Source organism: Amblyraja radiata, chromosome 4 (genome assembly GCF_010909765.2).
Source record: "Amblyraja radiata isolate CabotCenter1 chromosome 4, sAmbRad1.1.pri, whole genome shotgun sequence".
NCBI classification, from domain to species: domain Eukaryota; kingdom Metazoa; phylum Chordata; class Chondrichthyes; order Rajiformes; family Rajidae; genus Amblyraja; species Amblyraja radiata.
The window spans coordinates 22,145,086-22,217,174 of NC_045959.1; positions in this window are offsets into that span (position 1 = coordinate 22,145,086).

Below are 72,089 nucleotides of genomic sequence, written 5' to 3' on the forward strand. Positions count from 1 at the left end.
TACTCCTGCACCTATTTTCTATGTTTCTATGTTTCTACAAATAGGGGAATCTCGAATAAGGGAACGTAGTTACAAGGATATTTAAAACTAAGGTGTGCAGGTCATTCTTCTTGCAAAGAGCAGTGAATCCCTGAAATTCCTTGTGGAGGGCATTTTAAGAGGAAGTTGATGCATTAAAAAAAAATCAATATATTGAGGGCTAAGGAAACCTGAGAGTTGAGACCTAGGGCAGGCCAGCCACGATCATATTTAATGATAGGGCAGCGTTGAGGGGACGAGTGGCCTACTACTGCTCTTATTTTCTTATGTCCCTACGGTGCTGCCCTAAACTAATTTGTCAGCTAGCATGGTCATAATGGCCAGAATGGCCTCTTTCTGTGCCATACATTTCCCTGATTTTACACTGCTTCAAACAACTCAAATTCTGGATTAGTTACTGCCACAACCAAACCATGTATTTTATATTTCCAATTTCTGTATATTTTTCAGATTAAGATTTGTATCTTATACCCTAGCCAACTTGGAGTAAAATTCTGTGCCCTTTGCTACTTTTATTTATTTTGGAACTAAACCTCGGTGTGTGCCAACACATCCAGATGGCTTAAACCCTGCAAGAATTTCAGGTATATTGCTGTTCTTACACTTAAGTATAGGCACGGATGTGACTAGCAAGCCACTTTCACAAATGTTTCTCTTGAAGACGTTACATGTGAATCGAAGCAGAGCAAAATACACCGAGGTTAAAAATTGAGGTGAAATATGTCTTTCCGCAAGAAGATTAAAAATGGATAGCCTGCTTGAAGTGGAGGAGGGTTAAAGAAAATATGAAAAGGCAACTTGGGATAACAAGCAAGTGAGATTTGCTTTCTCTCAATGCTGCTCTTTAGTCGTAATAGGATAACCCTTTAACAAGCTGGTGGCCTATCAAGCTGCCCCTCAGAAATGACCCCAGGGTGAAACAGGGAAGTCATCTCTGCTTAAAGCAATTCCATCTCAGTTACCAGCCAATAATGAAGTGACCTAGAATAATAAAAAACCCTTTTCAACCAAGTGATGATTTTTGACTCGGATAAGAGTGGGAATCCTGATTCGGAGTCACAGTTCATTTCATTTTTCACTCCTGATGAGATCTGAAGTCGTTATCTGATAAAATTGAACAACTATTACTAGGCTTTGCTGAGTAAAGCCCTCTTGACTGTTCTTAACAGAAATCCTATACACTGCAGTTTGTCAGTAGTTTTGAATTCATCGCCGCAGTGCGATGATAGGAATAATCTTACCAACCAAGATTGGCAGTTCATTTCAAAAATCAATATTTACAATTTACTTCTTTCAAAGTTCATTCAAGAGAAGATTCCATATTATCCCTCTCCAAATAAGCTGATCATATCTGCAGCGTCCCTTGGAATGAGTTTTCCCAAAATGTGAATTTTTGGTAAAAATCAATGTCAGCATTGTGCGCTTTAATCTTGCCTCTGATGACAGTAAATCTTTATCTTTTTATGGGTAAAAGCCAGTGGCTGCTGACACCATTTCCTCTCAGAACAAAGCCTAGTCCATGTGGGCTCTGGTAGATACATGGAACCCTAATGTAGCTGGACATGTTTCACTGGGGCCATTAATCAGATGCACTGACAGCCACTTTCCAACAGCTCACTGGTCTGCAGTATACTTCATCCAAAAGAAAATAAAGGCAATGCATTTTATTTTATAGTATTTTAAACCTTTCTAATTATTTTCACTATAAATGCATCTGTTTGAATTTTCCTTTCCTTGTGCAATAATAATCAATATTCACAATAACACTTAAGCTGTGTCCTGTCCGTTCTTTTAATGGGAAACCTGGCTAATATGCTTTAAAAAACCTCCTGACTTTATATGAATATCTCTATTCAGAGGCAGATTCCTGCACTGCGATGGCAGGGGTAAGACAATTACCTGTAAAGCTAGTTTAGGTTGAAGTTTTCCAGTTCCAATAAATCTTGAGACAGAGCAGCAGGTTTTGAGATCTGTTCCCAAATATTAAAAGCATTAATTGAACCAACTACAGTAGCTATACTGCAATGAAGAGGAGTGAAATTAGCATGATTTGTCTGAATATGGTACTTCAAAGCTATAACATGATCAACAAGCCCATTGAAATTTTAATTTAAAATATTAAGCTTCACAATTTACAGAAATTTCACTTTAACATAAGCTTTTTTTATATTTCCTCAAGCAACCAAAAAATAAACACATAGCCACTATTGTACTTGCAAATACCTTTGTGTGTACCTGTTATAGCCAATTCACAACCAATATAAACCAGGATTGGAAATGTTTTGCAATTGGCATGTTGCTTTAAAAAGGACTCCCCTTCACCCTTGGAGACCTCAATTTGAACCTTGCACACTCACTCACACACAAAAAAGATTTCACGATCACTGCCTGCTATTTAGGGTCAAGAACTGTGCTGAATTTGCCTTAATCACCTGTGTCTGAAGCACAAACCTTCACTTCCTGCTGTTTATATTTGAAGTGTTTTTATTGTATGTCCTTTTGTAACCATCAGCGTGAAGCTGTCAACACACAAAGGGATGAATGTTGTTTTTTCACCTTTTTCAAAAGCATGATGCATTTTGAGATGACATCGATTCACCAAGTGTCGACTGCGTATCAGTGCTTGCTGTGCCTGTAGTAAGGGTACAATTATTAATCAAATAAACACGCGCAGTGCTTAAAAGCAACATTGGAAAAATCATGTAACTGTTGTACACTTGGTGACAGGCTGCGCTGCTGCAATGGGAAACTGAAAAGCCAAGGGAAAAAAGCAACTAGAAATTAACTGCTGGGTTAAGATAAGTTTCACAACATTTTAAGAAAGCCACATTGTCAACGAGGGAACCACCAACCACCTACAAGCATCGGGAGAGAGCTCCAAATGCATGTTTTAGATGCACCGTTAAACTAAAGCTCCATTCGTCCCCTCAGATGGATATAATAGATATGGTGGCATAATTGCATGAGCACAGGATGGAAGATTGTGGTCCATTCTGGTATCTGTCCAGTGGTTACTCTTTCAGAACCCTTCGTTCATCATCATAAAAGTTAAATGCTTTGGAATTAAGATGAGAGAACATATGGGTAGAAATTGACCATTTAGACCTGTGAGGCAAATTGATGTGCAATGGCCAGTGGCTGCTTTATGACCCATCCCCATGCTTCCTACTGCGGACATTCTCATTGGTAGCTTTGGTTGGCAATTATCTATCATTTTCAGAATCTAAATTAACAATTGATCAAGAACTAACTGCTCCTGGACTAGAAATAGTATCGCAATTAGAAGCACATATATATTAATTCCGTTTTTCTCTCTCCACATTTGCTGTCTGATTTGCTGGCTATTTCCAGCCTTTTCTTTTGTTCCAAATTTCCACGAGTTCTGCCTATCGTGTTCTTTTTTTTTTCTCTCACTGCCCTTATTCATCTGCGACCTAAATGGTATCAAAAACATTATGTCACCTGAATAACATAGTCATAGTCAAACAGTACAGAAACAGGCCTTTCGACCCATCATATCTATGCTGACCATTTCGGTACACTAATCACATCCCCCCCTTGGGGTCAAGGAAAGAACGTTCACGTCGCGGCCCTGTTTCCACCAATCTTTCCACCACCACGCACAAGAAGCACAAGAAGCGACAAGACAGACACCATTGTATGCAGATGCCGAGAGGTGTGTTCAGCTCTGGCTGAACAACTTCTAATCCTGTGTGTGGACTCGATAAGAAGAAGATCCCCCCTTAGGTGCATATTCATTGTCTATTTAAGGTATTTGTCCACATACCTCTTAAATGTAGTAACTGTATCTGATTTCCCACCTACTCTGGCAATACATTCAAGTTACGACCACTCTCTGTATAAATAACTTACTCTGTAAATCTCTATTAAAACTCTTCACTGTCTCCTTAAACCAATGCCCTCCTGTTTTTTGTTATCCCTACCATGGGTAAATTATCTATCTATGTCTATGCCACTCATAATCTTACACATCTCCATCAGGTCACCCTCCCCTCCCACCACCCACCACCCGGCCTCCATCACCACAGGGAAAACAAACCCAGCCTATCGAATCTCTCCCCATAGCTAAAGTCCTCCAATCAAGGCAACATCCTGGTGAATCTTCTCTGCACTCCCCCCACCATAATCCCATCCTTCCTATAGTTTGACAACTGGAACTGCACGCAATAATCCAAGCACAGCCCAAACAGTTATAACGTAATGTCCCAACTACTATAGTCTATGCTCCCATCTATGAAGGCAAACATGGCACAGTTGGTAGAGCTGTGCCATCACTTCACCAGCAACCCAGATGTGATCCTCACTCGGATGCTGTCAGAATCAGAATCAGAATCAGAATCACACTTTATTCGCCAAGTATGTTTTGCCACATATGAGGAGTTTCATTGGCCAGGTCAGTCATACAATTAAAAGCAACAGATCACTCAAAAAAACACATTTTAACATGAACATCCACCACAGTGACTCCTACACATTCCTCGCTGTGATGGAAGGCGAAATAAAGTTCAAGTCTCTTCCTCTTGTTCTTCCTCGGTCGTGGGCCTCGAGCCCCCGTTGACGGGAAGATCTTGACTCCCGTAGCCGGCGGCATTCGGGCCCTCCGCGTCAAGGCGATCAAGCTCCCGCATCGAGGGGATGTCAGCTCCCCCGCGCCGGGCGATCGAACCTCGCGTCGAGGCTGGTCGAACCTTTTGTGCTGTATCTCATTGCATCATCTCACATTGGATCACCACCCTGTTGTAGGCATTCCCCTTGTTTCCTGCACCCTACCCAATTTACAACTTATAACAGATTTTTTAATTTTACAGTTCAATGAAGGGTACTTGACCTGAGATATTAAGTCTGTCTGTACCTCTCTCCCCATAGGCACCACTTTATTGCTGAGTATTTCCCGCACTTTCTTTTTTTAATTTCAAATTATCAATGCGCGTTTTTAGTTTGGGATTTGCCATCTCAAGGGAGATTTGTGGGAATTGAGATTTGGCCTTTAAGAGAATTATGTGCTTATGGCCTACCGATTAGTTGTTGGGGTCTGGCTAGAGCACTTTATCTCGCCTGATGTTCACCAGAAAACAAAGATCCAAAGTTTAGGATAAATATGATTCTGAAACCTGAAAGAACAACATGTGGAATGAATATGTTGACACCCCAGGAATCAGCACAACCACTGCTCTGTCCACAAAAGAATTGTTCAAAAGTTATGGACTAGCAGTTTACATACAAAATCCATCAATAATGCTAAGAGAATAATTAATAACTCTGTTAACTCCACCCCACTTCAGGACTGACTGCATATATACATGGAGGAATGCTTTGATGCAAATTAGACAGAGAATGTGCCGAGAAGTGTCGAGAATCGCAGAAGCTCATTATCAGCACGATAACATATCAGGAGATCAGAACAAGTGCTGACAGAAGAGAGGTTGGATGAAAACACGCAGCAGTGTTTTACAAGTAACTCTAACCAGTATAGATTATCCATCGAATACAATCCAGATGCAGAACTCAACGCATATCTCATGAAGACCCAGACAAAGTTACCATGTATCAAATGTTAAGAGTGAAGCATTGGCTGACTGCAGTGTTCCAGAAATTCTCAGGCACCAAAATGAGATGGGTAATTAATTGGTATGATTTGAAATGTGAAACTTTATAGCTCATCACAGGGTTTGAGCTTTTGTGGGCTTTAATATCTTTAAGGCGTTCAACGCTATGCTCCCTGACAATGTGAATGTTTACTGTCCAATGGAGCATACGTTGAGAGCTGCCAAACTTTATCCTCAGCCTGCACATGTGAATTGGTTTTGAAAGTGGTGAAGTTGTCAGCTGACTCATGTCATGCATCAGCTCAAGACAGATACAGGTCTTTGTAAATAAAGCAGCGAGAAAGGTTTTCTGCACCGACAGTGCTCTCAAAACAAAATTATATATAGTTTGTCCACGAGTAGAGTTATACAGCATGGAAACGGCCCCTTTGGCTCAACTTGTCCATGTTGACCAGCTTTTGTAGTTGAGCCAGTAGAATTTACCTGTAGAAACAAAGAACTGCAGATGCTGGTTTATACCAGAGATATACACAACATGTTGGAGTAACATAGAAACATAGAAACATAGAAAATAGGTGCAGGAGTAGGCCATTCGGCCCTTCGATATGATCAATATGATCATGGCTGATCATCCAACTCAGTATCCCGTACCTGCCTTCTCTCCATACCCCCTGATCCCTTTAGCCACAAGGGCCACATCTAACTCCCTCTTAAATATAGCCAATGAACTGGCCTCAACTACCTTCTGTGGCAGAGAATTCCAGAGATTCACCACTCTCTGTGTGAAAAATGTTTTTCTCATCTCGGTCCTAAAAGATTTCCCCCTTAACCTTAAACTGTGACCCCTTGTTCTGGACTTCCCCAACATCGGGAACAATCTTCCAGCATCTAGCCTGTCCAACCCCTTAAGAATGTTGTAAGTTTCTATAAGATCCCCCCTCAATCTTCTCAGCAAGTCAGCAAGTCAGGCAGCATCTCTGGAGATGTAAGTAAGTATGTAAGTTTATTGGCCAAGTATTCACATACAAGGAATTTGCCTTGGTGCTCCGCCCACAAGTAACAACATGACATACAGTGACAGTTACGAATGACTCACAAAACACTAAACATTAATAATAATAAAACATTCATGATAAAACACCATTGTTCAAGCATGTGAACCAACAAAATACCAGATCAAAGGGAGGCTACAGATTTTTGGCTGTCGAGTAGAGCAACTACTCGTGGATAAAAACTATTTTTATGTCTGGCTGTGGCAGCTTTGACAATCCGGAGTCGCCTTCCAGAGGGAAGTGATTCAAAGAGTTTGTGGCCAGGGTGAGAGGGGTCAGAGAAGATCTTGCCCGCTCGCTTCCTTGCCCTTGCAGTGTACAGTTCATCAATGGAGGGAAGGTTGCAGCCAATAATCTTCTCTGCTGATCGGACAATTCGCTGCAGCCTCCAGGTGACGTGCTTGGTGGCTGAGCCAAACCAGACCATGATGGAGAAGGTGAGAACAGACTCTACGATGGCCGTGTAGAATTGGACCATCATTGCCTGTGGCAGATTGTGCTTCCTCAGCTGCCGCAGGAAGTACATCCTCTGTTGTGCCTTTTTTACTGTGGAGTCGATGGTAGCCCCCACTTAAGGTCCTTGGAGATGATGGTTCCCAGGATCTTAAAAGACTCCACATATGTGACTGTGGTGTTGTTGATGGTGAGTGGGGTGAGGGGAGGGGGAGCTCTCCTAAAGTCTACAATCAATTCCACTGTCTTAAGAGTATTGAGCTCTAGGTTGTTGCAACGGCACCAGGATGCCAGCTGTTACACTGAGACACTGTGAAAAAGAATGGGTTAGTTTTGGGTTGGGACCCTTCTTCAGACCGGAGATTCTGCCTGACCCGTTGAGTTACTCCAGCACTTTGTGCCTATTTACCTGTATATGGTCCATATTCATCTAAGTCTTTCCTATCTATGAATCTGTCTAAATATTCAGATATTCTATGTATTTCTGAGGAGAAGAACAGTTGCAAAGGACAAAGGTAAGATTCAAGTAACGAGTGAACTGAGGTTACTTCATTATATGTCTTTTACGGCATAGTTTTATTTTTAATTTTCCTAAGATGTTAATTATATGTTTCTTTTGGTGGTAGCAATTTTTTAAATATTTCAAATTGTTTGTATAGCTTTGAACGTCAAATGCATTTGCAGATATTCAAATTCCTTGAAAGGTTTTGAGTTAAGTCAGGAACCAAGTGCTTATCTGGATGTGGCTGAGAATAATTGAACAAGGCTGCGTTGGGGAATCAGTAATCGGGAACCAGGTCAAGGACAAATGAAGGACATTAGTGACAGTTATTACAAAAGTTCACCAGTTTCTTGATTATTGAGATTATATTTTTTATTAATATAAAGTATTTAAATTTAAATTTGCCAATTGCCACTTTGGAATTGAAAACGCCCGTTTCTGTATCAGTGTCCCAGAGCTCTGGCTGTTGGTCCATTAACTTAATTGTAATGCCTCCAACAGTAGGAAGCATGGTGACACTGTGGTAGAGTTGCTGCCTTACAGAGCCAGAGACCCGGGCTCGATCCTTACGGGGCCGACCTTAAGCCGATTGGACCGATTGCTCCCAATTGGGCCCCGCGAGTAAGGGGGCCCCGCGCCAGAGTAATCTACTCTCGGCTCGGGTAGATCTACCCCGGGTGGAGGGGGGAGAGAGGGGCGGAGAGAGAGTAGAGGGGTGGAGGGGGAGGAAAGGGGCAGAAGAGGAGGGGGTGTGAGGGGGAAAGGAGATGGGGGAGAGGGGGAGGTGGGTCTTTCCCTAACGGTCCTGGGGCAGTGCTCCCGCCCCTCCAGTCACCGTGCTTCACGCACACAGCCCCAGCTCCACCCCTCTCCCTCCCCGGGGAGACGCGGTGAACAATACAGGGAGGGACGGGCCGGTGGTTGGATCAATGTTTACAAACATCGGCCTCAGCTCACACCCGTCCGCCCGGACCCCGGCATCCGCTCCCACCGCCGGCCCTCTCCCTCCCATCTCTCCCCTTCTTCCCTCCATCCCTCCCTTCTCTCTCTTTTCCCTTCTCTCATTCGCTCCATCCCTTCTTTCTCTCCTTCCCTCCCTCCTTTCTCAACTTCCCTCCCTCCCTTCTGTCCTTCCTCCCTTCTCTCCCTCCCTCCCTCCCTCTCTCCCTTCTCTCCTTCCCTCCCTCCCTCCTTCTCTCCCTCCCTCCCTCCCTCCATTCTCTCCTTCCCTCCCACATACACATAACACACAGACAACTAACACACACACATCACGCACAGACAACTAACACACACACACACAACTAAGTTAGGATGGGGTAGAAGCCCAAAGGGTAGGATGGGGCTGAAGCCCAAAATTTAATGCCTGGACTGGTTTTTCACCAATGGTTATTGGTTTTCCAGGATCTATTTAATTAAATTACTTTTTTTTTTCATTTCCCAGTCACTAAAACAAGTGGTATTGTAACTATGTACTTTTCAGAGGTGATCTACACATTTTGTTTGTTACTTGTAGGCTTACATGTATGCAATTTTATATTAAAATGTAGCTTAGATCTGTTTGGTCCATTAAGTCGCAGGCACTTTTTAAGTGCACATTTTGGTTACTTTCCATTCTACCATAGGGATATAAAGTCTATAATAGATTTCAATTATATTTCTATGAATCTACAGACCTTGGCTGGGAACCTGGGGCTCAGCATAATTGTTCCCAATTGGGCCCCGCACCTCCTAAGGCCGGCCCTGGATCCTTACCATGGGTCCTGCCTGTACAGAGTTTGTACGTTCTCCCCATGACCTGTGTGGGTTTACCTCCCGGTGCTCCGGTTTCCTAGCACACTCCAAAGATGTACCGGTTTGTAGGTTAATTGGCTTTGGTAAAAATTGTAAATTGTAAATTGTCCCTAGTGTGTATAGGTTAGTGCGGGGATTACTGGTCGGCGCAGACTCAGTGGGCCGTGCTGTTTCTCTTGAGTAAACTAAACCAAACTAAACATTGAAAAGACATTTGGACTAGTACATGGATAGGAAGAGTTTGGAAGAATATGAAACAAATGTAAGCAGGTGGAACTAGTGCAGATGGGGCATCTTGGCCGGCATGGGCTCTCAGGGCTTGTTTCCGTGTTGTATGACTCCATGACTCTATAATCCATGTGCCCATCTGTAGTTAGTGGGGACAGTTGTTGGGCTGCACCATAGCATCTCCGCCACAGGAGTGGCTTGATAAGGGAGCCTCCAGAGTTCTCCACAATGCATTTGGCATTCCTTTGAAGCCAGAGATTCCTCGAAGTCAATATGGATGTGGCATTTCATTTGGCAAAAAGATATATCTTTTTTTTTCCTTTACATACAATAAAGAATGCTCAAATTTGTCTGGTGGCACAAAAGTAAGTCGTCCTGTTTAACTGCCAATGCACTCCCTTCATGTAAATCTAATTTCAATTGTCCACATATGTCTCCGTGCCTCTTGCTCTGAAAACAATCTCAGATCTATATATTCAGTGGGCATGGAATTTGTCTCCCATTTGTTCTGATACAATCTTATTCTTCACAACAGCCCGAGACAGGCTCAGAGGTAATGCTGTCTGCCTGCACTCTGCTGCCACATAGATGTAGCGCTGAATTTTGTGCCTTCATTACAGTGACCTCTCCTAGTTAATGATATTGCTCATTGATTTCTTGCTCTCAAGGAATCAAAGGACGGCAATGAATACACTTGAAATTCTCCAGCGTTGATCTTTTGGAAAGCGAGTCTCATGGCACTCGAACACTTACAATATTGAACACTGAACGTGAACAAATCTACAGTAAAAGCTTGTAGTGTTAAGGTTCAGAGATGGCAGGAGAAATGACTGGAAGGAGGAAGCAATGATTCTCAGGGAATTTGGGCTATTGAATCTCGAAAGCCTTGTGAAAGAAAGAAAAATAATTTTCTCTGTCTCTGACAGGAAGACAAATCCAATACTACTGCTATTTCTGATCTGGACGAAACTACTCTATATCGAGTGCCTCTCACATATTTATCCACATTTCACATTGCAATTCCGACACATAGCAAACACACGATTTATAAAGCAAATTTGATGAACTATATTGTAAATGAATGCCAGCTTTTAGGTACTCTTTTCTTATAATTAATCTATTTCCTCGGTAAATCCTTGCTGGTTGATTGGCAACTTGTCTGCCACTCTAATTATTCATTCCCTCCACCACCATTGATACAGAGTACACCATCTATAACATACCCTGACAGACCTGTGACCCCAACCACCAAGAAGACAAGGACAACAGGTCCAAGGGAGCACCTCTATCTGCAGGTTCCCCTCCAGGCCACTGAAGATCTTAACTTGGAAATAGATCGCTGCTCCTTCATCGTCACTGAATCCAACTCCTGGAATTTCTTCCCCAACAATATAATAGGGTTTCGTAGATGGTGAGGCTGGTTGTTAAAAATTACAGCTGAGGAATGGTTAATGGAGTTTAATGCAGATAAGTGCAAGATGTTGCATTTTGTGAAGTCAAACCAGGGCAGGACTTTCACAATGAAGGGCAGGTAGTGGCATCACAGGTAGATAGGGTGGTCAAGAAAGCTTTTGGTACATTGGCTTTCACCGTGCAGGGTATTGAGAATAGAAGATGGGAAGTTATGTTTCAGTTGTACAAGAGGTTGTTGAGGCTGCATTTGGAGTATTGTGTTCACCTTTGGTCACCCTGCTACAGGAAGTATGTTAAGCTGAAAAGAGTGTGGTGAAGATTTACGAGGATGTTGCCAGGACGTGATGGCCTGCAATATAGGGAGAGGCTGGACAAGCTAGAACTTTATTCCTTGAAACCTAAGAGGCTGAGGGGTGATCCTGTTGAAGTGCATAAGATCACAAGGGGAATAGTTAGGGTGAACGCTCAGTCTTTTACCCAGAGTAGGGAAATCATGACCCAGAAGACATAGGTTTAAGGTGAGAGGGAAAAGATTTAATAGGAAATCGAGGGGCAATTTTTTCAAACATAATGTGGTGGGTATATGGAACGAGCTGCCAGATGTGCTAGTTGTGCCAGGTACCATAACTACGTTTAAAAGGCATTTGGACAGATATATGGATAGGAAAGGTTTAGAACAGCGGTCGGCAACCAACGGCCCCCGGCCCGTAGCCCGAAATCATCCGGCCCGCAGGTGGTTTTTTCCTTCAATCATCCGGCCTGCAGACTTCCGTAATCTCTGGTACGTGGAATGGTTAAGAAAGAACTGCAGATGCTAGAAAAATCGATGGTAGAAAAAAATGCTGGAGTGAGTTTCTCCAGCATTTTTTTCTACCTCCGGCACCTGGAAGGTGATTTGGCTGCACCGCATCCCGCATGCATGGTTGCGCACCTTTTGTGTCTGGGCTTCACTGTCGGGATCGGGGTTGTCAATAGGCCGGGGACGAGTAAGTATGATATTTGAGCTCAGTGCTCCGGGTGGCGTCTCGAAGGGGTGAGGTTTATGTGAACACATGATTTGATGCCTGCCATCCGGGGCAGGATAGGGGCGGGATCCATGTGTACACATGGTAGATGTGGACCGCCATCCGCTCACAGACATATGTTCTGGCCCCTTGGCAGAAAAGTTTGCCTACCCCTGGTTTAGAGGTTTATAGGCCAATCGTGGGCAGGTGGAATTGGTGAGGTACCATAACTACGTTTAAAAGACATTTGGACAGATATATGGATAGGAAAGGTTTAGAGCAGCGGTCGGCAACCAACGGCCCCCGGGCCGAATTCGGCCCGTAGCTCGAAATCATCCGGCCCGCAGGAATAACAATGTGCCCAAAAACCTTGCTTAAACAAAATGTCAACTAAAGTCGGTCGCCAAGCTGAATCCAGTAGTTTTCTGCAAAGATATCAATGCACAGATTGCACAACAAAATGATAAAACACTTTGTCAAGGTTTCACCATGCATTAGAAAGAGTTCTTAAAGGAGGGGACCATTTACAATGTGGCTCAAAGCCATTAGGTTCTTGAACCGAACTGCATAACCTGAGCTACAACCCTACCTCACCAATGACCTACTACTGATTATGCTAAGGTGGCACTACATATTTTTGTTAGCACAATCATGGTCTGGTTTGCCTAGAATCATTTATTGCATATTTATTTGTTGTGCTGTTGCATTTAAAGCTGCAACATTGGGATTTTATTGTTCCCATTCTAGCGCATATGACATTTAAATAAACTTGAGTATTTTTTAATTGTCTACCTATTTTGTTCCTTTTATTCTTTACAATATTTTCTCGCATTATTGCTGGTGAATGTCGACACAAAATCTGGAGTCACAGAGTCATAGAGATACAGTCCAGAAAAAAAACCCTTGGCTCATTGAGTCTGCACTGACTATCAACCACATATTTACATCAATCCAACATTTTATTTTCCCCACATTATTGAATTGAATAAATTGAATTGAATTGAATTGAATACATTTTATTAGCCAAGTATATATACTGTACATACAAGGAATTTGCCATGGTGCTTTGCTCGCAAGTAACAACATGATATACAGTAGACAATTAAAAATAAAACATTATAATTTAAACACGTGAAGAATGAAATAAAATCCCAGAGCCTGATATTTTACGGCCTGATAATGTAAAAAAAACTTATACTTAAATTTTGGAAAAATGCATCCACCCCAACGCTTAAAATGTGGATCACAAGCATGTCTGAGACGCTACATCTTGAAGATATGAGACTCGTATTAGCAGGAAAATCAGAGCAATTTTTAAAGATATGGTCTCCTTTCATTGATTCATTACAAGTATAGTATGGTGCAACACAACTCTGGAAGTAAACCGATTCATGAACAGGGTGATGGGTGTGGTGAGAAACAAAGCAGGTATATCAACACATAAAGGTCCCTTTTTTCTTTTTCTTTATTTTTGGTTTTTGTCTTCTTATTCTTCTATAGGCTTTTACTCATTCACTCCTGGACTGCACTTTCTGGTAGTCTAGGGGTTTACACATTCACTATTTCTTTCTCTTTCACTCTCTCTCTCTCTTTCTCGCTCTTTTTCTCTCGTTCTATTTCTTTCTTGTTAAATTTTAAATGGAAGATGTACATTAAATGTATTTTGTCATATGTCTCAGTTTATATCACTGTACATTGCTTCTAATAAAAATATATATTTTTTTAATTTAAAAAAGAAATAAACTACCAGAGCAAAAGGACGCTACAGACTATTGGCTGCTGAGTAGAGCTACTGCGTGTGAAAAATAGCTGTTTTTATTTCTGGCTGTGGCGGATTTGACAGTCTGGAGTCGCCTTCCTGAGGGAAGTGCTTCAAAGAGTTTGTGGCCAGGGTGAGAGGGGTCAAAGATGATCTTACCCGCTCGCATCTTGGCCCTTGCTGTGCAGTTCGTTGATGGGGGGAAGGTTGCAGCCAACAACTTTCTCAGCTGATCGAATGATGCGCTGCAGTTTCCGGATGCCAGGCTTGGTGGCTGAGCGAAACCAGACCATGATGGTGAAGGTGAGACAGACTCTATGATGGCAATATAAAACTGGACCATCATTGCCTGTGGCAGATTGTGTTTCCTCTACTGCCGCAGGAAGTACATCCTCTGTTGGGCCTTTTTGACTATGTAGTCGATGGTGGCCTCCCATTTAAGGCCCCAGGAGATAATGGTTCCAAAGAGCTCAAATGACTCCACAGATGTGACTGTTGTGTTGTTGATGGTGAGTGGGGGGGGGGGGGGGGGGGAGAGGGTGCTCTCCTTAAGTCTACAATCAATTCCACTGCCTTAAGAGCATTGAGCTCCCCTCAGATTCTACTGCTCATTTACACACCAGGGGCGATTATCAGTGGCCTATTACCCTACCCATGCCTAAAGCACATCTCTTTGGGACATGGGAGGGAACTGGAGCACCTGGAGGAAACCCACAGTGAGAATTTGCAAAATCCAGATACACAGTATCAACGTCAGGATTAACGTCAGGTCTTTGGAACTGTGAAGCAGTGGATCTACCAATTGTGCCAATGTGCCACCCCTAAACACTGGGTACATGCTGAGATTGGATGTTTATTGCCACTTTACTCATAACGCTTTTTCAGTTTCATGTCTCCAAGCAGAAATTATCTTATTTTAGATTCCTCATCCTTACCTTAACTTTTCCCTGCCCCTCTTCCAGCTCACCTGCTTCCTTTCAGTTGATGGCCAAAGTTTAGATGGCCAAAGATAAGGCTTTATATCCATGCAGAACTGGGTCCACCGCAGTAAGATTTCTTTCTAGAATAATATAATTTAGACAGCAAGAAAGTTGCACAATATTTGCATGGACGTCCATATCAGAAAGAGGTGAATAGAGGAGGTTTATTTTCTTATGAGAAAAGAAGCCTGAGGGTGAGCTTTAAAATTATGTGAGGTTTTGTTGGAGTAGATATAGAGAATGCTTCAACTCAATGGGAAATTGTAACTAAATCAGTATAAGATTGTCTCCAATAAGGACATTTGAGGAAATATGTTTACCTGAATGTGGGTGTTTCAGAAGAACTCTCTCCCAAAGCTGCAGACATTATTCACAGGGATAGACACAAAATGCTGGTGTAACTCAATGGGTGAGGAAGCATCTCTGGAGAGAAGTAATAGGCGACGTTTCGGATCCTATTCCTTCTTCAGATTGATATCTGGGGAGGGGGCGGGACAAAGATAGAATGTAGGTGGATGCAGTAAGACTAGTGGGAGAACTGGGAAGGGGAAGGGGATGGAGAGAGAAAGCAAGGGCTATCTGAAGTTTGAAAAGTCAATGTTCATACCGCTGAGGTGAAAACTACCGAATCGAAATACGAGGTGCTGTTCCTCCAGTTTGCACTGGGCCTCAATCTGACATATGGAGGAGGCCCAGGACAGAAAGGTCAGATTGAGAATGGGAGGGGGAGTTGAAGTGCTGAGCCACCAACATCAGGTAGGTTAAGGCGGACTGTGCAGAGGTGTTCAGCAAAACAATCACCGAGCCTGCGTTTGGTCTCGCCGATGTAGAGAAGTTGACACCTAGAACAGCGGATACAGTAGATGAGGTTGGAGGAGGTGCAAGTGAATCCTCCAGAGATGCTGCCTCACCCGCTGAGTTACTCCCGCATTTTGTGTCTACGTTTGATTTAAACCAGCATCTGCAGTTCTTTCATACACATTTTATTCACAGGGATATTGCCAGGACTGGAGAGATTGTTATAAGGAGAACCTGGATAAGATGGATGTTTTCCTTGGAATGAAGGATGGTGAGGTAAGATGGATGGTCATAGTCCTTTTCCCATTGTAGACAAATGTAGCTCCTTGATTAGCTTGGCCGTTGGATTGAAGGACATGTTTCCATGCTGCATAACTCTATCTCTTAAATTCAATGTGAGTTCCTGATCCATTAATAATTGCCTGATGGGTCTGAGAGGAATTTGCTCTTTCTCGGTTTTGCAACTCACCAAAAGAGGATCTGCTGCACAACACAAAGAAGTGTTTAATCCTGGGCATTTCATTCCATCGAGGAATATGGGTGTCATTGGTAAGGCCAATGTTTATTGCTGTTCTGAATTACCGTTGAACTGAATGACTTGCTGGGCGTTGTAAAAGGATAGTTATGCTATGGGTTTGGAGTCACAGGAAGACAGATTTCCTCGCTTAATGTACATCAACGAACCAGATGATTATATAAAAATACCAGCAATCTTCTAGTCACCATTACTGACAGCAATTTCCTGTTTCATTAACTGAATTTTAATTACCAAATTGGTCTTGTGGATTCAAATTTCTTTCTCAACACAAAACACCCAAATGAAATATCATCGACATGGAGCATTAACTCCACAGAATCTGCCTGATCTACTGAATGTTTCCAGAATGTTATGTTTTTATCGCAGATCTCCAGCATTTGCAGATGTCTGCTTGTTGGTAGTAACCAATACATGCATTTATATAATGCCTTTAATGAAGCAAAATGTTGCAAGTATAAGTGGCAGCACAGGGTGGCACAGTGGCGTAATGGTAGTGTTGCTACCTGACAGCGCCAGAGACCCGAGATCGATCAAGTACGGGGATTACAGGGTCGGTGCCGCTCGATGTGCCGAAGGGCCTGATTATGCACTGTATCTCTAAAGTTTAAAAGAGTGCAGCTCCGACAACATAGAAGAGGCTTGGTACCATCCAGGGAAATGAAAGCAGATTGATTGACAATTAGATATTAATTTTATTTACAATCAGAGCATAGTGACTAAAGTGTGCACCATCTACAAAATGCATTGCTCTCATAAGGCTCGGCCTCTCTGAGGCACCTCAAAAAAATTTGCAACCTCGATCATCAAGAAAGACAAGGACAGCAGGCATATGAGATCACTCATATCTACCATCATCTGACATCTGACTGTACCTTTGATTTAATTTTCATGCAGTTGGACCAGACACATGGCACACTGCTAGAAAATTGTGGTTTCCTGCTCTTGTATTTTGTTTATAGATCAAACAAGATGTTGTCCATGGAATTTATGTAGGTTATATATAAACATAGAAACTTAGGAAAATAGGTGCAGGGAGAGGCCAGCACTGCCATTCAATGTAATCATGGCTGATCATCTAAAATCAGTACGTCGTTCTTGCTTTTTCCCCATATCCCTTGATTCCTTTAGCCCTCAGAGCTAAATCTAACTCTTGAAAACATCCAATGAAATGGCCTCCACTGCATTCTGTGGCAGAGAATTCCACACATTCACAACTCTCTAGGTGAAGAGGTTATTCCTCAACTTAGTCCTAAATGGCCTATCCTTATTCTTAAATGGTGACTCCTGGTTCTGGACTCCCCCAACATTGGGAACATTTTTCCTGCATCTAGCCCGTCCAATCGTTTAAGAATTTTATATGTATCTATTGGATATACTCTCATCCTTCTAAATTTCAGTGAATACAAGCACAGTCGACCCAATCTTACATCATATGTCAGTCCCGCCATCCCAGGAATTAACCGGGTGAACCTTCGCTGCACTCCCTCAATAGCAATAATATTCTTCCTCAAATTAGGAGATCAAAATTGCACACAATACTCCAAGTGCGATCTCACCAGGGCCCTGTACAACTGCAGTAGGACCTCCTTGCTCCTAAACTCAAATCCTCTCGCAATGAAGACCAACATGCCATTAGTTTTCTTCACTGCCTGCTGTACCTGCATACTTACTTTCAGTGACTGATGTACAAGCACACCCATGTCTCGTTGCATCTTCCCTTTTCCTAATCTGACATAATTCAGATAATAATTTGCCTTCCTGTTCTTGCCACCAAAGTGGATAACCTCACATCTATCCACATTATACTGCATCTGCCATGAATCTGCCCACCTACCCAACCTATCCAAGTCACCCTGCAGCCTCATAGCATCCTCATCGCAGCTCATACTGCCACCCAGCTTTGTGTCAACTGCAAACTTGGAGATGTCACATTTAATTCCCTCATCTAAATCATTAATATATATTGTAAATAACCGTGTTCCCAGCACCGAGCCTTGCGGTACCCCACTAGTCACTGTCCGCCATCCTGAAAAGGATGAGTTAATTCCTACTCTTTGCTTTCTGTCTGCCAACCAGTTCTCTATCCATGTCAATACCCCACCCCCAATACCATGTGCTTTAATTTTGCACACTAATCTTTGTGTGGGACTTTGTCAAAGTCCAGATACACCACATCCACTGGCTCACCCCTTTTCCATTTTACTTATTACATCCTCAAAAAATACCAGAAGATTAATCAAGCATGATTTCCCCTTCATAAATCCATGCTGACTTTGACCAATCCTCTCACTGCTTTTCAAATGCGTTGCTAATAACATCTTTAACAATCGACTCAAGCATCTTCCCCGCTACCGATGTTAGGCTAACTGGTCTATAAGTCCCCATTTTCTCTCTCCCTCCTTTCTTAAAAATTGAGGTTACATTGGCTACCCTCCAGTCCACAGGAACTGATCCAGAGTCGAGAGAACATTGGAAAATGATCACCAATGCATCCACAATTTCTCGGGCCTCCTCCTCGAGTACTCTGGGATGCAGGCCATCAGGCCCTGGGGATTTATCTGCCTTTAGTGCCAACAGTTTACCCAACACCATTTCCTGACTAATGTGGATTCCCTTCAGTTCCTCCCTCCCACTAGATCCTCGGTCCCCTAGTATTTCTGGGAGATTATTTGTGTCTTTGTTAGTGAAGACAGAACCAAAGTACTTGTTTAACTGTTCTGCCATTTCTTTGTTTCCCATTATAAATTCACTTGTCTCTGATTGTAAGGGACCTACATTTGTCTGAACTAATCTTTTCCCTTTTACATATCTAAAGAACTTTTAGAGTCAGTTTTCATATTCCAAGCATTCTTCCTTTCATGCCCTTTTTCTTCCCTCTTAATTAACCCCTTTGTCCTCCTCTGTTGAGTTCAAATTTCTCCCAGTCCTACAGTTTGCTGCTTCCTCTGGCCAATTTATATGCCTTTTCCTTAGATTCAACACTAGCCTAGATTTCCTTCATTAGCCACGGTTGAGCTGCCTTCCCAATTTTATTTTTTCGCCAGACAGGGACGAACAATTTTTGGAGTTCATCCATGCGGTCTTTAAATCTTTGCCATTGCATCTCCACCCTCAACCCTTTAAGTATAATTTGCCCGTCTATCCTAGCCAATTCCCGTCTCATACTTTCAAAGTCTCCTTTCTTTAAGGACCCTAGACTCTGAATTAACTGTGTCACTTTCCATCCTAATGCAGAATTCCACCATATTATGGTCACTGTTACACAATACCCAGCCTTGGTCACCCTGGAGCCATGTCTCTGTAATTCCAACTATATCATATTCCATACTGCACATTCAATTCGTCCACATTATTAAGAATGTTCCTCGCATTAAGGCACAAAGCTTTCAGGTTTGATTTTCTTATCTCCCTTCTATCTTTTGCTTCTGTCCTTTTATATTCCTCTGTCTCCTTGCATTGGTTCCCATCCCCCTGCCCTGTTAGTTTAAATGTGACCTTTCCTACACTCTCTCTCCCGTTAACTGCACGCATACGCTTCCATGTTGTTGACTCCCCCCACTGTCTAGTTTAAACCCATCCGTGTAGCACGAGCAAACCTGCCTGCCAGAATGTCAGTCCCCCTCCAATTAAGGTGAAATCCGTCCCTTTTGTACAGGTCCCCCCTGCACCAGAAGAGATCCCAGTGATTTAGAACTCCTCAGCCACACATTCAGATCCCTATCTCCCTGTTCATACCCTCATAAGCACAAGGTACTGGAAGCAATCCAGAGATAACCACCCTAGAACTCCTCCTTTCAGCCACCTACCTAGTTCTCTATACTCATGTTGTAGAACCTCCTTCCTCTTCTTACCCACATCATTTGTGCCCACATGCACAACTACATCCGGCTGTTCACCTTCCCTCTCGAGGATGTTCTTAAGCTGTTTTTGAAACATCTTGGACCCTGGCACCAGGGAGGCAACACACCTTCCTCGAGTCTCGCCTGTCGCCACAGAATCTCCTGTCCGCACCTCTGACAATGGAGTCACCCACCACTATAGCTCTGCCTGACATTGGTCTTGCCAGTCCTGCCTCAGTGCCAGGATTCGAGTCACAGACCTGTATGCCACTCTGACAGGAAGCATCGTCTGTCCCGACAGCTCCCAAGAGGGCGTACCTGTTTTCAAGAGGCACTTCCACCGAGGTCTCCTACATTAGTTTCATCCCCTTCCTTTCCGTGTCTAACCGTCGCAACAATTGTGCTCTTGGAGTGACGACCTGACTGTAGGTCCTGTCCAGGAAGCTTTTGTCTTCCGGGATGGATCGCAGGTCATCCAGCTGCTGCTCCAGTTCCTTGAGGAGCTGCATCTGGACACAGTTCCCACAGGTGTAGTGGTCAGTGACACCAGCAGTGCCCCTGGCTTCCCGCATCCTGCAGCAAACGCACTGCAATAATATTCCTGCCATCACATCAATAAGTTTAAATATTTAAATTAAATTAAACACACAATCGAATAAATGAGCCTCCTCGCCGAAGACTCTTGAGCCAAAGACTTATGCCCCTGTCCCACTTAGGAAACGTGAATGGAAACCTCTGGAGACTTTGCGCCCCACCCAAGGTTTCCGTGCGGTTCCCGGAGGTTTTTGTCAGTCTCCCTACCTGCTTCCACTACATGCAACCGCCGGCAACCACCTGCAACCTCCAGGAACCGCACGGAAACCTTGGGTGGGGCGCAAAGTCTCCAGAGGTTTCCATTCAGGTTTCCTAAGTGGGACAGGGGCATTACACTTTACCTCTCCAAGGCACTTTGCCTCAACAAGGCCTCAGGCCGCTACACCTGCACATAATTTTATCTAATCAAGACAACTGTCCACTCAACTAATTAGGATGTCTCAGCCAATCCACTCCCTCTCTGGTCTGGCTGCTGCTCCTCTGCATTCTTCAAGGTAATTACCCCAGGCTGTCTTTTGGCGCTCTTTTTACTCGCTTCGGAGAAAGTCTTCCTTCAGCCAATCCACTCCCTCTCTGGTCTGGCTGCTGCTCTTCTGCAACCTTCATGGTAATTGGACGTCCTTGACTTGGCACTATATCAGCAGTCCACTGTCACCAGGTCCAGATGTTCCAGAAAAAAACATCTGGGTGCACCTTCAGCAGCACTACCACAGTTGAAGATGGTTCACCATCACCTTCTCAAGGGCAGTTTGGCAAGGGCAATAAGTGCTGGCATTACGAGCAATGCCAAGATCTGAAAAAAAAAAAGAATTAATAAACAAAATGTCAAACTAAGGTGCAACCAATGAAATAGAAGACCAGGTGATCTAATGCTTAGTTAAAAAGATAGAACTGTTTCCATCTCTCGCTTGGAGCACAAGGAAGTTTGCCATAAATTGCATGTCCCAGTGGTCAAGTGAGCCTTCTTCATGGTTAATTAAAAAACAACCCCAAGGGTCATGCTACTCCTGTGTCCCAATCAAATGCTGCATCCTTTCTCTCTGCATTGTTTTGCCGCTGAGCAATAGGCAATCAATTCAAGTCCTGTGTTGTGTGGATGACCTGTGGTTGAACCCCTTGAATAATGACTCGACAAAGAGTGGCAGCCCTGGTTAAAACCAGGAGATTATTCATGAGAGTGAGTGCAGGAATTTTGACAGCAGCAGCAAAAGGCAGGACGATGAAAAGTTATGAGCTTGCATTACCACATCTGTAAAATAAATTTAATTTCTATGACTGTACTTAATTCAAAACTCAAATTCATCAAAGGTCTCTTTCTTGGAGCCCTGGACATGTTAATGCCAATTCATCAAGCACTCGTTTCCTTAATAACAAAACATTGTTTTCCTTTCACAAGTAGTGGTATTTTTAAACTTAGTCTGGTTTAACTAACTTTCCATCATATTTATAAACATACAAGGTGCTTTTGTGCCCCGTTGGCTGTCTTGGTCACTACTTTAGACACAGTTGGAAACTTTTTGAAGTTACCTCAGCTGTGAAATTAAAAAAAAAACAGCATGAAGTAAACCAATAAAAACATTTGCCTCAGTGGGTATCTCACATGGTGATGTGTCCAGTGGTGCTAAGTTCAAGCAAACTGCAGAGGAACTCAGCGGGTCAGGCAGCATCTGTAGATGGAAATGGATAGGCAATGATTTGGGTTGGGATCCTTCTTCAGGCTGAAGGAAATGGATGGAAGATGTTTTGGGTCTGGACCCTTTGTCATGCTAAATTCAAGTCTTGTTTTAGGTTAAACTGACACTGCAGAGCCAGAAGAAGGGTCTCGACCCGAAACGTCACCCATACCTTCTCTCCAGAGTTGCTGTCTGTCCCGCTGAGTTACTCCAGCTTTTTCGGTCTAACTGCAGAGCCATGCTGAGGGAATGCTGTACTGTTGAAGGTGATATTTTTCAGATGAGTCATTAACCTCAGGCACTGTCTACCCTGTCAGGCAATTCCCCTTGGCATTCATTCAAAATAAAATCAGCAGTGACATTTTGCCTATTGCCCTGCCAATATTCATCCTTTAACTAACCTCTCTGGAACAGATCATCTGCTATTAAGTACTACAACAAAGAAGGTGTGCATTCACCTAACAGGTCCATCCCTGTTTGCAATCAGTCCCATTTCCCTGTGGTTGCATCATGGTCTGGTACAACAATTCTAATGAACAGCCACACAATCAGCTGCAGGAAGTAGTGGACTTAGCCGTGCCATCACAAGCACAGCCCTCTCAATTATTGAAAGCATCTACATGAGGCGCTTCCTCAAGAAGGTGTCATCTATTATCAAGGACCCCATTATCTGGGTAAGGCCTTCTTTTCACTGTTACTGTCAGGGAGGAGATACAAAAGCCTGAGGTTACACTCCACCAGATACTTTCCCATGGTTCTTAAACAAGCCTCTTGGAGCTATCTGTTGGAGCTTAATCCTACCTCGTCAATGGAATTCCATGGACCACCTCTTGCACTACCCTGGACTTTTTTCCCAATTGTGTTTTGCACTAATATTTTGTTTTTTTTTCAATTTTACTCTCTTGCAGAATTTATGAAAAATGTATGTTTTTGTGTTTGTGCCTGTAATGCTGTAACAACCAAGATTTTCATTGTACCTGTACCTCACCGTACTTCTGCATATAACAATGAATTAAACTAGATTTGTTTTAACAAAGTACTCTCTCACATTTACCCATTAATACACTTTTAGAAACATAGAAACACAGAAATTAGGTGCAGGAGGAGGCCATTTGGCCCTTTGAGCCAACACCGCCATTCAATGTGATCATGGCTGATCATCCACAATCAGTAACCCATGCCTGCCTTCTCCCCATATCCCTTGATTCTGCTATCCCATATACCTCTATCTAACTCTCTTTTAAATTCATTCAGTGAATTCGCCTCTACTGCCTTCTGTGGCAGAGAATTCTACAAATTCACAACTCTCTGGGTGAAGACGTTTTTTTCCCATCTCAGTTTTAAATGGCCTCCTCTTTATTCTTAGACTGTGGCCCCTGGTTCTGGACTCCCCCAACATTGGGAACATTTTTCCTGCATCTAGCATGTCCAGTCCTTTTATAATTTTATACGTTTCTACAATATTTCCTCTCATCCTTCTAAATTCCAGTGAATACAAGCCCAGTCTTTCCGATCTTTCCTCATAAGACAGTCCTGCCATCCCGGGGATTCACCTTATGAACCTACACTGCTCATATTTCGCTTGGGTAGTTTGCACCCCAACGGTATGAACATTGACTTCTCTAACTTCAGGTAGCCCTTGCTTTCTCTCTCCACCCCCTCCTCCTTCACAGTTCTCCCACTAGTCTTACTGCCTCCACCTACATTCAATCTTTGTCCCACCCCCTCTCCTAACATCAGTCTGAAGAAGGGTCTCGACCCAAAACGTCGCCTATTCATTCTCTCCATAGATGCTGCCTCACCCACTGAGTTGCTCCAGTATTTTGTGTGTACCCTCAATGGCAAGGATGTCCTTCCTCAAATTAGGAGACCAAACGTGCACACATACTCCAAATGTGGTCTCACCAGGACCCTGTACAACTGCAGAAGGACCTCTTTACTCCTGTACTCAAATCCTCTTGTTATGAAGGCCAACATGCCATTAGCTTTCTTCACTGCCTGCTGTACCTGCATGTTTACTTTCAGTGACTGATGTACAAGGACACCCAGGTCTCATTGCACTTCCCTTTTTCCTAATCTGACACCATTGTATAATAATCTGCCTCCTTGTTCTTGCTGCCAAAGTGGATAACCTCACATTTATCTACATTATACTGCATCTGCCATGCATCTGCCCACTCACTCAACCTGTCCCAGTCACCCTGCAACCTCCTAGCATCCTCTTCACAGTTCACCCAGCTTTATGTCATCTGCAAATTTGCTATTGTTACTTTTAATTCCATCATCTAAGTCATTGATATATATTATAAATAGTTGTGGCCCCTGCACCAAACCTTGTGGCACTACACTCACCACTGCCTGCCATTCTGACAGGGACCCATTTATTCCTACTCTTTGTTTCCTGTCTGCCAACCAATTCGCTATCCATGTCAATTCCCTACCCCCAATACCATGTGCTCCAATTTTTCCCAATCGCCTCCTGTGTGGGACCTTATCAAAGGCTTTCTGAAAGTTCAGATACACTACATCCACTGGCTCTCCTTCATTCATTTTACTTGTCATGTCCTCAAAACATTCAAGAATAGACAATAGACAATAGACAACAGGCAATAGACAATAGACAATAGGTGCAGGAGTAGGCCATTTGGCCCTTCGAGCCAGCACCGCCATTCAATGTGATCATGGCTGATCATCCCCAATCAGTACCCCGTTCCTGCCTTCTCCCCATATCCCCTGACTCCGCTATGTTTAAGAGCCCCATCTAGCTCTCTCTTGAAAGCATCCAATTCAGTCAAGCTAGCTTATGTTCAACCAATTCAGTCAAGCTTCAATTATGTTTAAGAGCCCTATCTAGCTCTCTCTTGAAAGCAACCAAGATTAGTCAAGCAGGATTTCCCCTTCATAAATCCATGCTGACTTGGACCAATCCTTTTACTGCTATCCAAATGCGCCGTTATTACTTTAATAATTGAATAATTTAATGATAATAATCAACATATAGAGTCATATAGTGATACAGCATGGAAACAGGCCCTTTAGCCCAACTTGCCCACACCGGCCAACATGTCCCAGCTACGCTAGTCCCACCTGCCCAAGTTTGGTCCATATTCCTCCAAACCTGTCCTATCCATGTACCTATCCAACTGTTTCTTAAATGTTGGGATAGTCCCAGCCTCAACTACCTCCTCTGGCAGCTTGTTCCATACCCCTACCACTAGTGTGAAAAAGGTTATCCTCAGATTCCCATTAAATCTTTTCCCTTCACCTTAAACCCATGTCCTCTGGTCCTTGATTCATCTACTCTGGGCAAGAGACTCGATGCATCTACCCTATCTATTCCTCCCATGATTTTATACACCTCTATAAGATCACCCCTCTTCCTCCTGCGCTCCAAGGATTATAGTCCCAGCCTACTCATCCTCTCCCTGTAGCTCAGACCCTCTAATCCTGGCAACATCCTCATAAATCTTCTCTTTTTTCTAGCTTGACAACATCTTTCCTACAATATGGAGCCCAGAACTGAACACAATGCTCTAAATGCATTCTCACCACGCCTTACACAATTGCAACATAACCTCTCAACTTCTATAGTCAACACTCTGACTGATGAAGGCCACCCTATCTACCTGCAACTCCACTTTCAAGAGACCATGCACCTGCTTTCCTAGATCACTCTGCTCTACAACACTCCCTAGAGGCCTACGATTCACTTCTTCTCCTTGCATATGGCATGCACAGCCTAAAGTTGAGGGACAACTTGTTCTATTTGATCTTATTTGATTGTGCACGCCGGGTTGGTTGCATTCGTCGAAACAGGGCGGACCACGTGAAGGTTGCAATCTTCCACCCCTACCATTCACGGTGTAGGTCCTGCCTATGTTATACTTCCCAAAATGCAACACCTCACATTTCTCTGCATTAAATTCCATCAACCATTTCCCAGCCCACCTGGCCAATCAATCAAAATTTTTAACAGCCACCTTCACTTCTGCAAAACCACCTACTTTTGTATCATCAGGAAACTTGCTAATCTTGCCATGTATGTTCTCATCCAAATTATTGATATAGATGACATACAGAATCCTGCACCGAACCCTGAGGCACACCACTAGTCACAGGCCTCCAGTCAGAGAAGCAACCTTCCACTATCTGCTTCCTTCCATGAAGCCAATTTTCTATGCATTCAGCTATCTCTCCTTGGATCCCATGTGATCTAACCTTCCAGAGCAGCCTACCTTGCGGAAGTTTGGTTCCCCGCAATAGTTAACCATATAACAATTACAGCACGGAAACAGGCCATCTCGGCCCTACAAGTCCGTGCCGAACAATTATTTTCCCTTAGTCCCACCTGCCTGCACTCATACCATAAACCTCCATTCCCTTCTCATCCATATGCCTATCCAATTTATTTTTAAATGATACCATCGAACCTGCCTCCACCACTTCCACTGGAAGCTCATTCCACACCGCTACCACTCTCTGAGTAAAGAAGTTCCCCCTCATGTTACCCCTAAACATCTGTCCCTTAATTCTGAAGTCATGTCCTCTTGTTTGAATCTTCCCTATTCTCAAAGGGAAAAGCTTGTCCACATCAACTCTGTCGATCCCTCTCATCATTTTAAAGACCTCTATCAAGTCCCCCCTTAACCTTCTGCGCTCCAGAGAATAAAGACCTAACTTATTCAACCGTTCTCTGTAACTTAGTTGTTGAAACCCAGGCAACATTCTAATAAATCTCCTCTGTACTCTCTCTATTTTGTTGACATCCTTCCTATAATTGGGCGACCAAAATTGTACACCATACTCCAGATTTGGTCTCACCAATGCCTTGTACAATTTTAACATTAAATCCCAGCTTCTATACTCAATGCTCTGATTTATAAAGGCTAGCATAACAAAAGCTTTCTTTGCCACCCTATCTATATGAGATTCCACCTTCAAGGAACTATGCACGGTTATTCCCAGATCCCTCTGTTCAACTGTATACTTCAATTCCCTACCATTTAGCATGTACGTCCTATTTTGATTTGTCCTGCCAAGATGTAGCACCTCACATTTATCAGCATTAAACTCCATCTGCCATCTTTCAGCCCATTCTTCCAAATGGCCTAAATCACCCTGTAGACTTTGGAAATCCTCTTCATTATCCACAACACCCCCTATCTTGGTATCATCTGCATACTTACTAATCCAATTTACCACACCTTCATCCAGATCATTGATGTACATGACAAACAACAAAGGACCCAACACAGATCCCTGAGGCACCCCACTAGTCACCTGCCTCCAACCCGACAAACAGCCATCCACCATTACCCTCTGGCGTCTCCCATTCAGCCACTGTTGAATCCATCTTGCTACTCCTGCATTTATACCCAACAGTTGAACCTTCTTAACCAACCTTCCATGAGGAACCTTGTCAAAGGCCTTACTAAAGTCCATATAGACAACATCCACTGCTTTACCCTCGTCAATTTCCCTAGTAACCTCTTCAAAAAATTCAAGAAGATTAGTCAAACATGACCTTCCAGGCACAAATCCATGTTGACTGTTCCTAATCAGACCCTGTTTATCCAGATGCTTATATATATTATCTCTAAGTATCTTTTCCATTAATTTGCCCACCACTGAAGTCAAACTAACAGGTCTATAATTGCTAGGTTTACTCTTAGAACCCTTTTTAAACAATGGAACAACATGCGCAGTACGCCAATCCTCGGGGACTATTCCCGTTTCTAATGACATTTGAAATATTTCTGTCATAGCCCCGGCTATTTCTACACTAACTTCCCTCAATGTCCTAGGGAATATCCTGTCAGGACCTGGAGACTTATCCACTTTTATATTTTTCAAAAGTGTCAGTACTTCTTTTACTTTGAAACTCATAGTATCCATAGCTACTCTACTAGTTTCCCTTACCTCACATAATTCAATTGTCGACTATTGATCCCCCCATGGACTGGATCTATAGTATCTCATTTTTGCATCCTGCACACTAAGAACAATTCACAATTTACAAATCGACACGGTCATAGGGAGAACATACAAACTCCGCACAGACAGCACCCGTAGTCAGGATCATACCCGAGTCTCTGATGCTGTGAGGCAGCAGCTCCACCACTGCACCGCCGTGCTGCCCACCTGAACTTTGCCCACCAACCACCATCAGGAATGTAGATCTTAAGCCCCTGTCCCACTGTACGAGGTAATTCAACACATTTCTTTCAACAAAACTTTCAACACATCTTCACCCTGGTACACACCTGCACTTCGTAAACTGAAACAGACTGGTTGCCGACTTGAATGACTCACAAAGAAATCATCTCTCACAGTCAACCTTGAAGCTTACAAACTCCACCTCACTGACTACAAAGATGCCCTCATTGCTGCAAAATCTGCCTACCTCTCCTCCATATTCACCGATCCCTGCCTAAACCACAGAACCCTCTTCTCCACAGTGGCCAACCTCCTCAAGCCTCGAGCCAACACTCTCCCTACCTCTACTCCGGATCTCTGCAACTCATTCCTCCACTTTTTCGCTGATAAAATCAGCACCATCTATCAATCTTTATCCCCTGTACCCGACTCCCCAGCATCTACTCCACCACCTACCAAGGCCCCTCCTTTCAACATCTCCACTGACCTCCTTACCCCTCCTCCACACTGCTTCCTCTCCCAGTTTGACCTGGTCACCCCTATTGAAATCTCCAAACTCATCAGCTCTTCCAAACCCACTACCTGCTCCCTCGACCCTCTCCCCACTCCCCTGTTGAAGTCCTGCCTCCCCGTTCTCTGCCCCTACCTCACTAATCTCTTCAACTCCTCATTGTCCCAAGGAATTGTCCCCTCCGCTTTCAAAACTGCTGCTGTTACACCAATCTTAAAGAAACCTGGTCTTGATCCCTCCTCTCTCATTAACTACCGCCCAATCTCAAACCTCCCCTTTCTTTCAAAAACCCTGGAGCGTATCGTTGCGTCGCAACTTCATTCCCACCTCCTTCCTTCCCACCACCTTCTCCCGATGCCGGAGCACCATCACCCGGCGAGAACATCGGGCGCCATGGCGGCGACTGTGGAGGCCTCAATAGGCCCGACTCTGGGTGGACAAGAGGATGGGGACTGGACTTTGTGCTTTTTGTGTTTTGTGTTTTGGTGTTGAAGTTCTTGAATGCTATGTTGTATTTTTATTAGTGTGCTGCAAGGACATCTGAATTTCCCCTGAATAAGGGGATTAATAAAGTAAATCTAAATCTAAATAACCTACTTGAACCCCTCCAATCTGGCTTTCGCCCCCTCCATAGCACAGAAACTGCTCTCCTCAAAGTCCTCAACGACCTCCTCACCTCTGCTGACACTGGTTCCCTCAACATCCTCATCCTCCTCGACCTGAGCGCAGCCTTCGATACAATGAACCATAACATCCTACTCACCAGACTCAAAGACCTCGGCATTGAAGGCTCTGCACTCAGCTGGCTCCGTTCCTACCTTTCCAACAGATCCCACTTCATCTCTCTCCACAACCACACCTCTGCTACAGCCACAGTCACTCAAGGCGTTCCCCAAGGCTCCGTACTCGGCCCCCTCCTCTTCATCATCTACATCCTCCCCCTTAGTCAGATACTCCGCCACTTCAACCTGGACTTCCACTGTTACGCTGATGACAGCCAGATCAACCTTGGCACCAAATCCCCCCACAACCCCCCCCTCTCCCATATCAACTCCTGTTTGTCAGCTATAAAAACCTGGATGCAACATAATTTCCTCAAACTCAACAGCGATAAGACAGAATTCCTCCTCATAGGCTCCAAAGCCACACTCAGCAAAATCAATAACCCCACTCTCACCATCGACGGCACCACTGTCTCCCCATCTCCCCAGGCCCGCAACCTTGGCATGATCTTTGATTCCACCCTCTCCCTTGAGCCTCACATCCGCCATGTCATTAAAACCTCCTTCTTTCATCTCCGCAACATCGCCAAACTCAGACCCTCTCTCACACCGCCCGCTGCTGAAAGACTCATCCATGCATTCATCTCCTCCCGACTGGACTATTGCAACTCACTTCTCCTTGGCATCAGCTCCACCTACATCAACCGACTCCAACTGGTCCAGAACGCAGCCGCCCGACTCATCACCCACACCTAATCCTGGCATCACATCACTCCAGTCCTCAAACAACTTCACTGGCTTCCCATCTCCCACCGGATCACCTACAAAATCCTGATCCTCACCTACAAAGCCCTCCACCATCTGGCCCCCCCATATCTCACTGACCTCCTCTCCCCCTACGAACCCTCACAGTCCCTCAGATCCACATCAGCCGGTCTCCTCTCCATCCACAAGTCCAACCTCCGCAGTTTAGGGGACAGAGCCTTCTCCAGGGCAGCTCCCAGGCTCTGGAACTCCCTCCCCCAACTGATCCGCAATTCCGTGTCCCTCACCATCTTCCAGTCCCGCCTCAAGACCCATCTCTTCACCTCTGCCTATCCTTAGCCCCACGTCCCCCTCCCTGTTCGTCTGTGCATTAATTGCCTTATTATTGTGTTTTGTATTGAATTCTGTCTTTACTTTGTGTACTAGTCATGTCTCTACTATTTATTTCATTCCCCTTACATGTTTTTCCTCTACCTGCAACATTTTTGTAAGGTGTCCTTGAGACTCTTGAAAGGCGCCCATAAATAAAATTTATTATTATTATTATTATTATTCACGAGTTCGAACTCGGAGAATGTCTGTAGCGGGTCCGTAGGAGTTTGTGGATGTCTCGTAGCGGCTCATAATGCCAACAGTAGAGATAAAAAGTAACCATTTTCCATTTTTTTCATCACGAGTATTTTTGTACTCGTGGACATTTTTTGCAGGGATGAAGAAACGTCACGAGTTACCGGATGTCCCGAGTACCTACCGTTAACATTACGAGCTGCTACGAGACATCCACAAATTCCCACGGCTCCGCTACGGACATTCTCCGCATTCGAATCAGGGGAAAACTCGGGAGAACTCGTGAATTACCTCGTACAATGGGACAGGGGCTTAACTGGTGAACATGTTGTGGAGCATAAATTCCCGAAGTTGTCCTGGCAAAACCCAAACAAGTGCAGGCATGTCCTGGGCTTTGCCACTAACTTCTGGCCAGGCTCCAACATTAACATCTCTCTCTAAGCAGAGGGCACAAGAGAACAATTATTCAAGTGTGTCTGGAAAAACAGCTGTAACTGGGAGCCAATAAATTACAGGCCTGTCAAATACACTTGGCAGTTGTCAAGAACATTTGCTACTGTATTGTGAAATGATAATGATAAGTGAAACAATATAATATGGAATCTATTTCAACACAAATACCTGGGCTGGTAAAAACTTTGAAAGAAGGTTATTATGCATGGATGATTCCCAAGATTACTGCAGATAGTATTTTAAAGAAAAGTAAATAAAATTCCATTTACTATGTGCTGTCTGTCATTCCTCTTTGTTTGATTGAGCAAATGTTTGAAACAAGCAGTATTCAGTCAAATTGTGGGTTCACAGCACAAGGTGTCGCCATATTTAACTTTAACAGACTGGGAGCCCTGCAGTCGTGTCGCATGTGCACCAAGCAGCAATAGAGCAAACTCTTTTGCCTTTCATGACAGCAATGGCACACCCCTATCTTCAATCACAGGTGCCTAATGGGCATGTCCCACTTAGGTGATTTTTCAGCGGACTGCTGGCGACTCAAGTTGCGAGTGTGAACGGCGATTATCAGAAAGGCGCACACACACGCACACACGCACACGCACACGCACACGCACACGCACACGCACACGCACACGCACACGCGCACACGCAAACACGCACACACGCACACACGCACACACACACACACACACACACACACGCACATCACAAAGGTGGGGGCCAGGACAAGCCACACGGATTTCAGACAGTGCTATCTATACTATTCTATCTATACTACAGGTGCACAACCTTTTATCCGAAAGCCTTGGGACCAGACACTTTTCGTAATTCGGAATTTGTCGGCCTTCGGAATGGAAATTTTTTAGCGTAGATTTTAATGGCTGGCCCAGTGGTAGAGTGCTCGGCTCATATCCGCAAGGTCGCGAGTTTGCGCCTTGTTCCCGGCAGTTCCTCGGTCGCGAGTCTGAGTCTTCAATGTAGTTTTTTCTTGCAGAATAAATGTCTGTATGAAATGCAGTGTGTTGAATGAATTCCTGAATTTGTAAATGTGACCGCAGCATTGAATCACCTCTCGCACTCATGTCACCCTAGCGGGGCTACATGCCCTTAGGCGGCCAAAGGCGACATTTTAACACTCTTATATCCGTGTGCAGCAGAGGCGACGTGCGTTTGGCGCCAAACGTGAGCTTTGGTGTGCAGACGACATCCTGGAAAAAATGTCCGGTTTCTTCCAGGTAGGCGATATACCCTCCCGGGCAATATACCCTCCACTTCTCTTTTATGAAGGGGATTTAGTTCCCCTTTCTGCCAGGACCGACCGGAGGTTCCGCTGTCACCTCTGCGGGTCACCCTCGGTGAACGCTCACTCAACTTTGTCTTGGGATTCCTACTCTCCCGCGCAATGTACCCTCACCTTCTCTTTTATGAATGGGGATTTAGTTCCCCTTTCTTCGAGGACCGACCGGAGGTTCCGCTGTCACCTCTGCGGGCCGCCCTCGGTGAACGTCCTGTCTCCCTGTCCCTGGGATAGCAGGGGGCGATCAAACAGCACAATACCCCCCTCCCCCTCCAACTCCAGAGGAATCCGCTCCCCGATGGGCCGCTACGGCGACAAGTGGCAGTTCGCCCACAGCCCGAGCTGCGCGACCCCAAGAACAAGACGTACCTTGCACACCATCAGCTTCTGCCCATACGGGGAGCGTGTTCCTCTGGAGTTGGAGCGGGGCTGGGCTGGAGTTGCTGATCTGGGATCTCCGTGCTTGCAGTGGGCCTGGGGGTTGGTGTCCCGATGAGGGGGCACAGCTCGGGCTGTGGGCGAACTGCCACTTGTCGCCGTAGCGGCCCATCGGGGAGTGGTTTCTGGTGGTCCTGATGTCTCCGGCCAGTTTGCAGTTTTCCTCTGGAGTTGGAACGGGGCTGGGCTGCTGCTGGCTGTGGGTCTCTGGGATCTCCGTGCTTGCAGTGGGCCTGGGGGTCGGTGTCCCGTTGGTCCTGATGTCTCCAGTGACTGGCATCACCGACGTGAAGACAGTGCAAATCCCCCGCGCTGGTGCAATGGGCGGGGAGCTGGAGAGGGGAGGGAAGGGGTCACACACATGGCCGGGAAGCAGAGGGGTGTAGGTGGGGTGAATTTGAAGGGAGCGACAATCTGCTGCTGCCTGCCCGCTGAGTTAAAAAGTTCCCACGCAAGACTCACGATACACTGTGTATCGTGAGTCTACCGTGGGAACTTTTTAACTCAGCGGGCAGGCAGCAGCATATTGTCAATTATTAACCATCCCGCGCAATATACCCTCACCTTCTCTTTTATGAATGGGGATTTAGTTCCCCTTTTTCGAGGACCGACCGGAGGTTCCGCTGTCACCTCTGCGGGCCGCCCTCGGTGAACGTTTTCAAGGACCTTTCTTCAAGGACCGAAAAAATGTCCGCTATTCGGAGGTTTTCGTTATTTGGATCTTCGGATAAAAGGTTGTGCACCTGGCCAATAAATTACAGGCCTGTCAAATACACTTGGCAGTTGTCAAGAACATTTGCTACTGTATTGTGAAATGATAATGATAAGTGAAACAATATAATATGGAATCTATTTCAACACAAATACCTGGGCTGGTAAAAACTTTGAAAGAAGGTTATTATGCATGGATGATTCCCAAGATTACTGCAGATAGTATTTTAAAGAAAAGTAAATAAAATTCAATTTACTATGTGCTGTCTGTCATTCCTCTTTGTTTGATTGAGCAAATGTTTGAAACAAGCAGTATTCAGTCAAATTGTGGGTTCACAGCACAAGGTGTCGCCATATTTAACTTTAACAGACTGGGAGCCCTGCAGTCGTGTCGCATGTGCACCAAGCAGCAATAGAGCAAACTCTTTTGCCTTTCATGACAGCAATGGCACACCCCTATCTTCAATCACAGGTGCCTAATGGGCATGTCCCACTTAGGTGATTTTTCAGCGGACTGCTGGCGACTCAAGTTGCGAGTGTGAACGGCGATTATCAGAAAGGCGCACACACGCACACGCACACGCACACGCACACGCACACGCACACGCACACGCACACGCGCACACGCAAACACGCACACACGCACACACGCACACACACACACACACACACACACACATCACAAAGGTGGGGGCCAGGACAAGCCACACGGATTTCAGACAGTGCTATCTATACTATTCTATCTATACTATTACTAAAACTCTTTTGTGGCTATCTACAGTATGTGTATGTGTGTGTGCCAATTTCTATTTTCCTATTTTCGTCCAAACGCAGGCCACAGCCTTCCCATTTTCACACATTCTACTCACATTTTTCCCATCGAGACGATAAACATCTTCCCGTCGCATTCCCACCTAAATTTCCGCACTTTTTAATCGTTTAAAGTTTAATTTAAAAAAGGAAACACCCATTTCGGGAAAAAAACCCGAGTGACATCGCAATCGACTCGCAAGGCAGGACGGAACACTCCGGGAGGGAGGGGCACTCCAGAGCATTCGCATGGCGTCCACTGCTGGTGCCCGACACCCGACGCCTGGTGGCGAGGGTAGAGCCGCAGGCCCTGGCTGGAGCCGAGCCTAGTGCTCGAGCTGGAGTGAGAGCTGAGCCCGGGGCTTGGAATGGGGCCGTGATTATGCTATTTTTATGCTATATTTAAGAGGGAGATAGATGAGGCCCTTGTGGCTAAAGGGATCAGAGGGTATGGAGAGAAGGCAGGTACAGGATACTGAATTGGATGATCAGCCGTGATCATATTGAATGGCGGTACAGGCTCGAAGGGTCGAATGGCCTACTCCTGCACCTGTTTTCTATGTTTTTATGTTTCTATGTAAAGCCAGCTATCAATGCATGCTAATGCACCTCCAGTACTATCTTGCACCCAAAGAAAGAGCAATCTTTCTCACCTATTGCTCTATGCTCTAATAGGTAGCGGTTGTTCAAGAGATTGTTCACAAATTTTTCAATAACATTTCTACCTGCTCAATCTAAGTATGTGGGCCTGGACACACACTGCAACCTCTGCAGAGGGAATAGTGGTTAGTTCAGGTTAGTGGTTGGGGCTCCCCCTCGGTGATTCCTCCTGCTCTCCAGCTCTACGACCACAAACTATATCATACGGGCTGCTTTTTCTGGGATGACATTGAGCTTCTTGAACATTGTTGGCCCCGCAGCCCGCCCCAGGGAATGTGGTCCATCAAAAGCCTGATGTATCAGGAAATATAGCTGCACTCATTTTTGTCTCTCCTTGGTCATTTCATGGCTATAAGGAATGGACTTGGTGGGAAACGGAGTCACAAGGCTCTGGTTGTTTGGCGATATGGGAAATTCTTGAGGATCAGTCAGTCTTTCTCCTGCCCAGTCAATTCATGTCATTAGAAATAAAAATGAAGAGAGAGATATCAACTGTTTTATCATCAAACAGAGTTAAGATTTACTCCCTGCAATGACACATTAACATAAAATTAAAATCTGAATTATGCAAGACAACCCTGCCAGACAGAGTCAAATGCTTATGAGCCTATTTTGAAGACATTTTACTCGGAGTAATTGCTCCTGTCCCTTGTAAGCTTTTCAGGTTTTAGATACATGTTTCGAATGCAGTATTCTTGTTGGTCTCAGATTCAGCAGTGGTGAAAGTTTAGGTAAGCAACGTCAGTGTTATTAACTGAGTGATTGAACAAATGGACTATGGATTTTTTTTTCAAGTCTCTGACAAAAAAGTGAAATATCGTATCAGTGAAATAACCTGAATTTGTTATTGGATTTCACTGTAAGTGCCTTATTCTGATGTTATCTCATGCCAGTTTCAAACATCAGTCTGATGGTCTGAGGTTTTCAAGCACAGCTAAGAAAGAAAATCTCAGAGCTTGTCACATAACTGCACTTTAAACGGCAAAGAGGCTTGGAAAATCCATGTGGGTATAAAAGGAGATAGGAAAGGGTGTTTTTTTTTTTGCGTGGGGGGGGGGGGGGGGGAGGTGCGTGAAGAAAGAAGGGTCAAAGCTATTGCCCGTCTACTAAAGATTCATCAGCAAGAACAGGAAAGAAGCCTGTGTCAAAACCAACGTTTATCAATGCATGAACGGATATTGCTTGATGCTGAAGTAGTGCTGTATTAACAATGTGATACAAGTACACTTTTGTAAATTAATCATTTTAATCCCCGAGACTGTCATCCCTAATCCCTATTCAGTTGATATGCTGTGATACTGTTGTATTTTCATTATCGTCCCCTAAAAGCCGGAGATCAAACCGTGGCTGCTTTGTGGACAGCAGTTTAATGCCGTGGCTCCAATAGCGTGGCCGTCTAATACAAATTGCCGACAAGGTCATTCGCCTGAATTTGAGTGGGCACTTGACAAGAGGAGTATGCTGTCAGGCCCCTTTCTCCCTCTCATTGTTGAAGGTGACTTTATACTGCCACCAATTCACCGCTGTCCCTCACAAGCCTTTCAGGTGCAAGATAGCAGAAGGACTGGGGCTTCTTCTTTGTCCGTTGTACTGTAATCCGACAAGGTGGATTGTCAGGAATTCTGTGCAACCATTCTGATTCATTGTGGAGTACAACTGCCTGGACACGTGTGTTGCCCTCTGATATGTGGAGGGCTGGGTGCCAAGCATACAACACGCCACCAATATCAGAGTTTGACAAGCACCACAAAGATTAAAGAATACAGTAAAAAGAAATAGACAATAGACAGTAGGCGCAGGAGTAGGCCATTCGGCCCTTCTAGTCAGCACCAACATTCACTGTGATCATGGCTGATCATCCACATTCAGTACCCTGTTCCTGCCTTCTCATCATATCCCCTGACTCTGCAATCTTTAAGAGCTCTATCTAACTCTCCCTTTAAAGCATCCAGAGAATTGGCCTCCACTGCCTTCTGAGGCAGAGAATTCCACAGTCACAACTCTCTGGATAAAAACGTTTTTCCTCCTCTCCGTTCTAAATGGCCTACCCCTTATTCTTAAACTGTGGCCCCTGGTTCTGGACTCTCCCAACATCAGGAACATGTTTCCTGCCTCTAGCATGTCCAATCCTTTAATAATCTTATATGTTTCAATAAGATATCCTCTCATCCTTCTAAACTCCAATACAAGCCCAGCCGCTCCATTCTATCAATATATGACACTCCCGCCATCCCGGGAATTAACCTTGTGAACCAGGCACGTGCCATCAGGGTAGACAAGGTAGGCACTGCCTACCCTGACTAAAATTATGGAATGGCAATTATTAAATATAAATAGTATAGGCAAGGGAGAATTATGCCTATCTAAGAGATCGATCTCTTAGGTAGGCATAATTCTCCGTGCCTTTCAACCTCAGCACTTGCAACACGCGAAGGTCTGTGCAGCTCACGTGCCGTCGGCGCTGCTTCAAGCTGTCAATTTCAAGGGGAGCTGAAGGCAGCTGAAATTCTGCCTTTGCAGTACTGCACATGCGCAGCGCGAGTGTCTTGGCGGGTTTTTCAAATATGGATTGTCATTATCTAAGAGTATCTTAGGAAACAAAAAGTGAAGAATGGAGTTTGTGTACCAATAATAAGGTAAGTACATTTCTTGGTGCTTTATGTTTTTAAATACCGTATTTCCAGGGGGGGGGGGAGCTCCTTTCACAGTGTTTGGGGAGCCTGGCCGGGGTAAAGTTGTGGGGAGGGTAGGAGCGTTGTGAAGGAGGGGATCGGGGCCAGTAACCCACTTGAGACGCTCGGGCACGGAGCCACCACATTGTGGTCGGGGAGTGAATTAGCTCGGGTGGCTGCGAGTGGCCGCCGGGACCGGTCCCCGCACACTTCTGCAGCTCTCAGTCTGAAAACCTCTCTCCTGCCGCTCGCTGGCCTCACTCATGTCAGCCGCTTCCCGCAAATCCTTAAATTGTGACAGCGCACTCAAGGGACCAGTTGAAGTTACTTGGCTGTCGGAATTTAAGGATTTGTGCGATGCGGCTGACATGAGTGAAGCCGGCGAGCGGCAGGTGAGAGGTGTTCAGACGGAGAGCACTGCCAGAGGTGAGTGGGCCGGCAGAAGGCGTTGAAGTGGCGGCCGGTTCTGCTATCGGGTCTCGGCGGCCGCTCGCAGTCACCCGAGCTGCTTCCTTCCCCGGAAGTGGCGGCCAGTTCTGCCGTCCGTACCCAGAGCGCTGCTGCAGCGGTGAGTGAGTCTGACATGATCTCCGACCCCCTTCTTCTTAACACTCCTGCCCTCCCCACATCTTTAACCCCTGACACAGACTCTCCACACGCGGTGAAAGGAACTCTCCGTCCTATTGGTCCCTTGAATTAGTATTGTCATTCAATAAGATGACAACTGATTCAACGTCCCGGTGTGCTCCCGTTTTCCCACCATCCCTCCACCTGCCTTCATCCTCCGTCCCCCACCCATTCAGTAATTACAAAATGAAGGAGATTTAGAAGCCTTGGGAAAATTGAATTGTTATCTACGGAGAGAGCAATCTGCGCATGCGCGGTTCAAGATTTTTTTTTAAAGCCAACTGACTGCCTACCTTAAGTAATTACTCACGGCACGTGCCTGTTGTGAACCTACGCTGCACTCCCTCAATAGCAAGAACGTCCTTCCTTAAATTTGGAGACCAAAACTGGACACAGTACTCCAGGTGTGGTCTCACTAGGCCCCTGTACAACTGCAGAAGGACCTCTTTGCTCCTATACTCAACTCCTCTTGTTATGAAGGTCAACATGCCATTAGCTTTAACTAATCCCACTAATAGAAATAACTAATCTGTACCATTTCTTCATTGCATTGAGGCTAGACATTCATCCTCAGAGTCGTAAAGTCACAGAACCATACAGCATGCAGGCAGGCCATTCAGCCCATGTCGACCAGAATCATCCATCTATTGATCCCATGTCCCAGCACTTGGCGCACTGCCTTCAATGCCTTGGTAATTCAAGTGGCCATCTAAATACTTCCTAAATGTTGTTAGTGACTCTACTTCCACCACTCTGCCTGGCAGTGTAGTTAAGTCCTCATTACTCCCTTGGTGAAAAAGCTACCCCTCAGATCCCTTGTAAATCTCTTTCCCTTTACCTTAAATCTATGTAATCTAGCTTTATTAATCTCTGATAATGGGAAAAGATTCATGCAATCGTAAGTTCTTATGTTCATAAATTATAGAAGTAGAATTAGACCAACTCGTGTCAGTCCTTTACTCACAACCACTCAAACATGTAGGAGAATTTAGAATGGCATCGATTACCTTGACTCTGTGCACCCGGGGCTCAGAAAAGCCTGGTGCAAATGGTAGTAAGTGTGGTCCTCCTTCCACAGAACCCAGATACATCCTCCCACCCCCACATCCTACCTGCCCAAACCATGGCCAAAGCTGCAGGTCAATATTGGCCTGATCAGCCATCCCTGAATCCACTGAGCTAACTGATGGGAACAATGGTCCTTGACCCCATAGACTGTCTGCAAAGGAGAAGGAAGAAACAGGCTAGCTTTGTTTGCCCAGCAAGACAAAATCCCACAAATGGCAATTTGATTGCTACTAGATAATCTACATGTAGGATAAGTGCTCTCCATGGCACTAATGCTAACTCCATGACTGATTGGATCTCATGCGAGTAACTGAGACCACAGTTCAATACCTCATGCGAGAGGTAGCAATACCAATTGTGCAGCGATCTGTGGGGATGGAAGAGCAGAATGGGCCACATCACTTGCGCTGGCGCAACTCGTGGAACTGCTGCTTCACAGCTCCAGAGTTCGATCCTGACTTCTGGTGCTGTCTGCGCAGAGTTTGTACATTCTCACTATAACTGCATGATTTTCCTCCAAGTGCTCTTGCTTCCTCTCAAATCCTAAAGGCGTGTGATGCATTAGATTGCCCCGTAGTTGAGTGTTAGAATCTGGGGAAGGTTGATGGGGATAAAATAAGATTAGTGTGAATCCCTGTGAGATCCTTTGCATGTTCATAGGTTATTTACAAATGTGCAAGAGTCAAGTCAAGGATGTTTTATTATCATATGTCCCAGATAGAACAATTACATTCTTACTTGCTGCAGCACAACAGAACATGTAAACATAGTTACTGTAAACAATATAATGAATGAGACAAAAAAGTTCAGTGTGTGTACATACACACACACAAATGCGCATCCCTGTATGAATTCTATGAAGTCTGAAGAAGGGTCTCGACCCGAAACATCACCCATTCCTTCTCTCCAGAGATGCTGCCTGTCCCACTGAGTTATGCCCCTGTCCCACTTAGGAAACCTGAACGGAAACCTCTGTAGACTTTGTGCCCCACCCAAGGTTTCCGTGTGGTTCCCGGAGGTTTTTGTCAGTCTCCCTACCTGCTTCCACTACCTGCAACCTCTGACAACCACCTGCAACCTCCGGGAACCACACGGAAACGTTGGGTGGGGCGCAAAGTCTCCAGAGGTTTCCATTCAGATTTTCTACGTGGGACAGGGGCATAACTCCAGCATTTTGTGTCTACCTTTGATTTAAACCAGCATCTGCAGCTCCTTCCTACACATGAATTCGATGAATGTCAGGTCCATAGTAATTTCATTCTTTATTACCAGTTTCATCAGACAATCATCCATTAATTCTCAGGGTGGATTTTTAGACACCAAATTAATTTAGCATCCGTATCTCTACAGTGTAATAATGTTGAGTCAGAAGTGATGGACAGGCCAACTGAGGAATGATGGACGGGAGCCTTCTTGGGCATCCCTATGTCACTCAGAGCCAGAACTGCTTGTCAGTGCTGGAGGTACAATATCTGTTGCCTCGTGATGATTGCATCAAATCAACACAATCCCCTAACTCCCATGTCCGTTAGGAAAAAAATAAAATTTCTAAATTTAATTGGATAATCCCATTTCCCCTTTTCCACCTCCCTCACTCTATGTTAGAACGTGATGAAATAAAATGCAATGGATGCTCTCCCACTGCTCACTTCTGCCTGGCATGACTTTGGCTCAGTTTCCCTTTTTCTATTTGTATAGTCTAGTCTGTTATACATATCCCACAGCCTCCTGATTAACAACACATTATAAGAGGCAAAGGAGATTAATTGTGCTTCTATTTCCTACTCTAACTGCGCCCATTTGGTCTCACACCAAGAGAGTTGAAAATCAACTTGCTTTTCTCTGTTTTCCAGTTCTGACAGAGGATCCGATACCTGAAACATTCACTGCTTCTCTTTCCACAGATGCTGCCTGTCCTGCTGTGTGTTGCCAACATTTTATCTTGTTAGTTCAGACAAGTGGTTAATCTTGATATGTAAATCAGTACTCATACAAGGAAGGATTATCCATTGTTTGAGCCTGTATCTTTCAGTCATGGCTGATACATGCTCCATCTCCAATGAAGAGATATCGCTCCAAATTAACAGATAACTTTCTGCCATATTGGCTGTTAACCAGACCCTTATACAAAGGCATCTGTTAAAAGATCATCAACCTGAAACATTGATTCTTTTATTCTCCCCACAGACACAGCTTGACCTGTTTTTTTTTCCTATTCTTCCGCATCCTTATTCAACAGTTCTGTGCAATAGTGGAGGGTCAGGAGTGGCCATGCTATTTTGCATTCATTGGCCATGGATAATCTCACAACATGCCAGCAATGTCACCCTCTGTGTGAAAAACCTGCCCATCAGATGTGTTTAATTTTTCTTTGTCAATGTCTTGAGATGGAAAATAACTTTCTTGAGGCTAATAAGGCCAATGATTGATCCTCAGGTAGGACAGAGGTGATTAACAATGCAGGTGTACATGTGGATAATTTCTGAGGTGGTGCATTCCCACTGCTTACAACAAGCACCCTTATGCTCCAGGTTACAGCCTCAAGGTTCTCAATACAATCCTAATCACTCCTTTTCAATTGCTGCAACTATAATAATGTATATAAACTGGAAAGTATATTCAGAATCTTTGATCTTTGGCACGGTGGGGCAGCGGTAAAGTTGCTGCCTTACAGCGCTTGCAGCCGCCGAGACCCGGGTTCGATCCTGACTACGGGTGCTGTCTGTACGGAGTTTGTACGTTCTCCCCATGACCGCGAGGGTTTTCTACGAGATCTTCGGTTTGTAGGTAAATTGGCTTGGTATAAGTGTAAATTGTCCCTAGTGTGTGTCGGGTAGTGTTAATGTGCGGGGATCGGTGGTCAGTACCGACTCATTGGGCCGCAGGGCCTGTTTCCACGCTGTATCTCTAAACAAAACCAAACTAAACAAGATACTGGCTTTCAGTTTTATTACTTTCCCATCAATTTAAATGTTACTTTGCAACTCTTCTGAAGGTGTTCAGATTTTTACATCACTTTTCACAGGACATCTCAAACACGTTTCAGCCGGTGAAGTCAATTAACATAGTAAATGCAGCAGTTAACGTGAAGCCTGCAAATACCCTCAAAGAGCAATGTGATAATGAGCATATCTAGAATTTTAAATGACATTGAGGGAAACTTTGGCCAGGACTGCTTTACTTTGAAATAGTGCTGTGGGGCTTAATACCCCACATGAGAAGCTGCATAGATGAGCGTACTTGGAACAAACAATGCCACATGTTCACAGGGAGAATGTGTAAACACTACACCAACAGAGGGAGTACAGAGAAGGTTCACCAGACTGATTCCTGGGATGTCAGGACTTTCATATGAAGAAAGACTGGATAGACTCGTCTTGTACTCGCTAGAATTTAGGAGATTGAGAGGGGATCTTATAGAAACTTACAAAATTCTTAAGGGGTTGGACAGGCTAGATGCAGGAAGATTGTTCCCGATGTTGGGGAAGTCCAGAACAAGGGGGTCACAGTTTAAGGATAAGGGGGAAATCCTTTAAAACCGAGATGAGAAAAACATTTTTCACAGAGAGTGGTGAATCTCTGGAATTCTCTGCCTCAGAAGGTAGTTGAGGCCAATTCATTGGCTATATTTAAGAGGGAGTTAGATGTGGCCCTTGCGGCTAAAGGGATCAGGGGGTATGGAGAGAAGGCAGGGATGGGATACTGAGTTGGATGATCAGCCATGATCATATCGAATGGTGGTGCAGGCTCGAAAGGCCGAATGGCCTACTCCTGCACCTATTTTCTATGTTTCTATGTTTCTAATAGCACTTGAGGTCAGGATCAAACCTGGGCCTCTGAACTTGTGAGTCAGCTACACTATCTGCTAAGCCATCATGTATCCCATTACCTTTGGTATGGCAAGCCTCCCTGAGTACTGGACGAACGATTCCCTGCAATATTTGAGCGATAAACAAAATTATCACCACCAGACCATCAACATTGTGGCAAACCTTCTCTGACCTCTCTTTCATCCCTCAGTACTCACATTTACTCAAAGTATATTATATTGAAATAAGAGCAATATAATGAAGCAAAGAAAATATTTTTTTATCCTGCAGCATTGCTAACACTGAATCTATTATTTTTGCAGTCGGCTGTAACTTAACTTCCAACTCTGAGACCTGAGTTTTAGCTCAGAGAAAAAAATAATGGGAGTGAGCATTAACAACTTGCGTTGGAGGCTGCACAGGACTTATAGCAGGACTCACTTCAAAGGCTCCATTTACTGCACAACCAGAGGCTGTTTTAAACAGCGCACCACAACAAACAATTCACTTAAAGAGCCTCCACAAATTACAGAACCCAGGAACGAGACAATAGCTAATTCTCTCAATAAAAGAAGCAGAAACACACAGGGAGTGGTGAAACATAAAGCAAATTAAGAAGTGAAAACTCATTCCAAACTGGAAAAAAAAAGCAATGGTTTTCACTTCTGTAGCACCTTACACAAATTAAATGTGTTTGAATTTCTTCAAGAAATGTATTGCGCATCAAAAAAAACCTACATATTTTAAAAATAATAACAGAAGATGCAGGAAACACGTCATGTTAGGCAGCTTCTGTGGAAGGAGAAACATAGTTAATGTATCAAGTCATAGACTCTTCTGAAATATGAACTCTGTTTTTATGATACTGACTGACCTGTTCCCAAGACGCTATTTTTTAATTTTATTGACGAAATGTCATGTTCCACTAAAGGCCAAGAGCCTGCTGGCCTGGAATGATATCACTGCATCATTCCAAATGCTGTTACAACCCAATTCATGGCCACAATTTAAGTCAGTCACCATTATACTCTTTCATCTATGAAACCTAGCTACCATTGCTTATAATAAAGAAGAATGGTATACATGGAGACATAAGAAACAGAAAATGCTGGAATCATTTAGCAAAACAGAAAGTACTAAAGGTAGTTAGTGGGTCTGGGAGCATCTGTGGAGGGAATGGAGAAGGGTCTCAACCCAAATCATTATCTCCACACATGCTCCCTGACCTATTAACTTCCTCCAGTTTTGCTCATATCTGATAGACTTCTGACCGACATCCACTTTAAACCCACTGACTCCCATGGCTATCTAGACTACACTTCTTCCCACCCTGCTTCCTATAAGGACTCCATCCCCTACTCCCAATTCCTCTATCTACGCCGCATCTGCTCCCAGGATGAGGTGTTCCACCCCAGGGCATCGGAAATGTCCTCATTCTTCAGGGAACGTGGGTTTCCCCTCCCCCACTACAGATGAGGCTCTCACCAGAGTCTCTTCAATATCCCGTAACACTGCTCTCTCTCCCCATCCCCCCACTCGTAACAAGGGCCCTAGTCCCCCTAGTCCTCACCTTTCACCCCACTAGCCGTCACATACAACAAATAATCTTCCGTCAGTTTCGCCACCTCCAACGTGACCTTACCACTCGCCACATCTTCCCATCTTCCCCCCTGTCTGCCTTCCGCAAAGACCGCTGCCTCCGTAACTTCCTGGTTAATTCTCCCCTTCCCTCCCGAACCACCCCCTCCCCAGGCACTTTCCCTTGCAACCGCAAGAGATGCTACACTTGTCGCTTTACCTTCCCCCTCGACTCCATTCAAGGACCCAATCAGTCGTTCCAGGTGCGACAGAGGTTCACCTGCATCTCCTCCAACCTCATCTATTGCATCCGCTGCTCTAGTGTCAGGTGATCTACGTCGGTGAGACCAAGCATAGGCTTGGTGATCGTTTCGCCGAACACCTCCGCTCGGTCCGCATTAACCAACCTGTTCTCCCTGTGGCTCAGCACTTCAACTCCCCCTCCCATTCCGAATCCAACATTTCTCTCCTGGGCCTCCTCCATGGCCAGAGTGAGCACCACTGGAAATTGGAGGAGCAGCACCTCATATTACACTTAGGCAGTTTGCACCCTAGCGGCAGAAACATTGACGTCGCCAATTTCCGGTAGCCCTTGCTGTCTCCCCCCCCTTCTCAGCTTTCCCTCAGCCCTCGGGCTCCTCCTCTTCCTTTCTCTTTTTTTCTCCCCCCACCCTACATCAGTCTGAAGAAGGGTTTTGGCCCGAAACGTCGCCTATTTCCTTTGTTCCATAGATGCTGCTGCACCCGCTGAGTTTCTCCAGTACTTTTGTCTACCTTGTTCACATCTGATATTTTTCAATAAATATATTTAAACTAAATTCACCTATGTCTCAATTGAAACTAATATTTTTAACCTTTTCCAGACATATTCCTTGGTCCTTGCAAGCAATATGTACAGGATACTGAGTTGGATGATCAGCCATGAGTACAGGATACTGAGTTGGATGATCAGCCATGATCATATTGAATGGCGGTGCAGGCTCGAAGGGCCGAATGGCCTACTCCTGCACCTATTTTCTATGTTTCTATACACTCTTCAATTCATTTGTCTCACATATTTTGTTCTTTCACCTCTGGCCTTTGTCCAACCATCTCTCTATCAAACCGCACTCCCCCTCACCAGTGTTCACCTATCACCTGCCACACTCTATCCTGTTCCTCCTCTCTTCCAGTTTTCTTTCCCCTCCCACTCTACAATCAATCTGAAGAAGTACCCCAACCCGAAGCATCACCTATCCATGTTCTACAGGGATACAGTCTGATCTGGAGAGTTACTCCAGCACTTTGTGTCTTTAATATGTAAGCCAGCATCAGCAGTTCCTTGTTTCCTCAAGCAATATACACTTATTTTGTTTGCCCAGCTCTTTATCCATGTTCTGCTTAGTTTCCTAATACAATAGTTTGTCAAGTCAATTCATTTATTTCCTTCAACCTGTTCAATTAATTTGCCTTGGTTGCCTTTCCTTCCATACGTATCAGTCTCACTGTCCTCATTTACCACCACCTCATCGAACCAGGAATCTGAAGGCTTCCCAGTCAATGTACCACACAGTAAGATGCTAAACCAGGTTGCTAAAACACAGAGAGGACTGTAGCAGCACTGGTGTGGGCAGTGTAGCTAACTCGTAATATTAGCTTGGCACTCAAGGACACTTAAATCCCAAAACAATATGATATGGATTTTTTTTAAATGCTTGACTTCCATGTTGCCTTACATGTCCCCTTTGGGAAATCCCATCTTGCTTTACAACTTTTCAAATGTAGTCACTGTTGGAATGTTGGAAACACCATTTTATATACAGCAAGCACCCACAGACACCAATGTGATAATGACCAAAGCATTTGTTTAGAGAATCTGCTGCACAGTTTGTTCCCATGCTTTTTAAGTGGGTTGCTCAGTGAGAAAATTGACTTTGTTTGCTGTACAATAGACTGCTTGCTGTGAGTCAGTGACTGGCACAGTGTATATACTCTGTAATAATAAAGACTAATGATCTGGTCATTATCATATTGTTTCCATAAAATGTGTTTTTTTTGTTGGTTTATGGTAGTTGTGTTGCCGGGCCAGTAATCAGAACATTTCAACTAGCAATTCAGTAAGCAGTTTCAATCTTATCACCTAAAACTGGAGGATACAATGTTAGTGAGTTGGGACTTGCTGCAAAATGTGATGGAGAACCTCTGACTATCTGATCCATGATGGCAGAATCACAATGGCTCTTCCAATGGGGACATGAGCCTCCTCACAGGTCAGTGTTGTCGCTATTAATTTTTATGATTGCAAAAACAGAAGTTCCAAAAATAAGGGATGGCAGACTGGCACAATAGGTACCATTTTTTTCACAGCTCCAGTGATGTGAGTTCAATCCTGACCTTTGGTACTTTCTGTGCAGAGTTTGCTTGTTCTTCCTATGACCAAGTGGGTTTCCTTCAGGTATTCTGGTTTCCACTTCCATAACAACATTTATTGATTGGCTCCTAAAGTGGTTGGTGAGTCCATGGGCATGTGAGATAGAAGAAAATATAAGGGAATAAGTGGGGCATTGCTGTGAGCTGATGGAATTTGATGGGCTAAGTGTCCTCCTTCTATGTCATAGAAAAGTAAAACAATCTGAAGTGTAGATTTCAGTGACATGGATTGATGGTGGTAGCCTCCTTACAGCAAAGAAGGTCAAGTAGATTTAAAGTTCATCATAATCAGGAGACAGATAGAATGAATAGATTCTTTCAAGTGTCATTAACGAGATGTTACCAGGTAATTGAAAAATTACTCAAATGAGAAAAAACTTGTTTATACAGATTTGGAAAATACTAAATGAGAGGAAAGTAGCAGCTTTAAGGATAAAGGGGACATATTTTAGGACTGAGATGAGAAAAACATTTTTTACACAGAGAGTGGTGAATTTCTGGAATTATCTGCCACAGAATGTAGTTGAGGCCAGTTCATTGGCTATATTTAAGAGGGAGTTAGATGTGGCCCTTGTGGCTAAAGGGATCAGGGGGTATGGAGAGAAAGCAGGTACAGGATACTGAGTTGGATGACCAGCCATGATCATATTAAATGGCGGTGCAGGCTCGAAGGGCCGAATGGCCTACTCCTGCACCTATTTTCTATGTTTCTATGCTTCAAAAGTTGCTTCTGTGGAAGCATAGGAACTACATTTTAGAATTCAGACACAATGCTCAAAGTCACTTCTTTCTATATTTAATGCAAGTGACTAAATATGAAATGTTCCTGTTCTATACACATCCTCACCGGTTACAAGTGGCTGGCTTACGGACATCCCATACATACAATTGAGCTCTTGGAGAACAACAGGATGGATGGGGATGCAAGTGTTAGCTGCAGTGGGGTTGTGGGCATCTACTTCCAGGAGGGAACGAGAAATTTCCACATGCTTTCTCTCACCGACCGCCACCCCGAGCTGCAATTAATGGCGAGCAGAACTGGAAGCGTTGAGCCAACACACTGGCTCACTCACTGAGTCAGTGAGGTCAGCTAGTGGCCACCTTCCATCAGCTGATTCTGCAATCCTCTCCCACACTTTGTTTTTGTTCACTTCCAACTTACGAACAGATCGGACTGCAAGTATTTCTCAGGAATTGGACGCAGTTGTAACTTGGGGAATGCTTCTACACACTGGTGATGTTAGGCTCTGAAGTGTCCCATTATGGACAATGATGTGCTTTGGTATTGGTCAAGATGGAGGTCAGATTGACCAAGTTAGTTGAGGGCTGTGTGATTGCAATGAGTGAATGTTCTGAGGTGGGCAAGTCACACTCTATTCTTGTTTCATGTTTAGGCAAGAGACAGGGGCTTCAAACAAAATATATCCCACAGGTTTCATAGAAACATAGAAACATAGAAATTAGGTGCAGGAGTAGGCCATTCGGCCCTTCGAGCCTGCACCGCCATTCAATATGATCATGGCTGATCATCCAACTCAGTATCCCGTACCTGCCTTCTCTCCATACCCTCTGATCCCCTTAGCCACAAGGGCCACATCTAACTCCCTCTTAAATATAGTCAATGAACTGGTCTCGACTACCCTCTGTGGCAGAGAGTTCCAGAGATTCACCACTCTCTGTGTGAAAAAAGTTCTTCTCATCTCGGTTTTAAAGGATTTCCCCCTTATCCTTAAGCTGTGACCCCTTGTCCTGGACTTCCCCAACATCGGGAGCAATCTTCCTGCATCTAGCCTGTCCAACCCCTTAAGAATTTTATAAGTTTCCATCCACATCCATCGGAGAAAATCAATCTGCAGAGTCCCTTTGCATCCCACTCGGAGGGATGAATATGTGTGGGGACTTAAGGACGTGCTTTGTCAAACCAGTTAAAATTTGCTGAGGAGAGTCATTGAATACACTATATCAGTTGACGTCCACATTTTAATAGATTTCACTCCTTCAGTTCCAAATATCTCGTGTTTGTATTTGTCCAGTGTGGAAGAGTTAAACCTCGATGGCCCATTGGTTGTCTGATTAAATACTGAAGAAACAAAGAACTGCAGATGCTGATTTATAACAAAGTTAGACGCAAAGTGCCCGAATAACTCATCGGGCGAAGAAGCAGCTCTGTCTGAAGAAGGGTCCCAACCTGAAAAGTCACCCATCCTTTTTCCCCAGTAATGCTGCCTGGCCTGCTGAGTTACTCCAGCACTTTGTGTCTATCTTTGATTAAACATTGAACTTGGTTTGACAAAGCCAAATCCTAATACCTGGACAATATAAAAAGCATATCACATATAAGGAGGCAAATAAAGTGAGGATACCACAGTAGACATTACACTGTAGACATTGCATTACAATAAATGTTTTAGATTGTAGATTCAAAACCCAAAACAGTTTTGAGAGACCACTCAGGCCACTTTTGCTATCCGAGTCTACAAATACAAATCTAGCATCTTACAGCAAGTACGATAAACAAAAAACACTTTGGAAGGTTCTACTCCACCACTGATAAAATAATTGATCATCAGCTAGTCCACCGAAGGAGAAAATTAATTGGTCAATTGATTCCCATTGAAGATAGCTGGGATGCCAGCTTTTGGAAACATGCTTCTCCACAGAGTTTAACACTCAATGTAGGCAGTCAAGATAGGCAATTATGTCACACTCTGGCTAAGTATCCAGAGGTCCAGAGATGTGAGTTTGAATCCCAGTAGGTCAGTTGGGAAATCTAAATCCTAACCAATAAAATATCTTGGGATTAAAGATGTTCTGTCAGTAATGATGCCCATGAAACAAATAGATTGCAATGTGCTTGATTTAAATCCTCCCCTTCAGCCTTCCGTGTCTGGTTGGCCGACATGTCATTTCAGACCACCAATGTGGTTGACTCTAAACTACCTCCTCAGGGGCAATTAGGGATTGACAATAATTGTGAGCATTGCCAGTGATGTCCACAATCTGGATTAATGAATGGTGGATGGACTGACATCTGAGTAGATAGTGCCCCATACAAGATAACCTAAAACCTGCACAGCAGCAAAACAACATACCTTCACTTGGAACAGCAATTTGAGGGAGTGGCCACAGTAAAACAGGCAGCGAGTTAGGGAGCAAAATGTAGAGACTGGGCAGTGGAACAAATGGCAGGTGGCAGGCAATACTGGAAAAAGAGCAATGCAACCATAATTCAATTGGCAAATTGAGCAATTATCAGAGAACAGAGAGTTGTGAATCTGTGGAATTCTCTGCTACAGAAGGCAGTGGAGGCCAATTCACTGGATGTTTTCAAGAGAGAGTTAGATTTAGCTATTAGGGCTAAGGGAATCAAGGGATATGGGGACAAAGCCAGAATGGGGTATTGATTTTGGATGATCAGCCATGATCATATTGATTGGCGGTGCTAGCTCGAAGGGCTGAATGGCGTACTCCTGCACCTATTTTCTATGTTTCTATGTTTCACTGTGTCCTATAACAGATAAATCCCAATGAATGGATAGATATGTAAAATCTCTGTGTTAAATAACTGTTGATGATACATTAAGTTTATTATCTAGTGGTTGGGACTTGTATTTCCTAACCCACTGTGTACTAATTTCCAGTGGAAGCTTCCAAAACCAGAGCATTTATACTGAAGTTATTTGAAGTGCGGTCACTATTGAAATATAACAGACAATTTGTGCACAGCAAGCTCCCATGAGTAGAAATGGGATGATGAGCAATAACGAGCTAATAGTCATGGATAATAAAGTGGCAACAGAGAAGCAGGAACTAAACCAAGCAAGTTAAAATCTTCCAAGTAAAACATACATAGAAACATAGAAAATAGGTGTAGGAGTAGGCCATTCGGCCCTTCGAGCCTGCACCGCCATTCAATATGATCATGGCTGATCATCCAACTCAGTATCCTGTACCTGCCTTCTCTCCATACCCCCTGATCCCTTTAGCCACAAGGGCCACATCTAACTCCCTCTTAAATATAGCTAATGAACTGGCCTCAACTACCTTCTGTGGCAGAGAATTCCAGAGATTCACCACTCTCTGTGTGAAAAATGTTTTTCTCATCTCGGTCCTAAAAGATTTCCCCCTTATCCTTAAACTGTGACCCCTTGTTCTGGACTTCCCCAACATCGGGAACAATCTTCCTGCATCTAGCCTGTCCAACCCCTTAAGAATTTTGTAAGTTTCTATAAGAATTTTGTAAGTTTCTATAAGAGCAAAGGCCAACAAGTCGCCAGGCCTTGAGGACATGTATCCTGAGATTTTAAAGGAAGTGACTGCAGAGGTGATGGATGTGATTTTAATAATTGATTCTGGACAGGTCTCAAGGCATTGGAAGGGGGAGGGGGGGGTGGAACTATAAATGTAACACCACCATTGAAGAAGGAAGGGAGACAGAAGGCAGGAAATTATAAGCAAGTTGATCTATTGTCTTTCAGTGGAAAATCCGTTATTAAGGAGATAATATTAGGAAATCATTGGAGGATCATAGATTCACCATGGATTAATGGAAGAGATCTCAATTATGACAAATTTGAAGGAGTTCTTTGAGATTATAATGGGGTGAATAAAGGGGAACCAATGAATGTAATGCATTAAGACATCCAGTAAACATTCACTAAGGTGCCACATAAAACGTTAATACACCTGACATGAGTAAAAGGGGTTGGGGGTAACATTGAGGGTAATATAATATTTGCACGAGATTGCAGTATGGAGAGGTTGGCTAACTAACAGAAAATAGCGTTGGAATTAATGCATCATTTTCAGATTGATAATCCATAACTAGTTGGGTGCCACTAGGGCCACTTTTGTGGCCTCAGCTATTCATGACTCGGATGAAGGGATGGGGCGTACAGTAGATAAATTTGCTGATGATCAGTGGTTAGCAAGTTGCGAGGAGGTTACAAATAATCTACAAAGTGATATAGGTAGACAAAAATGCTGGAAAAACTCAGCAGGTGAGGCAGCATCTATGGAGAGAAGGAATAGGCGACGTTTCTGGTCGAGACCCTTCTTCAGACTGGTGTCGGAGGGGTCGGGAAAAAGAAAGGAAGAGGCGGAGACAGTGGGCTTGTGGGAGAGCTGGGAAAGAGAGGGGAAGGAGGGAGATGGGAAGGACTATCTGAAATTGGGGAAGTCAATGTTCATACCGTTGGGGTGGAAACTACCCAAGCGAAATATGAGGTGCTGTTCCTCCAATTTGCGCTGGGCCTCACTTTAGCAATGGAGGAGGCCCAGGACAGAAAGGTTGGATTCGGAATGGGAGGGAGAGTTGAAGTGCTGGCCCACTGGGAGATCAGGTTGGTTATTGCGAACTGAGCGGAGGTGTTAGGCGAAGCGATCACCAAGCCTATGCTTGGTCTCGCCGATGTAGAGAAGTTGACACCTGGAACAGCAGATGCAGTAGATGAGGTTGGAGGAGGTGCAAGTGACCCTCTGCCACACCTGGAAAGACTGCTTGGGTCTTTGGATGGAGTCGAGGGGGGAAGCAAAGCGACAAGTGTAGCATTTCCTGCAGTTGCAAGGGAAAGTACCTGGGGAGGGGGTGGTTTGGGTGGGAAGGGACAAATTGTCTCTCCTTCTCTCTCCTTCCCCTCCCCCTTCCCAGTCCTCCCACTAGTCCCACTGTCTCCACCCACTTTCTTTCTTTGTCCTACCCACTACCCTGACATTTGTCGGAAGAAGGGTCTCGACCCGAAACGTCGCCTATTTCTTCTCTCCATAGATGCTGCCTCACCCGCTGAGTTTCTCCAGCATTTTTGTCTACCTTCAATTTTCCAGCATCTGCAGTTGTTTATTTTACAAAGGGATATAAATAGGTTAACTGAGGGGTAGAACATTGCAGATGGAGTGTGATGCTGAGAAATGGGAGGTTGAAATGGAAATGGAAATGAAAGATGGGAGGTAATCTACTTTGGAAAGTAACATGAAGAAGTAAATTATTGTCATTTAAACAGAGCAGGACTCCAAAATGTTGCCGTCAAATGGGATCTAAGGCATCCACTTGCATAATGATGGAAAAGATAGCATGATTACAAGAGGATTCTCTTGAACTTCTACAGGTGTACAGTAGAGAGCATATTGACTAGTTGCATCATTGTCTGGTTTGGCAACTTGAATGTCCGGGAGCGGAGAAGGACTGCAAAAAGTTGTGAACACTGCCCAGTCCATCACCGGCTCTGACCTCCCCACCATCGAAGGGATTTATCGGAGTCGCTGCCTCACAAAGGCAGCCAACATCATCAGAGACCCACAACATCCTGGCCTCACACTCATTTCATCACTGCCATCGGGAAGAACGTACAGGAGCCCGAAAACCGTAACATCCAAGTTCAGGAACAGCTTCTTCCCTGTAGCCATCAGGCTATTAAACATTACAACCTCTTAAGCTCTGAATACAATAAACTATTATTGTTATTGTTGCACTGTTTTGTTTGTTTTTTGAGTATGTGTGTATATATATGCATATATATATATGGGTATGTTGTGAGTATGTGTATATATACACACTGAGCTTTTCCTTTCTCTCTCTCGTTTGTCATATCATACTATGTTTGCATATTCTGTTGTGCTGCAGCAAGCAAGAATGTCATTGTTCTATCTGGGATATATGACAATAAAACATTCTTGACTTGACTCTAATAATTATGAGGCCCGATGGAAGGTTGTCTTTTATTTCAAGGAGCATGGAATTTCCCACTTTTGGCTCCAGCTGCACATTCCCAAAACAATGGCTCTGGCCACATGTATAACCATGTTCCACGCCTTTAGTTCTGGTCACATCTATCCACATTCCAGTCAATGAGTGGGGTATGAGATAAGGGAAAGTTTGATGGGACTTTATAGGGAATGATGTGGCTGTAACTGGAAGGCAGCCTAGTTTATACCAATTCTACATTAATCCCGTTTTATAAGCTCTACATTCACACCAACTCCCCCAGATTGTACCCATCCAGGGACAATTTACAGTGGCCAATTAACCTACAAACCAACACAGCTTTCAATGTGATGGGAATCCAGAACACCCTGAAGAAACCCCACATGATCACAATAAGGAAGTGCAAACTCCACACAGTTAGCGCCCACGGTCAGGACTGAACCCAGGTCTCTGACACTGTGAGGCAGTGGCTTTGCCAGCTGCCCCTCTGTGCTCCAGCATGTGGTTGAGATAAGTTTGAGAACCCTATCCCCAATGACTACTTTACAATTATAGTCCTTCATTTTGAACGTTGTCATTGCAAATGGATTTTCAAGAAAGAAACTCCGTTGATACAAAAACATTATGTAATTAATAGGTGCAAAGCACTGAAAAATGCCATTGCTACGATACGATACAATATGATACGATAGAACATTATTTATCCCAGGAGCGATAGGAGGAAAAGGAGGGATGCTAGTACTATCATCACCTGTTAGCACTTGTAAAAAGCTAACCCGATCATGATAGTTCTGAAATACGGTTAAGTGAATGTCTGCAAATACAGTGTTGGAACATTTCCACCCTGTTTCTCTAATGTCTGAATAACAAGTTTATCTACATTGTTATAATTTGGATTTACAAATTACAAAATTAACAAATGGATTTGATGCATGTTCTGTCACATATTTTAATGGGCCCAATTGTTTGAAATTGTTTGTTTTCCAAAGCATTGTAGATTGTTTCAGAGATAATTGGAGCAATGGACATTGCCAAAACCAAATGATCCCTTAGCAAGATGGTTATGTGGGTCCCTATAGCAGTCTTATCTCTTGCTTTGCCTCTGAAGCCCTGGGGGATTGAAAAGATATGGGGACTGAGTAGAAAAGTGGACTCTATCAAAGCCCAGTCCTCCACAATTGAATGAATAAAATACTGTGGTTTTCTCACATTGACTGACTGAAATACAATAATCTATGATGCATGAACAAGTCTAAATGAAATAATAATATCCTTAGTGGTGAAAAATGGATTGGTAAAACTTTAATTGAGCAGATTTATTGCCATCTCCGTGAGGTAGCCTGCTGAAACAGTGTGCTATTTTATTTAATCTCATATCAGACGAATTATTGGCTGCTAATCTATTGTTAAACATCATTTAGAGTGATGAATGGAAATGTCAGCTTTCTCAACATAATCAATTCATATCTCATTAGCACATATTATTTATGGTTCCTATAATGAGACTTTGCAGGGGTCTCCAGGGGAAGTGGAAACCTCAGCTGCTGTTTGAGATGAGAACTACTGTAGCTTATGAGTTAATAACTGCATATATAATGACACTGTTCCCACCGTATTGCTGGCACTCCTTGTTTTGTAAATCAATTGAGCAGCTCGTTCTGAACCACATCTTGTTGAATTCCGTTGAAATGATCAGCGTACAATGAAAAATGCATGGGGACTTGGAACCCACTGCCAGGCAAATTTTATAAAAAAGCGTTTAAGGTAACAGGAAAGTAATAGCAGCAACAAAATAAAGATTGAGAATGAATTAATAACGGTAGAAATGTGTCTTTAATCCATTACAAGTGGTTACGAACCTGTGGAGGAATTCTGCTTTGCATATATGAAGATGGATTAGTATGTTATTCCAATTGTAAAATGATTTAGATTGCAGGGAATCTTCTGTTGCAGTACAGTACTTCCACTGGATGGGCCAATGATAAATCAGACTTGATTCATAGGCCAAATGCTGCTGAAGGCGTAGCGATAATCATGGTCACAGTGTCAACCACTGCCTCAATTGAAGTGCGCTTGCAAATTATTTGATGCTCCAATTCATAAACATCAATAAAGGAAAATGAGTAATAAATGAGTGTCAGGGTGTACAAAGGACTGGCCCATATTTCAGATGAAAATGAAGACAAAATGTGGCTTTTATTTGGTTGCAAAATTCCCATTAACTGCTGCTGTGACAGGAGGAAGCTGGATCAATAGATGACCACTCACAGAAAACAGCTTCTTGCTGCTCACCAGCAAAGGCATAAAGGCACGTTGTCATATTGTGATCTTTATCATGTAATCTCCATTACACTGGTGTTTTGATCCATAGATATATTGCCTCCTCCACAATTTTGCTGTATAAACTAATACCAAGATATAATGGTTGTAAATGAAAAATGATAAATGATTTTACATTCAATAAATCCTTCGCCAATTCTATCCTTTTATTTGCTTTCCTGTGTCGTGTGTTTCTTGTTAAATCAAACAGGTGCCGATGGGTGATGGTGAAGAAAGAGGATATTATTGATATCTTCATTACTTGTCATTGAAGGACTGATTTTACATAATACTAATCTGCCTTATCCTGAAACACTTTTATTCAGAATCCACTGATACATGACAAATATTAATCTATTGAAATAGTGGAAATTCAACACTTTGAATAGGAGCAATGGCATTTAATCAGAAACATGTATCTGATATTCAACATCTGCCATTCCTTCCTACACATCTGATATCCCATTTGGATTTTTCCTCATGAATGCTGTTTATTGGACATTAGCAATTTTATAGTGCAATATTGCAACACCAAAAATCTCCATGAAACACAGAAGCTGAAGGTTGGGATAGAATGCAATGCTGGCTCGAAGGGCCGAATGGCCTCCTCTTGTGCACCTATTTTCTAAGACACAAAAATTATGAGCAGGACCTTTCTCCAGATTACCGTTCTTTGCTAACGTCTGCACCTTACGTATTGCAAAGCTTCATTTTCCTTTCAACTGGTAAATATTAATTAGTATATAACGTTTAGACAAAATAGCACTGCTTCTTTGGTACCACACAAAGCAAACCACTGACGCTGTAATTAGGGTGTGCATTGAGATATAGCAAGGAGCAGAGAATTGTCAAACCCAGGCACTGTGGATGGACCTGAGGTGTAAATATTTAGGCCTAAGGTGCCACAGCGATGAAGTTAAGCACACAAGTCAAAAACTTTTTAATGGCAAGAAATAAAAGATAAATAAAGACTTTGGCTGGTCACAAGGATGCAAGAAGTAAGATTTGTAGCTGGTCTTTTGGCCCCTTGAGGTATTCAATGAGATTGAGGCTGATCTTGAGATTCCTGATGCACTCATATGGAGTAAGCAAGACAGATCTATTTCCCTGGTCTGAGGGGGTCAAAAACCAAGTGAAGAAGTTTTAATCAGATTAGAGGAGAGATGAAGATAAATTAGTTCACCCACCGGATGCTAGTGTGTAGGTCTCACAATCTGAAATGAGGTGGAAAGAAAAAGCTCATCATCTATGACAAGTCCCTGGATAAGTACTTTTAGAGCTGAAACCATGCCCATTTGCAGACCAAATAATGGAAAATTTTAAAGGAATGAATAGCTCTTTTTTGATGGGCTGAATGGTCTCCTTCTGCACTGTATATTGTCTGCAATTCTGCATTCCTCACCCTCTGTTTCTCTTAGTGGGCAAAAAAGCTAGTGGTGCACCCTTGAATATACTCAGTGGCTTGGTATTGGCACATCTGGGATGGAAAATTCCCTGAGCATAACTAGTAGACAGAGGAAAAAAAATAAAAACTGAAAGGCAAGGTTTTCTGACCTTTAATATTAAATGTTTGTATTTTCACATCTGATGCCTGATCTGTTGAGTGTTTCTCGCATTTTCTATTATTATTGTTTGTTATTATATTAGGAACATCTGGGTCTTCTATTCTAATTGACTACCATCACAAAGCACATCTGTATTTAGTTCATTGTTGCTCGATACAGGAACTGTTTTGGCACCATAACCATGCTCCAAAATTGCTTCCAGAAATTAGCACCATACAGTCATAGAGCTAAACAGCACTGAAACAGGCCCTTCAGCCCAACATGTCCATCCGACCATAGAAACATAGAAACATAGAAAATAGGTCCAGGAGTAGGCCATTCGGCCCTTCGAGCCTGCACCGCCATTCAATATGATCATGGCTGATCATCCAACTCAGTATCCCATCCCTGCCTTCTCTCCATACCCCCTGATCCCTTTAGCCACAAGGGCCACATCTAACTCCCTCTTAAATATAGCCAATGAACTGGCCTCAACTACCTTGTGTCGCAGAGAATTCCATGATATCCATCAAAGCAATACCACATACACGAGTTTGCCCATATCTCTCTCAACCTTTCGTATGAACATATCTGTCCAGATGGGTCTTCGAAATTGCCCAACAATATGTGTGCATGCTGTGCTCTTAAATGAGGTGAATATGATCTTGTTCCCACATTGAAGTAAATGATTGATGATCAGATCTTTATTCTCGGTAATTTTCATTATTAATAGGAAGGATATGATTGTGCTGGAGAGAGTGCACAGGGGATTTACCAGGATGTTGGCTGGTTTGGAAGATTTCATGGTATGGGTAGAGATTGCATTCCCTGGAAAGAAGGAGGCTGAGGGGTGACCTGATAGGTATATAAAATTAGATGAGACGTAGATAGGTTATATCGTCAAAAACGTTATCACATAGTAGAGCTATCAAAAACAAGAGAGTACAGGTTTAACGTGAGAGATAGAAGTTTCAAAGGTGGTTAGAGGAGAATGTCTTTTACATAGTGTGAGTTGATATCTGGAACATGCTGCCAGAGCAGTTAGTGGGATTAGATCCAATTGCGATGTTTAAGAAGACAGCACTAAAATAGGCAAGAATTTGGTCCTGATGAGGGCGAATGGGACTAATGTAGCTGGGTAAAATGTTGGCATTATCATGGTGGGCCAAAGGGCCCATTTCTATGCTGTATGATTCTATAGCTCTATGATCCATAACCCTTGCTCAACCTATGGTTAAAAATCTATCCACCTCTGCACTGAATTTACTTAATGGGAGGGGCGCCGTCCTATGGCTGCCTAGCCTGCAGCTGTCTGTTTTTTTTCGTCTCTTTTTCTTATTTTTAGTTAGTTTAGTGTTTTGGTTTGAGGAGTTCTAGCTTTTTATGTGTGGGGGAGGGGGGAGGGGAGGGGGAAACTAATTTTCAGGGTCCCTACCTGGTCGGAGATGCAGCTTTTCTCCGGGCTGCGCTTCCAGTCCCAGCGGCCTACCAGCGGGCCTGGAGCGGCTTCTCCTGAGGGGACCGCCTGGAGTTTCGGCATCGGCGGCGGCGGCGGCACCGGCTCAGCGGCGGCGGCACCGGCTTAGCACCGGCGACGGCACCGGTTCAGCACCGGCGACGGCACCGGCTCAGCACCGGCGACGGCACCGGCTCAGCACCGGCGACGGCACCGGCTCAGCGGCGGCGGCGGCACCGGCTCAGCACCGGCGACGGCACCGGTTCAGCACCGGCGGCGGCACCGGCTCAGCGGCGGCGGAGGCACCAGCTCAGCAGCGGCGGCAGCGGCGGAGCTGCGGGTCGGAGGACGGCGGTGCAGCGCTGGAGCGCCATTGCGGGGCTGGCGGTGACTTCGCTGAACTGGAGCTGGGTCCGTTGCGGAGCTGCGGGTCTGTGGAGCAGCTGCGGGCGGCGGCGCTGAACTTTCCATTCGGCGCGGCCCTGTCGGCTCCGGAAGCCACGGTCTCGAGTAAGGAGGCCCGACTATGGGTGCACTTGGGGATGGGACTGGACTTTGTGCCTTTCCCCACAATGGGAACCATTGTGGGGGGATGTTTTGATGTTGAAACTATCTTTTATTGTTATGTTGTATTCTTTTTTTATGTGCTGCATGGCAAAAAGAATTTCACTACACCGAAAGGTGTATGTGACCAAAATAAAAATTGAACTTGAACTTGAACTTGAACAATACCTCTTCGAGGGCACAGAAATCCCAAGTTGAACAACTGAGAGAAGAAATTAAATCCTTCCTCGTCTCCGTCATTTGTGGCTGACTCCAGATCCTGGCCACTAAACTCCAATTCTAGACTTCCCCAGAAGGGGAAACGTCCTCTCAACGTTCCCACTATCAAACCCTCAGGGTTTTCTGCAAGGATATTAATGCTTGACACTCCGTCCTCAAGTACATAGATATCTCACAAAAAGAAAATTTGTTTCAGGTGAATTTATTGTACTTTTTCCAGCCTCCCACCCTTCAAGATCACTGTGTCATCGAGTTCTTGGGTATGTTTGACTTCCTTTTTTCTTCCTACTTTAGCAACCATGCCTAGTCCTAAGTACTGAAAATTCCTCCCAATATCCACTCTGTTGCTTGCTCACCTGTAAAATATTTATCTTCAAATTTGTGTGTGGCACAATTACACAGCTGAAAGAGCTGTTGTCTCACAGTGCCAGAGAACCTGGTTCGATCCTCAACTCGGGTGTGGAATTTGCACATTCTCCCTGTGACCATGTCCCCCACATCCCAAAGCCATGCAGGTTTGTAGGTTTATTGGCCTCTGTAAATTGCCCCTAATGTGTAGGTTCAAAAATGGGAAAACGTAGAACTAGTGTGAACAGGTGATTGATGGTCAGCATGGACTTGTTGGGCCCAAGGCCATGATATTTTTCTAAATTAAACCATTATTTTGTTCACTTGTAAATGTGACTCCTGGCCAATGTCTTTGGCTAACACTCCTCAGACTTTCCTTAGGTTACTCTACTGCTACTGGAACTATACAATGTGAATTGCCATTATCTAATTTGGAGGAGTTAAGGATGTAATATATCACAGCTAAAGCTTGCTTGCCATCTTTCCTCCCTGAAGATTGTGAGTTAAAATCCTAATGATTCTTAGCCAGTTATTCTTGGCCTAACTCTGAACTGCTGAAGGTATTGTCTTTTGGATAATGCTTTAAGTGGTGCTTAACGCTGTTCTCTTATTCTCACAGCATAATGCAGTGAGGATCGGGAAAGATCCTGGAAAATATTGTTCACTCAATGAAATTGTAAACAAGATTACCTCGTCACCATTACTGTTGCAAGGTAGTCTTGCTGTGTGCAACTTGTTCACCACATTGCCTATAACACAATGCTATTCACACATTATCGGCAGCAGAGCCGTTAGAATATCACGCAGTCGTGAAAATGACTTCATAAGGTGCTTGTTCATATTTGTCCATTTGTGATCCAATATCTACAGTTGATAATTTTGAAATAAACGTTTTGTATATTGGAGGGGAGTGTCCAATTTCTGGATGTGCATCTATTTATGACTCCACTCTAAGCTGATAATCCTTTTGCTTCATGCTGGTATTTACAATTCAAACTTTGCATTTGGAGTTTGGAAATCTTCCAACAATTACATGGTACCATTAACAATACTGTGATCAATACTTGACTCTTGGTCACAATTTAGAAAAGAAACGGAGCTCAAAAAATGATAAAGTAATTGCATTTTCTAATGGAAATACAGGACATGCCTCTTAATGAGAATATTCAGTCAAAGGGAATATATTTGCTCAGATATCAGCATTGCCACCAACTCCCTCACCATGTGTAGTGCAAGAACAACTGGATTAAGGGGACCTTTCACTCACCTAAGGGCCATTGCTATTAACAGGCTCCTATGGAGCGATATTGATTTATTAGTTCTTTCAATCCCCTTGTGAAGTAGCCTCTCGCTCCACCATTTCTTAAGCACTGACCTTTGATTTGTTTTCCATTCGTAAAAAAAAAATTTTAGCAAGACAAATTTAATGGGTATTTCACATACATTTATTTATTAGTAAGGGCGAAGCTTATCATTGGAATGTATTATTTCATTTGCAATATTTATTAAAGGCGGTTCATTTTTTAATTGTATGCTTTTAAACAGCGTATAATTGCATCTGTCTTTAGGTTTGGAGGTGACGGTCCAGGCTTTGCGGTTGTAATTCTGGTGAAACGGACTGTGTTCAATGTCGTCACTTCAGGAAGCTGACCGCAACTTCAGGATTTTCACACGTACGCCGTTTGACGAAGAAATCTCAAAGTTGCTCTCTGTACTTCAGCACTCCCCACCTGCACAGGATTGCGAGCGGCCTTCTTCATAATCAATGGAAGTCTTTGGAATTAATGTGTAATTCTAAACTGCATAACACCCTAAAAATCTTACACCTTGCGTAATGAGGTCTAACTGTAGTTTTATTGTTGTCCTGGGCAGTTTAGGGAACTGTCTGAGTCTTAGAAAGTAATCCCCTCCAAAAATAATTCAAATTGCAATGAATGCTAAAATTTAAAATAATTTATTTATGATATTTCAGCTTCTTCTTCAATCAGGCGCAAATTCCAATTTGTATTTAGTTTCCACAAAATGTTTAAAGTTCTCAATTCAATGGCCCCTTCCCCTTCCTGCTTTGGAGTCTGTGGTTTGATGTGATGGCGCCAGGGATTCTCTTGATCTGACATCTGCTGGCAAACTGAACCAGAGAAGAGCACAGAGGTTTCCATATTATTGTGGGCAATGCCCTCTGAGGTCAATGATGAACCATGTGTCCAAGGGTGCTGAACGAATATTAGCAACAAAGGGCAACCTGACCTTGCGATGGCTCAACACTTCAACTCCCCCTCCCATTCCATATCTGACCTCTCTGTCCTGGGTCTCCTCCATGGCCAGAGTGAGCAACACCGGAAATTGGAGGAACAGCACCTCATATTCCGCTTGGGGAGTCTGCATCCTGGTGGCATGAACATTGATTTCTCACAATTCTGTTAGCCCTTGCTGTCTCCCCCCCTTTCTACCTGTGCCCTCGGGCTCCTCCTCCTCCTTTTTCCTTTCTTCTCCCCGCCTCCCCCCACCCCCTATCAGTCTGAAGAAGGGTTTCGGCCCGAAACGTTGCCTATCTCCTTCGCTCCATAGATGCTGCTGCACCCGCTGAGTTTCTCCAGCATTTTTGTGTACCTTCGATTTCCAGCATTTGCAGTTCCTTCTTAAACACGAATAACTAAATAGTTCCTTTAAGGTTGTGAAATGTGCCGAGGTGCTTGATAGAACATAAAATATCAAAAAGTACAATACAGGAATAGACCCTTTGGCCCACAATGTCTGTGTTGAAGTTGATGCCAAGGTAAACTATTCTCATAAGCCTGCACACGATCCATATCCTTCCATTTCCTGCAAATTCACGTGCCTATCTAAAAGCTTCTTAAATGCCACTGTCATAGCTGCCCCCACCACCACCCCTGTGATCCCCTTATAGTCATCTACAACACTCTATAGAATCAAATGTGCCCTGCATCTCATTAAACTTTGCCCCTTTTAGCGTTCATCTTTTGCCCACCAGTCTTTGAAACTTCTAACCTGGGAGAAAGGTTCTGACTGTCCACGCTCTCATAATTTTATATCCTTCTATATGGAGTATAGCATCGACGAGTTAGACTAAAAGTGCCTGGTATCATGCTCTATGACTCTGACTCTATGTCATCAAACTGAAGAGATATTCGAAATAAAATAAAACCACCGATACTGGAAATCCAAAATAAAACAGAAAACTATCAAAAATCTCAGCAGATCAGGCAGTGTCTGTGGAGCATGTAGCCAAGTTAACGTTTCAGATCTAGATCCCTTCCATTGAAGAGATATTGACTCAGATGATGAAAAGATCAGTGAAGGATGAAGGGGCTGTCCCACTTGGGCGACCTAATTGGCGAGTTTAGGAGAGATTGAAAAAATGGCATGTTGAAGACCTCCTTCGACTATGTAGAAGACCTCCTTCGGCCATGTTGAAGATTAGCTTCGACAAGCTACGACTAGCTACGACTAACTTCAGGAAAATTGGACACCTAATAGTGGAGAGCGAAGGCGACCTCCTTCGATCTCCTTCGACCTGCCTTCGACTATGATGAAGACTATCTACGACTACCTTCGACTACCCTCGATTACCTACGAGTAACATGCCAACCTACTACGACCTACTACGACTAAACCTACAAGTAAAAAAAGTATCGATTTTTTTCCATGGCGACCTTTTTTTACTCGCGGGCATTTTTCAACATGTTGCAAAATACGCCGCGACTTAGCTGAGGCCTCGAGTACACGGAGACCACTCTCGAGCATGAAGGAGAGTTACGAAGACCTCCTACGACCTCGTGTCGACCATGCTGCGAGTATGAGTCGAGGGAAAACTCGCCAGAACTCACGGATTAGGTCGCCCAAGTGGGACAGCCCCTTGAAGGTTTTAAGGGTAGAAAGATGGAAAGGCAGAGGAGGAGGGGAGGGAAAAGGGTAGGAAGGGAATTCCAGAACTTACTACCCAAGCAGCTGAAGCCACACTGTCAGTGATGATTTACAGAATGGTTTCCACATAGTCGATTTGACCCAAACAGTCCATCTGGCTCTATGAAGGAGCAATCCAGCTAGTCTCACTCTCCCATCCTTTCCCCATAGACCTGAAAACTATTTTCTTTTCAAATACTTATCTACCTCGTGAGTCCTACAATTCAATCTGCTTCCACTACTACCCTAGTGGTATATTCCAGAAGTCAACCTCTCCATGTGTAAATAAATCTTATCCTCATGTCACTTTCCGTTGTTTTGCCAATCACTTTCATTTAATACACCTTGCACTTGGACGTTTAGTTATCTGTACTTCCTCCGTAGCTCTGCACCATGTTTCGTAATCTGTATCATTTCTCTTTTGCGCTACATGATGTTGTCATGTATGACATTATTTGCCTGGATAGCAAACAAAACAACGTTTTTCCACTGTATCTCGGATGTGTGATTATCCAAAACTGAAACCAATACCAAAAACAATCATTCATGCTACTGAAAGAAAAATATAACATTCTGGACACATTCAGAAGACCTGTGGAAGGGTCTTGTGTGTGAAGTGTCAACTCTGTTTCTCACTCCACGGATGCTGCCTGACTTGTTGTGTGTTTCTGGCATTTTCTGTTTTTATTGCGGATTTCAGGCATCTGCAGTTCTTCTTGGTTTTCTTTCACTGCCTCTCTTTGCTTTTAGATGCCCAGACAAAACGGGATGATTAAATGTAGGATTGGTGAGGGCAGAATTAGGGGAGGTCTGGGCACCATGTTGAAGGAAAGATATTGTCAAGCTTGAAAGAGTTCAGAAAAGATTTACGAGTATGTTGCCAGGACTAGAGGGTGTGAGCTACAGGGAGAGGTTGAGAGGCTGGGTCTCTATTCCATGGAGCGCAGGAGAATGAGGTAAGATCTTATAGAGGTGTACAAAATCATGAGAGGAATGAATCGAGTAGATGTCCAGAGTCTTTTGACCAGAGTAGGAGAATCAAGGACCAGAAGACATAGGTTCAAGGTAAAGGGGAAAATATTTAATAGGGATCTGATGGATAACTTTTTCACACAAAGGGTGGTGAGTGAATGGTACAAGCTGCCAGAGGAGATAGTTGAGGCTGGGACTATCCCATCATTTAAGAAACAGTTAGACAGGTACATGGATAGGACAGGTTTGGAGGGATATGGACCAAGAGCAGGCATGTGGGACTAGTGTAGCTGGGACATTGATGGCCTGTGTGAGCGAGTTGGGCCGAAAGGCCTGTTTCCATACTGTTTCACTCTATGACTCTAAGCTGGAGGCCGAGGTTAAGGAGATGAAAAGATGCAAAGTTATGGAAGGATTGAAAAAAAAAAGGTTTGAATCAAATGGGCTCAGTGCACACCAGTTCTTATCATTGGGAAGGGTGCTTGTGTGATAAAAAACAACTTAATACGAGGAACTGTTCATACAATATCCTGACAGGTTGTTACTAATTCCTGAGTGTTCCCCTTACGCACTCTGTAATGGCATAATCAGTCCTGCAATCTGATCTGATATATTCCCTGGCTTGTTTTGACCCACTGTGAATAAAAGGGCTTCACTTGCAATAAGAATAGTTATAAAGAGGCTATTATAAGATGGTGAATGAATGGAAACGAGAGGAAACGGATTTAAAATGATTATGGGGAAAATAAGGTAGACACAAAATGCTGGAGTAACTCAGCGGGACAGGCAGCATCTCCGGAGAGAAGGAATGGGTGGCGTTTCGGGTCGAGGCCCTTCTTCAGACTGATGTCAGAGGAGTGGGCGGGACAAACATAGGATGTAATCGGAGACAGTTAGACTAGTGGGAGAACTGGGAAGGGGGAGGGGATAGAGAGGGAATGCAAGGTCTATTTGAAGTTAGAGAAGTCGATGTTCATGCTGCTGGGGTGTAGGCTATCCAAGCGAAATATGAGGTGCTGTACCTCAAATTTGTGCTGGGCCTCACTCTGACAATGGAGGAGGCCCAGGACAGAAAGGTCAGATTGGGAATGGGAGGGTAAGTTGAAGTGCAGAGCAACCGGAAGATCAGGTTGGTTAAGACGGACTGAGCGGAGATGTAGGTCGGCGATCATTTCACTGAACACCTCCACTCAGTTCTGTGACTTGCCTTGAACTGGAAATTGGCTATTAAACCTATGTTTAAATTTCATGTTTATTTTTTAAATGTATCCATCCATCCATCCATCATATCAGGAGTAATGTCTCCTACTAATCTAATAATACTCAAAGCACACTTTACCCTAAAACATTGGTCAATGAAGTTGGATAACAGTCATAGAGTCATAGGGAGATCCAGCACGGAAACAGGCCCTTCAGTTTGCCGTGGCAATGCTGACTGTCAATTCTATCCCATATGAATTCATTGTTTTATCCCACATTCCCATCAACTTCCACCAAGATTCTACCGCTCATTTGCACACTGGGAGCAATTTACAGCAGCCAATTAATTTTCTAACTGGCACGTCTTTGGAATAGGAGAGAAAACCGGAGTACTCAGAGGAAACCCCATGCAGTCTCAGGTAGAACGTGCAAACTCCATGTAGACAGCATCAAAGATTAGGATTGTATACAGATCTCTGGCATTGCAAGGTAGTGTTTTCACTGGCTGTGCCACAGTGCTGTGTTATGGTGTGTGGAAGTTGCATGCCCATCTGTGGTGCAGGTGTCTGGCTGAGAAATGCAGCATCTCTCTGCAACTTGTATTAGCTTGCATTCCCAGTACCTGACGGAGGGTTATTAAGACAGTTTCCTCCCTCAACCCAATAATGTGCTGGTTGTTTGGTTAATTGGCACTATTAATTACCCCAAGTTTGCAAGTGAGTTATAGAAACTTGGGTGGGGGTGCAGGAGGTGGGGGGGGGATGATGATAATGATGATAATATGGGAAGAATGGGCTACAGCGACAATTAGTAGGGGAATGAAATTAGCCCCTGAGACACCATAGACTTAATGAGGCAAATAGTCTCCCGCACTGTGAAGAAATTTAGAAATTCCTTTGGTCACAAAACCTGTCCAATTCAAATTGAATGTTAACATTCACCCAGCATCGATTAATATTTCCGGGGAAGTGTCTGGGTCAATTTTCAACACTCATTGTATATGCAGAAACCATAGCCTCATTTTTATACCCTGCCGATCTGCCTCTCCCCTCAGTACCAGACTTTCCATCCCTCACCCAACCCGAACAGTTCCCCTTAAGGGCCTGTCCCAATTTGTGAGTTTAGAAGAGTTTGTGCTCGCCACAAACTCGCAGCATGGTCGACACGTGGTCCTAGGAGATCACTCTAACTCTCCTTCATGCTCGAGAGAAGTTCCCACATACTTGCGGCCTCAGTTTGGTCGAGTAAAATATTTCAATATGTTGAAAAGTTTTCCGCGAGTAAAAATTGGTCGGCATGGTTCTTTTGAACTCGTAGTGCAGTGGTAGTAGTGTTGCCACGTAGTTATGGGTAGTCGAGGTAGCCATAGGCAATCTGCTTTGCTGACCGGGCATTTTAATTGGCTCATTGGGGAAAAAAACATAAGGACGTGTTTTCAGAACCAAGGAAAACCGACCGGTAATGTTAAATACCCGCTAAACTTTATTAAAAGTTGTCTGGCTTCTTAAAAGTGTCTCTACTCCTTCTCCTCCCCTCTCTTCGCTTCTCCCCCTTCTCTCCCCCCCTTCTCTCCCCCCCTTCTCTCCCCCCCCTTCTCTCCCCCCCCTTCTCTCCCCCCCTTCTCTCCCCCCCCCCCTTCTCCCCCCCCCTTCTCCCCCCCCCCTTCTCTCCCCCCCCTTCTCCCCCCCCTTCTCCCCCCCCTTCTCCCCCGCCTTCTCCCCCGCCTTCTCCCACCTTCTCCCTTCCTCGCCCCGCTCTTTTAAAGGACTTACCGTACACTGTGCCAGCCATCTCTTACCTTCCTGTTCATCGTGGGTATCAACTTGGCTTTGCACTGTGTGAATTTCAGACAGCACTCCCCCGCTTTCCCTGGCCCCCGCCTTTGCGATGTGTTTGTGTGTGTGCGCGTGTGTGTGCGCGTGTGCGCGTGTGCGTGTGCGTGTGCGTGTGCGTGTGCGTGTGCGTGTGCGTGTGTGTGTGCGTGTGCGTGTGCGTGTGTGGGTGCATGTGCGTGTGCGTGTGCGTGTGTGTGTGTGTGTGTGTGTTTGCTTGCTGACGGTCAATCCAGCTCACGGTTTCATTGCTGACGGTCGATCCAGCTCGCGGTTTTTCAGGCGAGTGCCTCCAAGCTTGAAGGTCGAAGACAGTCCCTGAAAAGCCATGTCAGTGGGACAACTTGAAAATATTATCCAAAGCAGTCCCTAAACCTTCTAAACTTCAGTGGGCATAATCACATCTCCTGCAAGGCCAGTTTATCCATCCACAACACAGACCCACTCTTCCTGCTTTAGGTGTGGTCTGTAACATTGGAGCATAGCCTTAACCTTGCACTCTAGCTCTCCAGATATAAAGAGACTGATCTCTGTCTACCACCTGTCAATGTTAAATAAATGCCTTTTAAACCGATCGTACATTACAAAACTTTGAAAGAGCGATCCAATAAAAAATACCCCAAATTCTTGAAACTAATATTTCAACATTGTTTTCTTTAGACTTAGTTTATAGTTTAGAGATACAGCGTGGAAACAGGCCCTTCAGCCCACTGAGTCCATGCCGACCTGCAATCTCCCCGTACACTAGCACTGCACGACACACTAGGAACAATTTACAATTTACAGAAACCAATTATACTATACTTTACTTTACTTTATTAATTTATTGAACATGTTAAAAAATACAAACACAAATAAACTTGTAAGCAATAAAAAAAGAAAATAAAACACAAAGGAAAACAAACAAATAAGTAACTCAAATAATACAAATAATATCGTTCATGTTCAAAAGGGGTAATAAGAAGTTCGAAAACTTTTCTGGTCCTAAACCTGTACGTCTTAGGAGTGTGGGAGGAAACCAGAGCACCCGGAGAAAACCCACACAGTCACGGGGAGAGCAGACTAACTCCATACAGACAGCACCCTTAGTCAGGATCGTACCCAGGGTCTCTGCTAATGTGCCACTGTGCCGCCCTTTTCAGTTAATTACAATCCTAAATTTCTCCAGAATCACTTTCAAAAAATATTTTTGGGTTTGAGTATTCTTCCAGTTCTGTGACCACACTTACTTGTCTGGCCATTTTCTGTTCACGGCTGGGATGGTGGGGTGAAGGAAGGGGCTGCTCAAGGATTGGTACAATGCTGCCATCCTGTGGTCAAACAAGGAGGGAATGAAAGCCAGGAAAGGAAAGCCTTGCATTTCTGTATAATCCCACACAGAACATTATAATGGAGTACTTTTTGAACCTATTCTTGCAGCAGCCAATTTGCACACAGCAAGATCCCACACATAACAACATGACAATGACCAGTACAGTTCTGGCCACCACACCATAGAAAGGATGTGATTGCACCGGGGATGGAGCAGAGAATATTCACAGGAATGTGGCCTGAAATGGAACGTTTCTGTGAGGAGGAAATATAAGCTCCTCATAATAGTCCAACTTTGCTTTATTAAGTGGAGGATGCTGGAGGGCGGGGGTAGGTGGGCTGGGGTTGGCCAATGTAGGAAGGCCTGAAAGAGGTAGATAAAAAACATTGAGCAAATAGATAGGACAGATAGAAGGAAAATGTTCATTGCGGCAGAGTTGTCTAAAACTAGAGAGCTTAATTTGTGAGTAAGAGATTTGGAGGGTATCTAGGAAAGAAATTTGACCCCAGAGGATTCTTGGTATCTGGAATACACTGCCTGAGGATGGTGGAAGCAGACTCTCGCAATGATTCAGAAATATCAAGATGTCCTCTTGAATCACCTAGCCATAGAAGGCCACAGACCAAGTGCCAGTAAATTGAATTAGTACTTGATGGTCACATGAACATGGAGGACTGAAGGGCCTGTTTCTGGATGACTTGGTGACTTTACCATTTATTTGAATTATATGAATTGAAGAATAAACGTTTGGTGGGGCACAACTGGTATCTTCTCCATCCACTGGAAGAACAGGCAGGATCTTTGTTTATTTCCATTCCAATCTCCAACCTGAGAAGATACCAGGTGAAGGGGTCACCTATCAAAGATGGAGATACAGCAAAGCCCTATCAAAGTTATAACAGCATAGAACATGGAAACAGGCCTTTTGGCCCAACTTGTCCATACCAGACACGATGCCTATCTAAGTGTGATGTTTGGTGGACTGTGTGGGGTGGGAGGACCCCTTGCTCCTCCCGTGCAGCAGGTGGTGCTGCACATAACAAAGGGAGATGTTTTGTATATAGTTTATTCCTGTCTGTGTTGTGTGTTTGTGCAGCCATTTTTGAGTTGACTTGCTGCCATCATTGGGGAAGGCATTTGTTGTAAATTGAAGACTCTCATGTTTTGTGCAGACCTAGAAAAAGAACACGAAAGTGGTGTCAGGAGTGGGATACTTTGGATTGCGTCCAAAGATCCAGATAAGAGCCTATTTTTCGATTTAAAAATAAAAAAATCTTTTTGAGTTCTGTAATGTACTTAAACTAACATGTCTCGGCAATTCGATCGTTTCGATCCCGAGCGAGAAAGGTGGTCGTCGTATTTAATGCAAGCTGAGTTTTATTTTGAATGTATGGCAATTACTGCTGAACTGATGAAGAAGGCTCTCTTGTGTTCATCAATGTTTCCAGAAACTTTTGCACTGCTTCAAAATTTACTTACAGAAGAAGTAACTGAAGTTTCATATGCTGAAATCACGACAGCTTTTAGGCTGTGGGCTGAGGAGATTTTCGTTCAGGTTCGTGACCCAACTCATGGAACTACCTGAATTTTTAACATATTGTGTAAAAACATTATATAAATCATACCTGAAACTCGTCAAGAACAAAACCTGCACATTTTGTTTAAATATGACAAAAACCTCAAATTTTCCGACTAGTAATTACCCAATCAATGCACGTTTGACATTGAGGTTGGCCGCAAATTGACCAATCCCGCGCTTTGTTTTAGGTCGCTCGGCAGCAAGGTCTCTGGGTTCATTGCTGCTTCCTCATTACATCAATTGCAATAGCAAGGTTTCCAAGGATAAAGGTAATGCTAACCTTGTTGATCATTTTGTTATTCAATTGATTTATGATGTGAACTGTTAAATAAAAATGATGAATAACAAATGTACAGCTAGGGTTAGGATTATGATTAGGGTAAGGGTCAGGGTCAGGGTTAGGGTTAGGGTTGGGGTCAGGGTCAGGGTTAGGGTTAGGGTCAGGTTCAGGGTCAGTCGGTTGTGCTTGTCAGTAGGCCGATGGATACTCTAGAGGATCGGTCGGGCTGTCGGTCCGCCAGTGGATAGTTAGAGTTGTCGGACAGCCGGTGAGTACTGCAACGGGTTGGCCGGGCAGTTGGTAGGCCAGTGAGTGCTTTGAGGGGTCGATCGGGCTGTCGGCCGGCCGGTGTTG